The sequence below is a fragment of the Macaca nemestrina genome, chromosome 5, assembly GCF_043159975.1.
Source record: "Macaca nemestrina isolate mMacNem1 chromosome 5, mMacNem.hap1, whole genome shotgun sequence".
In the NCBI taxonomy this organism is placed as follows: domain Eukaryota; kingdom Metazoa; phylum Chordata; class Mammalia; order Primates; family Cercopithecidae; genus Macaca; species Macaca nemestrina.
This window is the reverse complement of record NC_092129.1, coordinates 109,533,245-109,605,333: the sequence shown is the minus strand read 5'-3', so window position 1 is coordinate 109,605,333 and position 72,089 is coordinate 109,533,245. Positions and strand designations below refer to the sequence as shown.

The following is a 72,089-nucleotide window of genomic DNA, read 5'->3' as shown; positions in this document are numbered from 1 at the left end:
GTGACATTGTTATGTCATTTTACTGGTGTTCTTATTTTTTGCAATCACATTGTTTTATTTCGTTTCCTTTCATTATGCTTTCTTCTGGTCTGAGTTTGTTGTTTAGAGCATGCACTTTTCTTTCTTTTCTATTATATTTTGCCTGTTGTTTTATTGGATGGTTGCTCTGCCACTTGTCTCTGTCATGTATTTAAATTAACAGGATCATCCCTATCCAAACACGATTTTTTTTCCTAGTAGTTTAGGTGTTAGTATGTTACAGTCTGTCTCATAAGGGAACCAAGAACTCAGGGGAAACTGTGCAGTCCGCTGAAAAACTGGCTCTCATTAGATGTTTGTTAAATTTTTTACAGTGAAGTTTATATCACATTATTGGAGCTGTTTGCCATGGAGAAATATCTGATGCTTTAATACTTAACTCCAGTTTTTAGTTTCTCCATTATACTTATCTTTCTTTAGTAACAATTGCTTTTTTCCTTCTGTCAGTTTCTCTTCTGATTTTAGGCTATTAGTGAGATTTGTTAGGAGTACTTGACTCATTGTTGGGGAGTGAAATAGAGTTAAAAATTGCATGACTTACTCAGTTTTTCTTTGAGTTTTGAGATATGAGTGAGGGAATATTAATAAAAATTCTTAGAATTAGTTGACTCACTTCTCAGTGCTTAATAATTGTTATGCTTAATAAGAGTTGCATAGCAACTTTTGTCTTTATCTTTTGGCTAGATACTTACCACATTATGTTGTAACCCTTTGCTTGCTTATTGATGGTGAATATTTTTCTTGCTTAAAAAATTAGTTTGCAGAAGATTCTGTGATATAGCTTTCTTCATTATAATCTAGAAAGTCCTTTTTTCACTGCCTCTATTTCTAATTAGACAAAATTCCTTCATACAGTATATCTTATATATCTCTAGCCTTTGCCTTGTGCTCTTTATAAAGTTTGCACTTTAGGCCAGGTGCAGTGGCTCACACCTGTAATCCCAGCACTTTGGGAGGCCGAGGCTTGTGGGATCACTTGAGGTCAGGGGTTCGAGACCAGCCTGGCCAATATGGTGAAACCCTGTCTCTACTAAAAATATAAAAATTAGCCAGGCGTGGTGGCACACACCTGTAATCCCAGCTACTTGGGAGGCTGAGACATGAGAATTGCTTGAACCCAAGAGGCAGAAGTTGCAGTGAGCTGGTACTGCGCCATTGCACTCCAGCCTGGGCGACAGAGCGAGACTCTGTCTCAAAACAACAACAACAATAATAATAAAGTTTGTATTCTACTATGAAATACTCTAAAATATATATTTTCAGCAAGTTACATAACTTTCAATAAATAAATATTAAGTGTTTGTTGTACGAATAGCACCGTATTTGGTAAAAATGATAGGGACAGGAGGCAGAGAAATTCTAGTCAGGAATGGTGAGGGCCCACCCTCAAGCCAAAAAGCCTGAGACTGAGGCTCAAAGTGGGAACCAGTTCTCCTGCTTGAATGTTACCTTTTCCAAAACCACCCATGGCCAGCCCCACCCCCATCCTGTGCCTATAAAAGACCCCAGACTCAGCGGGCAGAAAGAGGAGAAGTAGCTGGATGTCAGAGAGACTATGGTTGGACATCGGATTCCAAGAAGTGGCTTGACTTCTGAGGGACAGCTTGATGGCAGAACTTCAGAGAAGACTTCAAGGGAAGATTACCTTCCTTCCCTGTCTTCTTTTCAGCTTCTTTTCCCATAGAGAGCCACCTCCATTGACAATAAAATCCCCTAATTTACTATCCTTCAATTTGTTTGTGCAGCGTCATTTTTCCTGGTCACCATACAAGATCTTGGGTGCCATAAGTGTGGATGCAAAAGGCTGTCACACTAGTCCTCGCTGGTGGAAGGTAGCTGCCTCATGTGAAAAGGCAGAGGGCCCTCTGAGTTGTTAACACTTATACTGTCTGTAGATGGCAGAGCTAAAAGAACACCGTAAGACTCCCTCTGGGGCTTTGGGGGTCACGAGAATCCATCCCCCAGACTCTGCCATGGGGCTGGCATGGAGTTGGCTCCTGCTGGCACCCCAAAGCGCTTGCCCTGGCTCCTGCACCTGCTTACCTGTGTGCCACTTCTCACAAGGGGCGGAATGCAGTGGGACCGAGTGAGTGGACTTCACTCCTGCCAGTGCCAGAGCAGCAAGCTGACTCCAGCGCTTACGCCCTCCAGTTCCTGCCTCGTTCACTCATGAGCTCCCTTCCACGAGGAATTAAGAGCTGCCGGCCAAGTAAATAGGGCATCCCCTTTGCGAGTCCCATGAAGGCGTCAGAGAAATATCTTGCTATGATATTATAATATGCTGACAATAAAAATTAGGATATTTTGTTGGCATTATTGGTGAAGGACCTAGGATTTGACAAATCCTGCCACACACCACAGTTATTCATCCCAATGACATGTCTGAGGAAGCTAAATATACAGAGAATAATGACTTAGAAATGTATAATAATAACTTATTGTTAAATGTCTTGGGTCCTAAACTCCAGTAGCAATAACTCTGCTTAACTGACTGGGAGGCTATATACCAAACTAAAGATATGACTCTTCTCCCCTTTGCTATACCACCAGCAAGAACATAAAAGCATTGCCCTCCAAAAGAATACTCCATCCCACTGATCACCCCAAGTCACACCTGAGACTCAGATCTTACCACTTACAACCAGCTGTATGAGACGAGAGAAGAGACATTGTCTGTCAGACCAGCCACAACTTGTTTCCAGACAAAAACATGTGGGTAGTTTATGACATTTACCTCATAATGGGAAATGGAGGTGAGAGACCAACCTGGCTCTGCTTACTCCCACATGAGAACCAATGCCAACTCTGATTGCTCTGGCCAAATGGAAGTAGTAGTCAGACAGGAAGATGGCACTTTAAATTGTTTCTCTCTGTGTCTTGACTATTAGTTTAAGCAGCCTGAGCCATGTGTTGGAATCTAACCAACCAAGATGTTGCATAACACTAGCAACATTACGTGGGTTTAGAAAGTTATTTTAAATTTTTTAAATTTTAGGTCTTGGGGTATATGTGCACATCTGGTACATGGATATATTGCATAATGCTGAGGTTTGGGCTTCTAATGAACCTGTCACACAAGTAGTGAACATAGTCATTAGGTGGGTTTTTAGTCAGGGCTGAATAGCAGCTATATTTTCTAAACCACAAATCAGGATACGTGATCTGACAAAATATTTTTATGCCCCTTCTTGGTATAAGTGGCAGTTCAGGAGACAGTGAGGCTAAAAAGTTGGCATATTTTCATTATACTGATTGTTTATGGGCTAACGGGAGAAAATATGAAATGTATATTCATTTAGAATAACCTAAGAATTAGAATAATGTAAGGTGGCTGTAAAAGAATAGTAAATATATAACTGTTGACCTCAAGTAACTTAAAATCTAATTCTGAGTGTATGCCAAACATATGGAACATCCAGACAATTGAGAATTCTGAAGTTAAAAGAAGAAGAGGATAACATTATTTAGGCATAAGTTTATAAGGGAAAAGTGGTGTTTCACTTGAGTTAGGAGGGATGGGAAGATCCGGATTTGTGAGGTGGGAAATGAAGTCTGGGAAATGAAGTCTATTTTAGGTAGAATGAACACTTTATATGTGAGGATGAAAAGGGATGTAAAACAGGGCGTGGTGATGCCCACCCGTAGTCCCAGCTACTCAAAAGGCTGAGGTGGGAGGATCATTTTTAATCCCAGGAGTTGGAGACAAGCTTGAGAAACATAGCAAGACTCGATATCAAAAAAAAAAAAAAAAAGAAAAAAAAAAAAAGGAAAAGAGACAAGGTGAGAATGAAAATAAACTGGCCTGTAGCACTCTGAATGCAAGCCCTTGAGTGTTAAGGGGTAAAATGGCACAGGTAGGTAAGGTGACAGGATAGAACCTGAGAGAGGCCCATCCATCACTTCCAGCTCCATACAGGCCTATGTAGCTAGATATCTCGATTGCTAAAATATATCACAAGTTTAGCCATGCAAGATAAAGATTGAACTATCTGATTAATAGATCAAAGGAAATTACTTATTGTTCATCCAATTCTTAAATATAGTTGGCCCTCCGTATCTGTGAGTTCCACATGAAAATATTTGGAAAAGAACTGCATCCGTACTGAACATGTATAGGCTTATTTTCTTGTAATTATTCTCTAAGAAATACAGTATAACAACTCTTTAAATAGCATTTACATTGTATTGGGTATTGTAAGTAGAGATTAAAGTATAGGGAGTATTTGCGTAGGTCATATGCAAATACTACATTTTATATCAAGGACTTCAGCATCCGAGAATTTTGTATCCATGGGAGGTCCTGGAAGCAAATCCCTACAGTTAACAAGGGATGACTGTATACATTTTAATCTCAAATTACATCTTAATAGTTACCTCTCACTTTGAAGGAACAGAAAAAGATGATAGTTTGCCGCCTTCCTGGGTAGAAAATGAGAGAAATTAAATAAATTATAATGGAGCCGATTTAGAAACACAAAACATTCATTTTTTTTTTTTTTTTTTTTTTTTTTTTTTAACCATCTAGTAAACTGAGAGGGAGTATACAGGACATGAAAACCTGAAAGGTTCTAATGCCTGTTGAAGCACATTTATATTAATCACATAGAAATGTATCATGACTTTAAACTCCCTTTATTGGCTCACCCAAATCAGATTGAAAAATTATGTGGTTTCTATCTGAAATATCTATAAGCTGGGCAGATAAACTTATGTGTGAATCAGGTTGAGTGCAAAACGATAGTGTGGGGTGTGGGCTGAAAAGAGTATGTGTCTGTGCACTGCCTGAAAGGATTTCAATTTAATTTTTGTAAAACACTGTGTCTGCAGAAAATATGTGCAATGGCCATATGCAACCTGTGGGCAGCCAGTTTGCCACCTTCATCCTAATTTGAAACCTGACCTTTAAAGATAGAACAGATATACCGGCAGCCTAAGAAACTATCAGAAAAGCAGTATTAGCTAATTCAACTCCATGATACACCTGAAATCTTCTTTATAAGCAAGGTAAGATATTAGCGACACATAAAATAAATATAAACCCAGTGATCTCATCCTTCTAGGCTGTGTTCAGGTGATTAGAGCTGTACTCCTACCAGCAAGCAGCTTTATAAACAAAGGTGAAATTTTCAGCTCTTTTACTCTCTGCTGCACTGCTGCATCCATTTCCATTCCCCTATACTCACTCTCCCTCCTGGCTCCTGAAACCAGACAATAGAGGCTAACATATTGGGAGAACAATAGAGGTTAAGTAAGGACATTGAAATGATTAAATCCACAGGGAAAAGCTGGACCAAAGTATTGCATTTCCATACATCTCCTCACTGCTTTAAAATACCGTTTAGCTTTTTTTTTTCTTTTTTTCTTTTTTTAGACCTGATAGCTGCTTATCACTTGTTAATTGACTCTGAGTGCCTAGTGGGTTTAGTTTCCATTCAAATTGAGCCTGCAGAGAGAAAGCAATGAGAGAAAAATGACAGCACTAAAGCAAAGGATGGAGGCAGAGAGTGTCTCCTGCCCAGTAGCATTACAATGATCTGAGAGAATAGGAGAAGATGAACGCTCTGACATCTCATAACTGTGGAGTAAAAAATGGGGATCAGGCAAATAGTACTGTAGGGAAGAAATTTTCCTATTACCATTGTATTCCACTTCAACCAGGCATAATGACAAGAAAGCTTCAATTGGCATTTATAACCATGCACCAAATTATGATCTTGGTAGAATATTTTTTTCTTACTAGCTTCTTATTCTTTTTTTCAGTTATAATGCGAAAGCCCAAATGAGAAAATAAAAAAGTGTTTTTGCAAAGTATTTTGTTTTAAATTTCCATTTTAAAAGATCAGAAAGATTATCTAAAAGATGAGGTCTCTGAATTGGCCTAAATTTTATAGGCAGAAGAGGAAAGACAGAGAAATGTGTGTCTATAAATTTTAAATAAACAGTTTTATTTTTCAGCTATTAAAGGATAAGCTTTGAACTAGAAATAGAAAACAATTCATTAAGATTAATCAGCTTTTCAGTTAAGGAAAATAACGTAGTTTGACACTTACCTGAATCATTGTTTCTAAAATAATTTTTAATTTTTCTAGTTGTGCCTGTGTTTCTAGCATAGGTACTAGCAACTTTATTTCTCTATAGGTAAGTTTGCCTAGAAGGCTTTCAGTCATTGTAAGGACAATTATAAATAAAGTATAGGAGGCTTAATTTTCCCTGTTGAAAATAAGAGATTTCCTTCCCCTCTTTTTCTTAGTGCATTTACTTTAGAAATTATAAGTAGTTTCTCCTCTTATAAAAAACTGTATATGAATACTTTTGAAAACTACATAGGTTGTTAGTTTTATGACCCAGAGATGTCTTTTTCAAGGACTTGGGAATTATATCCTTTGAATATAAACACCTAAAAAGATAGCACCCCATATTCTATTTTCAGGAGGATACAAGCCTAACTTTAGCTGATGCCTGACTCCAAGTTATAAAACTACCTAATTTCATAAAGATATGAGAAAATTGTTTTTCTTTTGTATAAGCCAGTTAACACAGATGGTAACTTCAATTATCAGGTGAATTTAAGATAAATTATGCGAAATAAATGGTGCTGTCAGGGCCTCTTACTAGAGAATTAACATTGTTTCCCTTGAGGATATGTATATGATGGATTGTATTTGCTTGGCTACATGAAGGGTGAGATCTCTTTCTGTCTTTGCTGTCTCTTGGCAGATTACCTATGATGTGCATTACATTCAAATTTAATGCTTATTCGATCATCAAAGTATTTTATTCTCTACTACTGTGGAGAAGATTTCTAGGTTGAGAGAAGAGTTTGTTTATAATTCTATTTCCCCAACCTCATCAATAATACTAAACTTATTTTCAGGGTATGTTTTATTTCACCTGGGTATAATACACTTGTACACAAAGGTGGAAGCTGGCATCCTGATTATAATATGTCATTGTGTTTACTCACTATCAGGTGTTCATTGAGAGGAAACATGACTTTCAGCATCCTTGATTCTAAAAATGTGTTTTAGAATATTTCCACTTAGGTTTTTTACAAAAGAAATATGGAAAAGTCTTGCTTAGTTACAGAAGCTCTCTGTATTAAAAAAAAAACAAACAAACAAACAAAAAAAACTCTGGATGGAAGGGAAGAACATCATGGTCAAATAGAAGCCTCCATCAGTCATCTTCCCAACAGGAACACCAAATTAACAACTTTCTACATAAAAAACACATAAGAATGAAAAATCAGGTACCAGCTCAGACACCATGGGGTAGAGCACCAAGCAGGCTCTATGCTCTTGGACAGCATTTCTGGACATGCCCAGGGCCAGAGGGCATCCCACTGCTCTGAATGGTGAGTTCCAGGCCTCGCTGCTTTCACCACAAGCTGACTGAAGAGCCCTTGGGCCTTAAGTGAACCTCAGCAGTAGCCTGGTAGCACTTGTGGGTCTGTGGTGGTAGTAGCCATGAGGAAAGGCTACTCTGCCCGTGGAAAGGGGAGGGAAGAATGGGAAGGACTTTGTCTTTGGTTTGAGTGCCAGCTTAACTGCAGTAGAATAAAGCAACAGGTAGGTTTCTAAGGTTTTTAACTCCAGTCCCTGCCTCCTGAGTGATATCTTCCTGCGGCCGGAGTAAACTCACTGCCCTGAAGGAAAAGACCTGGCTGGCTTTCCTGCCTGCTGATTGTAGAGCTCTAGGGTCTTGAGTAAACATAGACGGTAGCCAGGTAATGATTGCATAGGCCTTGAGCAAGACCCAGTGCTGTCCTGGCTTCGGGTCTGACCCAGCACAGTACCAGTGGTGGTGGCCACAAGGGTGCTTGTGTCATACATCCCCCGGCTCCAGTGGCTCAGCACAGAGAGACAGAGACTTCATTAGTTTGGGAGAAAGTAAGGGAAGAGAGTAAAAGTCTCTGTTTGGTAATGCAGAGAATTTTTTCCAGATCTTATCTAAGACCACGAAAGCAGTACCTCTAAAAGTCTGCAAGAACCACAGCATTACTGGGCTTGGGGTGCCTCCTAATGCATATATCGCTTAAATTGAAACACCCACATCTCTTTGAATACCTGGAAACCCTTCCCAAGAAAGATGGCTATGAACAAGCCCAGAGTGCAAAGACTACAATAAATACCTAACTCTTCAATGCCCACTTGAAAGACAATGGTTTTACTCTTGCTCTCCCACTGTCTATTCTCAGGGCAGCAGCCACGGATAATTAAAAGAGAAGTCAGATCCTGCCTCTCCTCCACTCAGACTCTCCAGTGCTGTGTATCTCACTGGCATAAAAGCTGGTGTTCTTTTGGCAAGACTCCCTGTGATCTGCTCCCCACTGCTACCTTTCTGACCTTATTTCCTACCTTTTCCCCCATCATTCCTGTCCAGCCACACTAGCCTCCACCTTGTCCTCCAGCTCACAGGCCATGTGCTTGGCATTTGTTATCTCTGCCAGAGTTGCACTGGCCTGTGGATGATTCATTGCTTCACTTAATTTATATCTTCACAGAAATGCCACCTCCAATGGCCACCCTAGCTAAAATTATACCTCTCTTTCTCCACAAGTTGAGGATTCCTATACTCCTTTCCTGTTTTTGTTTTTATGTTTAACATCTACCATCATTTACACATGTATACATTGTTTGTTTTTCTTGATTATGGTCTATATCTTCCCAATACAATATAAATTCATGAAGGTAGAGATTTTTGTCTGTTGTTTACTGCTGTATCCTGAGTATCTAGGACAAGTATATAGTAGGTGTTCAAAAACTATTTATGTATTAAATAAACTAATGTGAGTCTATACAATTTTTATTTTAATTAAAAAAAATGCATTTAGAGACAGCAAGCATTTGCCCAAGGTCCCGGGTACAGCTAGTGGTAGTGATAAATGAAGACAAGACTGAAGCCAAAAAGGATAGATTAACAAAGCCAAAGGTCATTTCATATGCAGAAACAGCTTCTTGTGATGACCGTATCCTTCTTCAATTGACGCTTCTTTGTGGGTACTCCCAATATGATACCATGCGTATTATTCAATAGCATTTATTGAGCACGTTATGTTCCAAGCCCTGTTCCAGCTGCTGGCAATTGGCAGCGAGCTCAATGAGCAAGAATTATGCTTGTTTTAAACTTGTCTTCTGGTAGAGGAATACAAACAATAAAAAAAAGAAATTATCCATCAATGACAAATGTTGTAAAACATGTTGGTATCATATTAAGTGTTAGGTGTAGAGTGGGAGAGGGGGTTTATTTTAAACTTACTGTCCAAAGAAGAATTCTTCAAGGAAGGGAAATTTGAATCCACATGAGAAGAGTAAGATGTCTGCAAAATGTCTGCAAAGATCTTGTCAAAGATCTTTCCAGATACAGGAAATAACTATTAATAGTATAAGGGTTTATAGTTGGAAAGAGCCTTCCACACTGCAGTAAAAGAATGCCAGAGCAGTTGGAACATAGCAAAAAGGGACAGCATTATATGAGATGAGTTTTGAGAGCCAGGCAGATGCTAGTTTATATGTAGCCTCATAAGCCAAAGTAAAAAAGCAATGGATTGTTATTATTAAGCAAGAGAATAACACAATCTGATTTACTGAGCACAGATCACCCTACTTGTTACTTGACATGCTGTGTAGTATATAGAAGAAGGAGAATATTGCAGTGGTTCAAGATAAATATGATGATATGCTGAGGGAGGGTTGAAACCATGGATGTGTGGAGAAGTGGATGAATTTGTGAGATAATTTGGAGTTTGAATCAACAAAAATTGTTTGTGGATGAAGGGAGTAACAGACCAGAAAAAACTCAAGGTTAGATATTTGGATTTTGGCTTCAGGTACTCTTGAATGGGATGGCCAAGGAAGAATGGGATGCAGAAGATTTTAGGGGGAAAAAAACAAGAGTTCTGCTTTAACCATGTAAATATCGAGATGTCTATTCGAAGTCAGGTGGAGATGTCAGATTGGCAGGTGACTACGTGGCTTTGAGCTGATGATGCAAGTTGGGGAGTAAACATAATATTATGAATAAGATTTAAGCCCAAAGGAAGGGGGTCACTTATAGAAAAGGTACAGTTAATGGTTTGAGCCAATATTTGATGTTTTAATAGAAGAGAAGTCATCCAAGTCTTCTGGGAAGGAAAGGCCAGTAGGGAGGAGGGATACCTGTAGGGTGTGATGTTATAGAAGACAGAGAGGGAGTGGTTAACTCTGCTAGATATTGCCCCGTGGTTCACTGAGATGAAGACAGAGTAGTGACCACTGTGTTTGGCAACATGGAAGTCATTGGTGACCTTAACAAAAGCGGTGGCACTGAAGTGGTGGGGACCGTACTATGGATAGAGGCTCAGTGACTTGGTGACTTCCTTCACTGAAAGAAAGCAGCAATTGAAGTAGACATCAATTAATGAATTATCCATGACTTCAAATCTTGTTTATGGATACTAGTCCTAGTTTTTTCCATGACATTATTCAATATCTGTATTCATATTTAATTATGGATATTCCAGTCGTAAATGACACTTTTGTTAAAAAAAAGGAAAATCTCATGCATGAGTTTACCTATAAGATTGAACGTTTAACCAGTTAGTTGAAACAGTTATGAAGCCAATTACACTTGAAAACCAATTAAAGGGGAAGAGCTTCTTCTCCTTATGGTTTCATCAGTGTATATATTTATAGGTTTAAGGAAATGTTATACAGATATTTTCAAAGACACTTTGAATTTATAATACCTGGAGGGAATACTTATACTTTACTCTTTCAATACTTGCCAGATGGCAAACCCCAGAAAATAATTTTGCCTTTTATAAACATAATATATTTCATCAAGACAGTAGTTTAAATCTCCTACTTTCTATGGCTGGTTGGGTTCCTTTGCTCCCCACTGACAGAGAACATGGGCAAAGCATCAACAAAATGCACAGAAATGCTCTGAGAAGCTGGCATTCATTGTTTAAACTTATCATGTTCTAATATTGAAAGCTAGAAATAGTCAGACTTCAAACTCCTCACAGCAGGTGTTAAGTAAAAAGGAAGAAGAGAAAACCATCATTAATTCAGCCTATTGAACTGTCCTGACATGTACAATATGGCATGCTGTTTCAAATATATGTTATTTTCCTGCTTGTAGTAGTCCATCTGTTAAGGTTTCTTTGAGTACTTTAGTTAAAAACAAGAAAACTTCAACAATACGCTTTCTGAAACCTTTTGAGTTCTTGTGGATTTTATGACATTCAACATAATGTATCACAAATGAAGAATTTGCAAACAAAACTCATTTTCTCTCTGTCTTTTAGAGATCACAGCTTGAAGATGTTTGGAGCACAGCATAGCACAGTACAAAGTGTTTCAGGGGAAATAAGTTGTGTAGGTGGCAAAATACCCCTACATCAGGGGGTTGGTGACTGCTGTACATTAGCCAAATAAAGTTACCATTTATATTCTAATTGTAACTATGTTATTTTTTCTTAAAGTTGGCATGTTTTAAATATCTTAAGATGTATGTATCTTAAGATATATATAAAATGGGTGTGGTTTAAATATCTTAAGAACAAACATCTTTAATAGCAAAAAATGTTGCTTTATTTAAGTGTGAAATTGTCATTAAATGAGCAATATAAATTCAAGAGGAATGAATATGGTCTAATGGGTCTCCAAGTATAGATTATATAGGTAGAGATTTCTATACAATTTAAGAAGCAATTCCCTCTCTCTTAAAATAAAATATACTTTCAAATAAGAGAATGCTTGCATTAATTCTAAAAGCATCAGTATAAAATATACCCAGTAAAGATTAATATGGAAAAATTATTTGAATTCTGCAGTTCTTTTTCTTCTTCCATTTAGTTTCTATAAATACTTTTTAAGGTATTTACTTTTTAGAACCCTCCACTACACTGTCTCTATAGGTTTGGCTACTGTATATGAAATTCAATAGGCAATGCAGGGCAATCTTATCAGAAGAGTTGTCAATGTCTTACTGGGATCCATTATTCTTAACAAGTACTCCATATATCATGTAAAAGATTATTGAAAAAAAAAGAAATTCAAAATATTCCAAAGGCATTTCCAACAAAATGTGACTCTCAAGGCTTCTGCTTACTTTACATTCCTTTTCATGTTTTTTTTCTAAACCTCTTTGCTTGTCTGCATTTTCCTCCCCCTGATCATTTTCAGCAGATGTGTATAAGGCATTAAAATAAAAAATTCTGTTTCTGCCTGAAGCAGCTCATGCAGTGACACTGCACAGTCATTTTGAGGTATGCAAGACAAAAATTTGAAAACATCTATGATTAGTTGGTAAACAAATTGCAAGTCATTTGTGGATTTGGTTAAAGAGATTGTATTGAAAATAGTGATTTGTATCAGCAAAGATAAGGACATTTTGTGCTAAGCAGAATATATGTCTGATACTTTCTTAATAGAAAACCTAAAGCAATTTTCTGATAATTTGAGTACCTAAGTGTTGGATCATATTCCCGTAATCCTCACTTGATTTCTTTTAAACTCAGTAACACTTTTTTCCCTATCGAAGATAATTTATTAGTATATCTTCCATTTAAAGATTTAGTCTGTGATTTATGAGTGTTTGGCACCCAAGACAGAAGGTGTTTTTCAATAGGGCTCTGTCATATACAGTTTCTTAGCTTTTACTTTTTTTTAAATCTTCTAGATTAAATTAAGTCAACTTAGATTCTAATATTATCCAAAAGGCTTATTTTCCCATATTGAGATAATAAATAATAAATAAAGTGGTAGTTCAACCCTTCCATAAAAAGTGTGTGTTCAAAGTCATGCTTTTCGTTCTCTTTTAGGGTGGTTTAGATGTTAGGGATTTATTATGACATTTTTGTTATCTCTTGGTAACTTTCCAGGGAAAGAGTGACTTTCAGATACATGGATAGTTTCACCTGTTTAGTAAGACTACTTCATCTCGCTCCCTTAAAGAGCTATTTACTCACAAAGATGGCTCCTACTCTTACTCTAAGTATCTCATCTAAGGGAGACGTGCAGAAGAGCTGACCCCATGTACATGAGGAAATTAAATAATGTAACAAAGCAGAACACAGGTACTTCTCTATTTTATTTTTGTTTTGTTTTCAGTGTCCCAACAATTGACCATTTGGAGAAAACAATAACAACAATAATGACAAGGCCCATGTATACATGCTTTATAGTCATTGCATCATCAACATCTCTCTCTTATTTGACTCTGTAGTAGATTCTAAAGCAAGAAATAGTTAATCTAAGATGCAATCACCGTGGAAATTTAATTTTCTCTTTTCCTTTGTAAAAAAAAATGCATCAGTTTGCTTCACTCATGCTGTGTCAAAGTTCTTATTCAAACCAAATAACTCCATGGATTCAGCTACTGCTTGACTCGTTTTCCTTAACTTAATAATTACAAAAACTTATTGCATTCAGGTTGCAAAGTGCTTTTGAGCCTCACATCAGCTTGGTAAAAGCAGTGCAGGTGTGTGTTATCATTCTCAGTGGTGAAATTAAGACGAACCCAAGCCTTCATCAGTAGCTCCCTTTCTCACCTCCAAAAATTCAACACAGACTATCATATGTGTCCTGACACAATGCATGAAAGTACAAATAAATGTACCAGGCCTTTCTACCGCACAAATGTGTTTTAGCAAGCTCACCATTGTTCAAAGAGCCCCCAAGAGAGCAGAGCTGCCAGAATGAAGGTGCTAGTTAATTTCACCTTAATTTTAATCCTGTTTGCTGCCATGGTTCATGTCACGTTCTAAGATCACAGATTCACGGTGGTGCTGTGATCTATCCCAAATAGAATATAAGTCATTCTCGTCCATGCTTTTTCCATAATACAAGAACACCAGGGGGTAGATTTGGTAGCAATAGAAGTTTGGGAGAAAATACCTACCCAACATTCTAAGCATTTGTCATAATCAATTTGTTCAAGACTGCTTTTTACTTTTGATGTTTCTAAATATACTAAGATGATTTGTTTTTGCTCTCTCTGAAAAATAAATAATGCAGACAACAAACTGCTGTGGATTATGGGATTTTTTAGACAACCCAGATGAGATATGTAAAGCAGACATTACTCATTATTTTTACATATGATCTAAGGAGAAAATCTTATATGTCTATTGAAAATCTGGAAACATAAAAGTACTTCTTAGGTTTCATTTTTCTCTTTTAAAACTAATAAGAAAAATTAAAAATCACATTATCAAAGGAATCTGTTATATTCAGTTTGAAGAAGAACCTGCACCAGGCAGATATATAGCATCTAGTAATGTCCTGAGCACTAAAGGTCATTCCCTGTGGAAAAGGGGGGACCTAGTCCACCGTGTCAAGAAGTCATAATGCAGTACAGCTGACTTGATATAGGGAGAGAGTTTGATCCTAGATCAAGAGGCAGGATGACAATGTGGTTAAGACTGCAGGCTTCAAAGTTAGATCTATCAGGCTTTAATTCCCTACTCTGTGACTTACTACCTGGGTGATAGTATGTAGATCATTTAACTTATTGGGACACACACACACACACACACACACACACACACACACTTTGAAGTTTCGACTATGCCATACAGTCAAACAATTCAAGAATCAAAAGAATATGAAAATATGTACGGTGAAAAATCTTGCTTTTACCACTACCCCCAATTACTACTTCCCATTTCACTTAAAACACAAGCATCTATGTACTATTTTGCACTTTTTAATGCAAATGCTTCTTTTTTCTTTCTGTTTTATACTAAAGCTATCTAGCCAAACTTGCAGATCTCCTTTTTTTTTTTTTTTTTTTTTTTTTTTTTTTTTAAACTTACTATGTCTCAGAAAATGTGACAGATTTACAATCATGTGAGGATTTCTGACTAAGGTGGAATTATAGACTTTGGAGGTTAGTTCATATAGAGAGTTTTAGTTTCCTTCTGTTTTTTGCAAGATGATTGCTCTTGAACCCAGCTAAAACATTTTAAAGAAACCCAAGCACTCAAGGTGCAGAGGAACCGTGGTCCATGGCCCAGAACCTTAGCCTCAGCCTCTAGCTGCCAGGCAGCACCTACTTGCCACGTGTTTGAATGAGTCAAATTGAAAGCGCTACTCCAGGTCCTAGTTGAGTAACTTCAGATGGTGTTGCATCCAGCAACAATGACCTGTCCTTGCTAAGACTTACCCAAATGGTGGATTCATTAAAAAAAAAAAAAAAAAAGAGATTGTTATTGTTTCAAGTTACTATGCTTTCAGGTAGGTTGTTAAATAGCATTAGATATTTGCAATAAATTTGTAGTGTATTTTGCCATTTTTCTGTTGATGGGCACTTGGATTGTTTCTAATCATTTGCTATTATAAATGAAGCTGCAATGAGTAGCTCCCTACATACTTCATTTCATATATGGGTATGTGTATTTCTAAAATAAAATGCCAGAAGTAGAATTTATGGGCTAAAGGATAAATATTGCTTAAAACTTTCCATAGGTACTACCAAATTGCTTTCTATAACAGAGTTTTTTTAAATTTATAAAATAGAATTGATAAAGTAGAATTTATTTTACAATAATGCTATGAGATTAAATGATATAATCCACAGTAGAGCAGAAAACACAGTGCTCAAAATAGTAAACAGTAAATTTTACACGGCAAAATTATCCACAATGAACTGCTTTTCAAATTGTTTTCTCAAAAATGTAGCTGAATACTTTATATGAAGATGTTTTTACTTTGAATTTTATTTTGTTTAATAACTATATATATTGTTTAATGCTATAACTGAAAATGTTTTGAGGGACATTTAGTATGTGTACTTTCGATCTTTTACATGAGTCTTGTCACAAAAATAAAACATAATATTATTTTCCAGAAAGTAGCCTTTCCTTTAGAAAAATTAGTTTTCTCTCTAATAGAGTCATCTTATTTTCATGTTGTTGTTAGCTAACTACTGTATTAATCAATGTTCTCCAGAGACACATAATCAATAAGATATACACATATAGACAGATGAGAGAGATTTATTAGGGGAATTATCTCACACAGTAATGAAAGATGAGAAGTTCAATGACAGGCCATCTGAAAATGAGAGAACCAGGGAAGCTGGTAGCATGCTTCAGTCCAAGTCTGAAGGCCTCAAAACCAGGGAAGCTGGTGCTCTAACTCTGTTTGAGTCTGGAGGCCTGAGAAACTGGAGGCCTACTAGTGCAAGTCCCAGAGTCCAAAGACTGGAACACTGAGAGTTCTGATTTTCAAAAGCAAAAGAAGTAGGCTGTTTCACCTCCAGGAAAGAGAGAGAGAGAGAGACGGTGGGAGGGAGGAGGGGGTGCGGGGAGGGGGAGAGCCAGGGGGTGGGGGCAGGGAACGGGGAGAGAGAGAGAGAGAGAGAAATTCCCCTTTCCTCTGCCTTTTCATTCGAGAGAGAGAGAGAGAGAGAGAGAGAGAGAGAGAGAAATTCCCCTTTCCTCTGCCTTTTCATTCTATCTGGGCCCTCAAAGAGGGGCCCTCAAATATGGATGGTGCCCACCCACATTGGGTGAGAGCAGATCTTCATTATTCAGTCCACTGATTCAAAAACCTCTCTCTTTCAGAAACACCCTCACAGACATATCCAAATATAATGCTTTACCATCTATCCAAGCACCCCTTAATCCAGTCAAGTTGACACCTAAAATTAACTATCACAAGTACTATGATACTGAATGCCATAAAACTGCTAGTAAATTCTCGATAATCTAATGAGCATTAGAGTAAGGAAAATTAAGGTGGGCATCTGGTGTTACTATGCATATTACTATTTTCCAATTAAAAAGAGAAAATCTTCAGTAATAAAGAGTGGAGGGCTAATTTATATCCAATAAAATTATTCTCACAATGTTGTTCAACATTCTTTTTTGTTTGTTTTTATATTTCACACATTGTGAAAAAATTAATTTGCAAGCCTAAAGAAGTAAACAATATTTTATGTAGTGTTTCATGTTTCACTTAGACCCTATATTTTTCCGATTTTGACTGGATTTTATATTGACATCTAAAACACTTTATTTCTGTTCCTTTTAAGAATAGATAAACTCCGTAGGGCAATGTGTAATTTCCCAAACACTTTCATATACCTTATGTCTTTTGACACTCAGAACAATACTGTGATACTGTGAGGCAGGTCATGTTTTCTTACAGGGTCTCGCTCTGTTGTGCGGGATTGTTTTCTTCATTCTATAAATAGAAAGCTGGGGGCTCAGAGAGATTCCAGTAGTGCTGGGTAATCTGACACTAGGTCGGCAGTTTTCCCCAGTGCAACACATTATAACTTGCAATTTTTTGAATCAACAGTGACTAAAAGGATGCTGTGTGTAATAAAGCAAACATTCCACCAATCCTTCTCACCCTGCCTGTCCATCTGTATGTTTAGTCTGAAGGATGCAGCAACAGCAACATATGATTTGAACTAACTTCTTCATGGTAACTCCCCTGTCATTCGACCAGGAATAGTTTTCAGGCAGCAGTTCACCCAAGTTCTCTTGAGTTAACTCTGTATTTTCCTTTGTTTGCTTCCTTATTTTTGACACACTTCAAGGGTAACCTCATTCAAACTCTCCTCATAATTTTAGTTGTTCTCCTGATTTTTAAATATAAAAGTCAAGCTGTTTTTCAATCTTTCATATATTATATGCAAAAGCAGCTTCAGGCTTCCATTTCAATTAAGACTGCAGCTCCTAAGGTCTACCCATATAAAGTGCATTTCCCGACCTGCTACCTGGTCTCGATTTCAGTCTAGACTGCATTCTCTCTTTTTCCATTTCTAGTTGCAGTTGGTTATGCACGTTCCTTTTTTTCTTTACTTTTTAAATCATATAGGCAATAACTGTAAGGGGTTAAAACAATAAAATATATACATATATATAAAGAGAAATATGAAAGTACCTTGTCATCCTCATTCCATCCTCCTTATCTCACTCCTATCCTAATCAATCTATCATCTATTGCCTCACTCAGAGACAGGCATTATTAGCAGCTTGATGTGTATCCTTAGGGTCAATTTTTATTTTATTTTTATTATTATTTTTTTGAGATGGAGTTTCACTCTTGTTGCCCAGGATGGAGTGCAATGGCGTGCTCTCAGCTCACCACAACCTCTACCTCCTGGGTTCAAGCAATTCTCCTGCCTCAGCCTCCCAAGTAGCTGGGATTACAGGCATGCACCACCATGCCCCACTAATTTTGTATTTTTAGTAGAGATAGGGTTTCTCCATGTTGGTCAGGCTGGTCTCAAACTCCCAACCTCAGGTGATCCGCCCACCTCAGCCTCCCAAAGTGCTGGGATTACAGGCGTGAACCACTGTGCCTGGCCCTAGAGTCAATTTTTATGTATTTACATACACGCCCATATATGGTATGCATAGCTATCTTCTTGGATAAACTGTGTAATAATACATTTGTCATTCTGCAACTTTCTCTTTTCATTAAAATTTATTTCTTGGCACCCTTTTTATAGCATTACATATAGATTTTTCATATTTTGTAACTGATATAACACCTTATATCTTAGTATATGTGCTTATAAATTTGTTTATAGGTTTATAAGATAGGTTCTGAAAAAGTTTAAAAATCTATTTGTTGGCTGAGAGCAGTGACTCCCAACTGTAAGAGTTGGGATTAACTCCTGTAATCTCAACACTTTGGGAGGCCGAGGCAGGTGAATCACCTGAGGTCAAGAGTTCGAGACCAGCCTGTCCGACATGGTGAAATTTGATTTACAACAAATGTTCATTGGTATAAAGTTGGTTAAAAGTAGATGTCTTTTTTCCAAAGAAGACATACAAATGTCCACCACCTGTATGAAAAAATGCCCAACATCACTAATCAACAGGGGAATGCAGATCAAAACCACAATGAACTATCACCTCACACCTTTTAGGATGACTGTTAGCAAAGAGATAAGAGATAACAGGTGTTGGGAAGGGTGTGGAGAAAAGGAAACACTTGTTTACTGTTGGTGAGAATGTCAAATGTTGCAGCCACAACAGAAAATAATATAGATGTTCCTCAAAAAATACAACTCCCATATGATCCAGCAATCCCACTCCTTGGTATATATAAAATATAATTGAAATTATTATCTCAAAGAAATACTTGCATCCCCCATGTTCACTGTAGCATTGTTTGTAATAGCCAAGATGTGGACACAACAGATGAATGGGTAAACAGTGTGGTATACATATGCAATGAAATATTATTCAACCGTAAAGAAGAAAATCACTCTGCTTGCAACAATATGGGTGGACCTAGAGGACAACAAGCGAAATGAAATAAGTCAGTCACAAAAGGATAAATGTTGTATTGTAACGGGAGAGTTCCCTGATTACCATCACAGGACATGTGACAGGGGCATGACTGGCCTGCCTGGTCACCGCAGCTCAGACCCCTAGGGGGAGCATGCAGATGGGCAGGTGCAGAGGCCAAGGTGAGCACTTCTGGGCTTCACCCCAGCCCCAAGGTAACTTTTAGGGGTGGATATCTGAGACTGCAGAAGCCCAAGTGAGCGGATGTCACAAAGCTCTTTCAGATTTGCCATCCACAGATGGTTTGTGTGTTAATCAGCTTAATGGACCCTCTGCCTTATGGCAAGGGCAGAGGGCCAGTGTGACACCCTTCTGTATCTGGAGCTCTTGCCCAATGCCCAGAAACAATAGGATCATATCCAGGCTCAAAGGATGAGTGCAAGGTTTTACTGAGTAGTGGAGGTGGCTCTCAGTGAGATAGATGGGGAGCCGGAGAAGGGGATGGAGTGTGAAGGTGGTCTTCCCCTGGGGTCCAGCATCCCAACCACTAGACCATTCTCTGACTGCCCCTAGCTGCTCCCATTGGCCTCCAGATGTCCCTCCTCGTCTCTCTCTTTCTGCTTCGTCTTTCCTCCCTGGTTGGTTGGCTGGTCTGCTAGTCTCCACATTCAGCAGCTGTGTGTGTACCTGCTAAGCGTCCTGAGTTTATATGGGCACAGGATGGGGGCGGGGTGGGGGGGCATAGAAAGTCAGAGCAGTCTTGGAAAATGCAACATTGGGGCGTGAAAACAGGACTGCCTGTTCTCACTTAGGTCCATGGGCACAGGTCTGAGGGTGGAGCCCTTGCCAGGGACCCCACATGTCTCTACCCAGTACTTCCCTGCCCTCATCCTGTATCAGTATGATTCCACTTACATGATGTATCTAAAACAGTCAGAATGGTGGCTGCTAGGGGATGGGGGAAGGGGCAAATAAGGAATTGTTCAAAGGGTATAAAGTTACAGTTACATGAGATGAATAAGTTCTTAAAGACATGCTGCACAAGGTAGTACCTCTACTTAACAATGAAGTACTGTGCACTTCATAATGTTAAGAGGATAGATCTTATGTTAAGTGTTCTTAGCACAAGCAAACAGACAAAAACAAAGCCACAAAATAACCACAAGAAATTTTGGAAGTGTTTGGATATGTTCAGTGCCTTGTTAGTGATAAAAATAGGTATGTGTCCAAATCCATCAAAATGGATACATTATTTCAGTATTATTTTGTATATCTCAATTATACCTCAATAACATTTAAAGATGCAAATACAAAAAATACATATATACACATAGGCTTTGGGAAAAGAAGAAGTTCTGTATTTTAGTTTTTGGCTTCTATATTTTATAATATGGATAGGTTATAGTTTATCCCTTCACCTATTGATAGATATTTATGTTGTTTCAACTTTTTCATAATTAGCAATGCTACAATGAGTATCTAAAATTAATTTTTCTGCTAATATGCCAGTATTTCTGAAACTCAGTTTCTAAAGTTGATGGTCAGTGTTTGAAGGATGCATTTCTTCTTAATTTTATACTTAATGTATGGTAGAATTAAATAATTATCCATCTGGTTTTACTATCTTTATAGAAAATGATAAAGATGCAACTCAGGTTTCAACCCAATTAATATATTTAGCAACAACATCTGAATATCATTTTATAAAAATAGAAGATTGCCTTGTTTTTTTTTTTAATTTTATTTATATTTATTTATTTTTTTTTCTTTTATTTATTTATTTATTTATTTATTTATTATTGTTATACTTTAAGTTGTAGGGTACATGTGCATAACGTGCAGGTTTGTTACATATGTATACTTGTGCCATGTTGCTGTGCTGCACCCATCAACTCATCATTTACATCAGCCATAACTCCCAATGCAATCCCTCCCCCCATCCCCCTCCCCATGATAGGCCCTGGTGTGTGATGTTCCCCTTCCTGAGTCCGAGTGATCTCATTGTTCAGTTCCCACCTATGAGTGAGAACATGCGGTGTTTGGTTTTCTGTTCTTGTGATAGTTTGCTAAGAATGATGGATTCCAGCTGCATCCAAGTCCCTACAAAGGACTCAAACTCATCCTTTTTTATGGCTGCATAGTATTCCATGGTGTATATGTGCCACATTTTCTTAATCCAGTCTGTCACTGATGGACATTTGGGTTGATTCCAAGTCTTTGCTATTGTGAATAGTGCCCCAGTGAACATACATGGGCATGTGTCTTTATAGCAGCATGATTTATAATCCTTCTGGTATATCCCCAGTAATGGGATGGCTGGGTCATATGGTACTTCTAGTTCTAGATCCTTGAGGAATCGCCATACTGTTTTCCATAATGGTCGAACTAGTTTACAATCCCACCAACAGTGTAAAAGTGTTCCTATTTCTCCACATCCTCTCCAGCACCTGTTGTTTCCTGACTTTTTAATGATCGCCATTCTAACTGGTGTGAGATGGTATCTCATTGTGGTTTTGATTTGCATTTCTCTGATGGCCAGTGATGATGAGCATTTTTTCATGTGTCTGTTGGCTGTATGAATGTCTTCTTTTGAGAAATGTCTGTTCATATCCTTTGCCCACTTTTTGATGGGGTTGTTTGTTTTTTTCTTGTAAATTTGTTTGAGTTCTTTGTAGGTTCTGGATATTAGCCCTTTGTCAGATGAGTAGATTGCAAAAATTTTCTCCCATTCTGTAGGTTGCCTGTTCACTCTGATGGTAGTTTCTTTTGCAGTGCAGAAGCTCTTTAGTTTAATGAGATCCCATTTGTCAATTTTGGCTTTTGCTGCCGTTGCTTTTGGTGTTTTAGACATGAAGTCTTTGCCCATGCCTATGTCCTGAATGGTACTACCTAGGTTTTCCTCTAGGATTTTTATGGTATTAGGTCTAACATTGAAGTCTCTAATCCATCTTGAATTAATTTTCGTATAAGGAGTAAGGAAAGGATCCAGTTTCAGCTTTCTACTTATGGCTAGCCAATTTTCCCAGCACCATTTATTAAATAGGGAATCCTTTCCCCATTTCTTGTTTCTCTCAGGTTTGTCAAAGATCAGATGGCTGTAGATGTGTGGTATTATTTCTGAGGACTCTGTTCTGTTCCATTGGTCTATATCTCTGTTTTGGTACCAGTACCATGCTGTTTTGGTTACTGTAGCCTTGTAGTAGAGTTTGAAGTCAGGTAGCGTGATGCCTCCAGCTTTGTTCTTTTGACTTAGGATTGTCTTGGAGATGCGGGCTCTTTTTTGGTTCCATATGAACTTTAAAGCAGTTTTTTCCAATTCTGTGAAGAAACTCATTGGTAGCTTGATGGGGATGGCATTGAATCTATAAATAACCTTGGGCAGTATGGCCATTTTCATGATATTGATTCTTCCTATCCATGAGCTTGGTATGTTCTTCCATTTGTTTATGTCCTCTTTTATTTCACTGAGCAGTGGTTTGTAGTTCTCCTTGAAGAGGTCCTTGACATCCCTTGTAAGTTGGATTCCTAGGTATTTGATTCTCTTTGAAGCAATTGTGAATGGAAGTTCATTCCTGATTTGGCTCTCTGTTTGTCTGTTACTGGTGTATAAGAATGCTTGTGATTTTTGCACATTAATTTTGTATCCTGAGACTTTGCTGAAGTTGCTTATCAGCTTAAGGAGATTTTGGGCTGAGACAATGGGGTTTTCTAAATATACAATCATGTCATCTGCAAACAGGGACAATTTGACTTCTTCTTTTCCTAACTGAATACCCTTGATTTCTTTCTCTTGCCTGATTGCCCTAGCCAGAACTTCCAACACTATGTTGAATAGGAGTGGTGAGAGAGGGCATCCCTGTCTTGTGCCAGTTTTCAAAGGGAATTTTTCCAGTTTTTGCCCATTCAGTATGATATTGGCTGTGGGTTTGTCATAAATAGCTCTTATTATTTTGAGGTACGTTCCATCAGTACCGAATTTATTGAGCGTTTTTAGCATGAAGGGCTGTTGAATTTTCTCAAAAGCCTTTTCTGCATCTATTGAGATAATCATGTGGTTCTTGTCTTTGGTTCTGTTTATATGCTGGATTATGTTTATTGATTTGCGAATGTTGAACCAGCCTTGTATCCCAGGGATGAAGCCCACTTGATCATGGTGGATAAGCTTTTTGATGTGTTGCTGAATCCGGTTTGCCAGTATTTTATTGAGGATTTTTGCATCGATGTTCATCAGGGATATTGGTCTAAAATTCTCTTTTTTTGTTGTGTCTCTGCCAGGCTTTGGTATCAGGATGATGTTGGCCTCATAAAATGAGTTAGGGAGGATTCCCTCTTTTTCTATTGATTGGAATAGTTTCAGAAGGAATGGTACCAACTCCTCCTTGTACCTCTGGTAGAATTCAGCTGTGAATCCATCTGGTCCTGGACTTTTTTTGGTTGGTAGGCTATTAATTGTTGCCTCAATTTCAGAGCCTGCTATTGGTCTATTCAGGGATTCAACTTCTTCCTGGTTTAGTCTTGGAAGAGTGTAAGTGTCCAGGAAATTATCCATTTCTTCTAGATTTTCCAGTTTATTTGCGTAGAGGTGTTTATAGTATTCTCTGATGGTAGTTTGTATTTCTGTGGGGTCGGTGGTGATATCCCCTTTATCATTTTTAATTGCATCGATTTGATTCTTCTCTCTTTTCTTCTTTATTAGTCTGGCTAGTGGTCTGTCAATTTTGTTGATCTTTTCAAAAAACCAACTCCTGGATTCATTGATTTTTTGGAGGGTTTTTTGTGTCTCTATCTCCTTCAGTTCTGCTCTGATCTTAGTTATTTCTTGCCTTCTGCTAGCTTTCGAATGTGTTTGCTCTTGCTTCTCTAGTTCTTTTAATTGCGATGTTAGAGTGTCAATTTTAGATCTTTCCTGCTTTCTCTTGTGGGCATTTAGTGCTATAAATTTCCCTCTACACACTGCTTTAAATGTGTCCCAGAGATTCTGGTATGTTGTATCTTTGTTCTCATTGGTTTCAAAGAACATCTTTATTTCTGCCTTCATTTCGTTATGTACCCAGTAGTCATTCAGGAGCAGGTTGTTCAGTTTCCATGTAGTTGAGCGGTTTTGATTGAGTTTCTTAGTCCTGAGTTCTAGTTTGATTGCACTGTGGTCTGAGAGACAGTTTGTTATAATTTCTGTTCTTGTACATTTGCTGAGGAGTGCTTTACTTCCAATTACGTGGTCAATTTTGGAGTAAGTATGATGTGGTGCTGAGAAGAATGTATATTCTGTTGATTTGGGGTGTAGAGTTCTATAGATGTCTATTAGGTCTGCTTGCTGCAGAGATGAGTTCAATTCCTGGATATCCTTGTTAACTTTCTGTCTCGTTGATCTGTCTAATGTTGACAGTGGAGTGTTGAAGTCTCCCATTATTATTGTATGGGAGTCTAAGTCTCTTTGTAAGTCTCTAAGGACTTGCTTTATGAATCTGGGTGCTCCTGTATTGGGTGCATATATATTTAGGATAGTTAGCTCTTCCTGTTGAATTGATCCCTTTACCATTATGTAATGGCCTTCTTTGTCTCTTTTGATCTTTGATGGTTTAAAGTCTGTTTTATCAGAGACTAGTATTGCAACCCCCGCTTTTTTTTGTTCTCCATTTGCTTGGTAAATCTTCCTCCATCCCTTTATTTTGAGCCTATGTATGTCTCTGCGTGTGAGATGGGTCTCCTGAATACAGCAGACTGATGGGTCTTGACTCTTTATCCAGTTTGCCAGTCTGTGTCTTTTAATTGGAGCATTTAGTCCATTTACATTTAAGGTTAAGATTGTTATGTGTGAACTTGATCCTGCCATTATGATATTAACTGGTTATTTTGCTCGTTAGTTGATGCAGTTTCTTCCTAGCCTCGATGGTCTTTACATTTTGGCATGTTTTTGCAATGGCTGGTACTGGTTGTTCCTTTCCATGTTTAGTGCTTCCTTCAGGGTCTCTTGTAAGGCAGGCCTAGTGGTGACAAAATCTCTAAGCATTTGCTTATCTGTAAAGGATTTTATTTCTCCTTCAGTTATGAAACTTAGTTTGGCTGGATATGAAATTCTGGGTTTAAAATTCTTTTCTTTAAGAATGTTGAATATTGGCCCCCACTCTTTTCTGGCTTGGAGAGTTTCTGCCGAGAGATCTGCTGTTAGTCTGATGGGCTTCCCTTTGTGGGTAACCCGACCTTTCTCTCTGGCTGCCCTTAAGATTTTTTCCTTCATTTCAACTTTGGTGAATCTGGCAATTATGTGTCTTGGAGTTGCTCTTCTCGAGGAGTATCTTTGTGGCGTTCTCTGTATTTCCTGGATTTGAATGTTGGCCTGCCCTACTAGGTTGGGGAAGTTCTCCTGGATGATATCCTGAAGAGTGTTTTCCAACTTGGTTCCATTTTCCCCCTCACTTTCAGGCACCCCAATCAGACGTAGATTTGGTCTTTTTACATAATCCCATACTTCTTGCAGGCTTTGTTCATTTCTTTTTCTTCTGTTTTCTTTTGGTTTCTCTTCTCACTTCATTTCATTCATTTGATCCTCAATCACTGATACTCTTTCTTCCAGTTGATCGAGTCGGTTACTGAAGCTTGTGCATTTGTCATGTATTTCTCGTGTCATGGTTTTCATCTCTTTCATTTCGTTTAGGACCTTCTCTGCATTAATTACTCTAGCCATCAATTCTTCCACTTTTTTTTCAAGATTTTTAGTTTCTTTGCGCTGGGTACGTAATTCCTCCTTTAGCTCTGAGAAATTTGATGGACTGAAGCCTTCTTCTCTCATCTCGTCAAAGTCATTCTCCGTCCAGCTTTGATCCGTTGCTGGCGATGAGCTGCGCTCCTTTGCCGGGGGAGATGCGCTCTTATTTTTTGAATTTCCAGCTTTTCTGCCCTGCTTTTTCCCCATCTTTGTGGTTTTATCTGCCTCTGGTCTTTGATGATGGTGATGTACTGATGGGGTTTTGGTGTAGGTGTCCTTCCTGTTTGATAGTTTTCCTTCTAACAGTCAGGACCCTCAGCTGTAGGTCTGTTGGAGATTGCTTGAGGTCCACTCCAGACCCTGTTTGCCTGGGTATCAGCAGCAGAGGCTGCAGAAGATAGAATATTTCTGAACAGCGAGTGTACCTGTCTGATTCTTGCTTTGGAAGCTTCCTCTCAGGGGTGTACTCCTCTCTGTGAGGTGTGGGGTGTCAGACTGCCCCTAGTGGGGGATGTCTCCCAGTTAGGCTACTCAGGGGTCAGGGACCCACTTGAGCAGGGAGTCTGTCCCTTCTGAGATCTCAACCTCCGTGTTGGGAGATCCACTGCTCTCTTCAAAGCTGTCAGACAGAGTCGTTTGCGTCTGCAGACGTTTCGGCTGTGTTTGTTATTGCCCTGTCCCCAGAGGTGGAGTCTACAGAGACAGGCAGGTTTCCTTGAGCTGCTGTGAGCTCCACCCAGTTCGAGCTTCCCAGCAGCTTTGTTTACCTACTTAAGCCTCAGCAATGGCGGGCGCCCCTCCCCCAGCCTCGCTGCTGCCTTGCCGGTAGATCACAGACTGCTGTGCTAGCAATGAGGGAGGCTCCCTGGGTGTGGGACCCTCCCGGCCAGGTGTGGGATATGATCTCCTGGTGTGCCTGTTTGCTTAAAGCGCAGTATTGGGGTGGGAGTTACCCGATTTTCCAGGTATTGTGTGTCTCAGTTCCCCTGGCTAGGAAAAGGGACTCCCTTCCCCCTTGCGCTTCCTAGGTGAGGCAATGCCTCGCCCTGCTTCAGCTCTCGCTGGTCGGGCTGCAGCAGCTGACCAGCACGGATCCCCCAGTGAGATGAACCCAGTACCTCAGTTGAAAATGCAGAAATCACCGGTCTTCTGTGTCGCTCGCGCTGGGAATTGGAGACTGGATCTGTTCCTATTTGGCCATCTTGCTCCGCCCCTAGATTGCCTTGTTTTTGAAACGGGAAATATTCCCTTGTTCCCCTCACAGGGCATGCGATGGGGGTGTGGCTCGCTTCTTTGGTGCCTGGCTGCTCAAAACCCCTAGGGGGAGCAGGCAGATGGGCAGGCTGTGGGGCTCCTGTAAACACAGCTGAAGCCCCAGTGGGCATGTGTTACAGGGTGCTCTTTTAGTTTGGCTGTCTGTAGGTGGCTTGTATTAATCAGCTCAATTAGACCCCTGCCTTATCTCAAGGACAGAGTGCTTTCTGTATCCTAGGGTTTTGCCTTGGTGCACTGGAAAAATTGGATCCCATGTGAGCTTAGAGAATGAATGCAAGTTTTATTGAGTGGAAGGAGCTCTCAGCAGATGGGGGAGTCAGAAGGGAGATGGTTTTTCCCTGGAGTTGGGCTGCTGAGCAGCCTGAGCTCTCCTCTGACCTACTTGGCCAAACTCGATGTTCTTCCTCCAGTGGATGGCTTGCTGGCCTGCTAGCTTCTGTTGGTGTGCTCTTCTGCAGGCATGCACCCCTCAGTGTCCTCTTGACGTGCAGCCACTTGTGTCTTCTTCCAGCTACTTGTGTCTTCTTCCGCCCATGTGTTCCTCTTAACCTCCAGCTGCTTGTGTCTGGGCCCACTAGGGTCTCGGGGGTTTTTATAGGCACGGGGTGGGGGTGTGGTAGGCCAAGGTGGTCTTGGGAAATGCAACATTTGGGCACGGAAACTGAAATGCTTGTCCTCACCTAGGTCCCTGGGCACAGGCCCGGGGGTGGAGCCCTTGCCAGGGACCCACACTTCTCCACCCAGCACTTCCTGCCTCCCTCCTGTGTCAGTTTGACAAGCAAAATATAATACCATTATTTTGGTGGCAATCTAGGAAAATCTTAGAGCTACTTAAAATTAAGATTTAATTGAAATGAATTAAATGAAACTAGGTCTAAAAACCTTAATGAGTCATTTGGATATATCCAACTATTCATATGTTTGACAATATTTGAAGAAATCTTTGGTTAATTATTATTGTACTGTTCGTTCCTATTTTGGGCACTGTTTATGTGAAACATTTATGTGAAATGGTGATTTTGAAACTGCCACCAGAAACTAGTGGTTGAAGAAAGGCAATTATGGATATCCAAATACCAAGTAAATTCCTTAACAATTTCAAACAAATGAAAACAAAGCATTCATATACTTTTTCAGTAGAAAACTTTCCCCTGAGGATACACCATAAGTAGCCTAGATAACATGGTAATTGAGTGAAAACTTACCTGTCACTATAACTAAACAATGTCACAAAAGATTTTACTAATTACTCGCACAGAAACAAGACATAAATGGCTGAGCATGGGGATAAATTTTAATTTTCTGATGTTTACTATGCCTGCACTTAAATTTTTAATTAAAACAATTAAGAAATAGCAACTACTTATTGACTTTATGCAAAGTCTCATAAACTTGGGCAGTGTCTAAAAAAACATATCTTTTCAACTTGCTGAACCAGAAATTTCATTTTGTCAATTCAGCAAGAAGTAGTAAGATTACAAATGCTTCTTTATGCTAACAAAACTCGTAAAAGAATTAACTGTAAATTACAAAGTGAAAATAGTTTTGGTGTGTTCCAGGCTCTATGTTATGTACTTCCTACTATAACATATTTAATTTCCACCATTCTATAAGGTAACCAGGATTAACCTCATTTTTTAAATAAGAAACCGAGTCCCAATGAAATTAAACTATTTCCCCTAAGTTACAGAATTTTTTAGCAGCAAAATACAAGAAGCAAATCATTGGAATGTTAATATTTTAAGGTCATGTACTTAGTCTTGTTCATAGCCATCTCTTCAGTGGGTTCCAAATGAAATCATAATAATTATCTGTTGGCCATTCTAGTCTTTCTTATTCCAAGGTCTGGGCTGTTTTGACTATGATACAATATCAATACATTTATTTAAAAAAATCTTTCCAGTCACCAGAATAGCTACTCATTAACAATATCAATATGCCAAATTAATAATTATAAAATCAACTTATAGAGTATATTGATGTATATTTTATTTAGGTCAATAAAAGACAAAGCGATTATATGCACCTTGTAGTATATGTTTCATACAGTTGTGAAATAACCCTGGCAAATCTTATTTTAGTACAATTTTTATTCATCATTATAAGTATTAGTTCATACTAATTGCAACTTTTTATATCAATTATATTTCAGTCATGTCTTTTTGAGGATTCATCTCCAATTTTGTTTTATAAAAATGTTCAAATATATTTAAAAGTAAAAGGAATAGCCATCACCTGGATTTAGCAATTATGAAGATTTTGGCACATTTATTTCATCTGTTTCAACTTATTTCCTGATATATGTTAAAGCAAATCTCTGACTTTGTGTCATTTTCTTGAATGCTTTATTAGATTTAATAGACACTTGGAAAATCATTTGCTTGGAAGAATTGATCAGAACTGATATTAGAACAGATCAGAAGATAATTTCCTTAGAATAATTCTAAGTCATTTTCCCCCACTCATTTATAATTATCTTCTTCTCTAGGTAAGTGCTATACTGGTCCAAATTGGATAGCCTCATGTTGTAGTAACAAACAACTGCCAAATCTCAGCAGATCATAAATTTCTTCTCTGTTAGCAGTCAGTAGATTTCTGGCATTAGATGGATTATGCTATTACAAAGAAAAAGTGTAAAAGACACAAAGATATACAGATGTGAGAGGTGAGAACAACAAAAGTTTTCAATAGTTAAGTATAAAACATCCTTATACAGTATTTCCACATTGGGATGATATTTGAATGTGGAAAGTACAACAGCAATTGCACCAATTAAAGAACAAAAGATGTTACAAGAGGAGGAGAATGCTGTTGTGAGAGGTGTACCAGAAGCAACACTACAGCTTTAAAAGGCCCTGTGATGAGAAAAAAGAGGCTGATTCTCTTGTGTATGGAACTAAGCATGTAAATGGTTTTCATACTTCTATAGATTATTTGGACTCTTTCAAGAAACTAGTTTGTTTCTAAAATCTCATTTAAATACATTTCTGAACTCTGAAAAAAATCTGAAAACCAATCTATTTACTATGCCCCCTTAGTAAAATTGATGTCCTGTGAACACATCTTAAATAAATGGTTCCTGATGAAAGGATGTCTACTTTAGGACTGTAGCACTGCTAGTACCTCTAGTGACAGAGTAGAGAGAAATTGAGTAATAGAACTGGTATCATAGGAAAAATGCTAACTCCATAGTGCATGTTTTTCTTCAAGGATATTTATTGTTATGGACTAAACGTTTGTGTCCCCTCAAAATTTATATGTTGAGATCCTAACCCCCAATGGGACATCATTAGGAGGTGGAGCCTTTGTGGGGAGTAATTAGGTCATGGAGGTAGAGCACTCATGAAAGGCACTAGTTCGCCTATAAAAGAGACTCCCCAGAGAACTTTTTTTTTCTTTCTGTCATGAGAAGACACAACAAGAAGATGGCCATCTGTGAACTAGGAAATACACGCTTGTCAGATATCAAATCTGCCAGTACCTTAATCTTGGACTTCCAGCCTCCAGAACAGTGAGAAAAAAATATTGTTTAAGCCACCTGGTCTATGGTATTTTGTTATAGCAGCTCGAACATACCAAAGGAAAGAAAAAATAATAATTGCAAACCCTTTTTGCTCTATCTATGAAAAAGTAAAATTAAATGGCCACTTGTTTAAACATTTGCTGACACCTTTTATTTGAAAAGAAGAGATAATAGTATTAGTCCCATAGTGAAAGTTGTAAGTAGTTAATGAGTTAATGTTATGTCAAATATTCAGAAGAGTATCTAGTTCATAATCAGTACTTAATATTCATATCGAACAACAATTATTATCAAAGATGGAAATTGCTTTATGTATGTAAAGCAGACTCCATAATTCATTCTTTCTCTTTTTTGAGGGACAGTGTGTTAATCTGTTGTTCAACCTAGAGTGCAGTGGTACGATCATAGCTCACTGCAGCCTTGAACTCTGGGGTGAAGCTACTCTTCTGCCTCAGCCTCCTGTATGGCTGGTACTACAGGCATATACCACCACACCCAGCTTATAACTCATTATTTTATGAATATTCATTGTTATTTGCTACACATTGTGTTATGTGGTCAAATTGAAGTTATGAATGAAAAATTTCTATCCTTAAGTCAAATATAAGAGAGACAGAATAGCAAATAATTTAAATGATATAAATATAAAAATACAAGTATTCATGAGGATCTGTGAAAGCAACAGTGATGACTGGGACTGATAATATATGCAGAAAAAAATGAGGTCAGCTGGGTAGAATGATTCTATTTTTATTTCTCACAGTGAAAAGGCATGGCTTAACACTAACTTGTCCTGGAGGGTTGAAAGATTTTTCTTTAAAACTGATCTTATCAATTGTAGTCAGGACTGCCTGTACAGAATGAGGGAAATTACATCAGTTTTAGTTACAGTTTATTTTTAATTACATAAATCTTAGTGATTCTTCTGGGCATTTTGAAATGATCTGATAGCGATCCATTAACTTTACACAATCTTAAATGCACTTTGTGTTCTGGCTTTTCAGCAGATTTCTGCTGAGAAAATAGGGAGGCTTGTCACCTTTTGTTATGTTTTAATTAGTTCCTAACACAGACATGACATTACAACTACTCCCCAAATGGTTAAAATGTCCAAGTAACTTGTGCACAACTGTTTTTAATTCCATTTTCTAGTTCTGAGTTCTCAATCCTTTTATTGTCTCTTTTCTAGCTTGCTGTAGTTATTTTCAGCAAGATATGTACAATAATTAAAACTACCATTTTTTCAGCATGCATTAGCAGAGATTGTGCTAAATGCTTTATGTAAATTTGTTAATTTAATTCTAAAGGTAATCCTACGATGTGTATGTATGGGTATATATTTGTGTCTATGTCTGTGCAAATATATATATATATATGTATATATATATATATATATATTTTTTTTTTTTTTTCTTTTGAGACGGAGTCTCGCTCTGTCACTCAGGCTGGAGTGCAATAGTGCAATCTTGGCTCACTGCAACCTCTACCTCCTGGGTTCGAGCGATTCTCCTCCTGCCTCAGCCTCCCAAATAGCTGAGACTACAGGTGTGCACCACCACACCCAGGGTTTTTTTTTTTTTAATTTTTTATTTTTAGTACAGACAGGGTTTCACCATGTTGGCCAGGCTGGTCTTGAACTCCTGACCTCAGGTGATCCACCCGCCTCGGCCTCCCAAAGTGCTGGGATTACAGGCATGAGCCACTACGCCTGGCTCCAGTATTTTTTAAATTGAATTGCCTTTGTCAAAAATCAAATGACCACCACAATGAGATAACACTGTACCACACTAAGATAGCTGTAATAAAAAGACAGATAACAAGTATTAGCAAGGATGTGGATAAATGCTTTTGTTTGGAAATGTTTAGCTTCTTTGGAAAACAGTTTGACAGTTTCTCAAATATTAAATACAGAATAACCATATGACACAGTAATTCTACAATTAGGTCTATACCCAAGAGAAATGAAAATCTATAGCAACACCAGTCACTTGTACATGAATATTCATAGCAGCATTATTCATAATAGCCAAAAAGTGGAAACACCACAAATGGCTATCAGCTGTTGAATGGATATATAAAATGTGGTATATCTACACAATGGAATATTAGTTTGGTACCAAAAAATGAAGCACTGATATATGGTACCACATGGATGAACCTTGAAAACATTATGCTGAGTGAAAGTCAGTTACTCAAGACAACACATTGGACCTTTCAATTTATGCGAAATGTCTGGAACAGGCAAATCTATAGTGACAGAGTTAGTAGTTGCATAATGCTGAGGGGATTGGGAGAAATGAAGAGTGACTATTAAAGGGTACTTACCTTCTTTTTTAGATAATGAAAATACTCTAAAATTGATGTAGTTATGGTTATTTTACAAATAACTTTTCTGCACATGTTTTCTTCTCTTTTTAGAATTTTGATTATACAATATAAAGCATCATTCATTATTGTCCCACAAATTCCTGAGTTTCTCTTTCCATTAATTTTTTCTATTTATTCAGACCGGATAATTTCTATTGATCTATCTTCAGGTCCACTAACTTTTTCTCTGCCACGTCTATTCTGTTACTTAGTAGAGACAGCAAATTTTAATTGTACTTTTCTGTTATTTTTTAGATAACTTATTTTTAGTTCTAATCTCTCCATTTTGCTTTTTAAAACATAGTGTTTACTATTTCTCTGCTGAGGACTTCTATCTTTCCATCCATTTAAAGTATTTACCTTTTTCTTACAGAACATGAATATTATAGCTGATCTAAAGATCTTGTCTGATCTCCTTGAGGTTGACATCTGTTGACTATTCTTTCCCTTTAGAGTTAATCACATATTATGTTTTATTTAATGCTGAATACCTTTGAATTACTCCCTAGACATTTTGAGTATTATGTTTTAAGACTCTAGGTGTTCTTAAAATTCTTCAGAGAATGTTGCATTATGTCACAGATGATCCATCATGTTTTATTTAGATTACAAGTTTGATCTTTTGAGGATAGTTTCAATGTCAGTTCAGTTATTAAAGCTCTAGCTATGCTTCTTTTTGTAGTGTGTTATACCTCCATAGCTTGGAGATGAACCTTGGACTTAATGTTATTTCAAAGCATAGTAAGAAATACCTTTCGTTGACTATTCCTCTTTGGAATGTCCCACACAATCTCTGGATCCCAGGATGTATTTTCCCAGTCCTCTGTTTGGAAAGATGGGATTTCTCTCAGAGGCTCAGCCACCTATGCTGCCCCCACCATTCTGTTGGAATCACATCTCTTTGGGACAAAGTGAGAGAAAAGAGAAGAGAGAGAAAAAAAAAATTACAGAAATCCTTTCTGCATTCTTCAGACCAAGGAAGTCTCTTTTTCTGGTTTCTCTGGTCAGAAAGATGGATTTTCTCTCAGGATTTTAGGTGCCTGTGTAGCTATCACCACCACTGGGCAGTCGCCTTTGGGATAGTGCAAAAATAAAGTAAAATGGCACTTCACCCTGCGCACTCTAGTTTACAAGGACCTCCGTCCCTAATCTTCTGGACAGAAAGACAGGGTTTCTCTCTGGGTTTTTGCTGCCCCTGCTTCACTGCATATGAGGCTGCATTGGAACTCTTGTTGGGTTAAAGCTGAAATGAAAGAGGAAGAAAAGCCCAGAAAGTTTGCCCTAGTATAAATCAGTCTTCAGGCATTGACTTCCCTCCTCGATATGCCTGTTGTTATTAACTTTTCAGAGTCCTCAGCTAGTTAGTTTCTTTTTGTATTTTGTCCAGAGGTTTCAGTTGTAATCAATGGGAGATGTAGGCTGTAGTAGATTTATTCCTTCTTGACCAGCACTAGAGTTCCAGAAACCTTGCTTGATTATAGTGAAATGAGGAAAATGAAGATTCAGACAGTAATGTAAATAATTCCAACCCTTGCCTTAATCACTGCATTCTGCATTTTATATATGAAGAAGAATCCTTTACTTTTCTTTTATATTTGTATTTTGCAAAGTAAAAGAATAAAAAGTGGCCTGTGATTTCTGTTGTGTTATGCGAAGATAGCTGAAGGAGAACAGCAGCAGGAACAGGGGCTGGAACAGAAGAAAGGTCACTAATAAGGAAAAGAATGAGAGAGACATAAAATAGATCAAAAGATAAGTCTATGTGGGTTGGCTTACATTATTAAAATAGGCATTTGTCATATGTCTCACTCAGGGTTCAGGCAGGAAACAGAGGGTATAGTAAAAGAGTAGCCGGAAAGAGTTAAATGAGGATACTATCTCATTACAGGCGTAGGTAGGATTAGGAAAATCATAAGGGATGCCAAAACGCAAAGGGACTAGCAACAACTGAAAGCTGTTCCAATCCTTGAACCTGAATGAGCAAGGGGAGGAAACAGTTATTAAAACCTATAATAAAAGGTGCTGTGGTAGAGAGTTTATGCAGTTTTATTGAAATCTGTGGTGATAGACAGAGAAATGTAGCCATGGTCACAAACTTGCTGGTGACGAATTAGGGAGTAAATATTTTGTCCTGTATTTCCTCCTGTCCTCTTATCTCCTGCTGGTGCCTCTCATTGTCTGAACTCAAACATCAAGGGAGCCCAGATGAGGCAGTTCATAGATGTCACCTCTCAGAGCACAGAGTAGGTTGGAGAAAGGTGGGAAGTGGCTGTCGAGGACAAATGGAAAATATCTACTCCTCTTGTCCGTAAGCCACCATTCCTATCTAACTAGAAGAAAACACAATTATGTAATCACAGAATGATATCACAAGTTTTAACCTCACATTTTACTTAATATATTAGGGCTACCTGTGCCCTTCAGATATACTAGAAGAAAAAAGGGGGAGGGGAATAAATGATCAATTTACATAAAACATAGCTGCTATTGTCCACTCTTAATGTAGTTTGTCTCAAGGATTAAGTCAATAAATAGCTCTTTGCTTCCACGACCCCTTCTGTCTTTCTTGTACTCTCTACTAGCATGTTAACTGGTTGGATCTTCAATCTGGTGGGATGATTAAAACTTTTATTCACAGAAGATCTAAGTCCTTAGTGGTCTTGTATTTATTAGTTCCTGTAGCTCTCCATTATCTATTGAGCATGGAAGTACCACAGGCTAACCTAGTGAATCCTCTGGATTTCAGAAATAGTAATCCTTGAGTCTATTGTGCAATTTCTCCTTGACAAAAAGGATTAATCATCACTTCTAACTAAGTGACCTTGGTTTCTGCCAATTAGTTTAGCAGCAGGAGGAACCTCAAATAGCCAAGGTACACTGTGGTTGGCAGAATAATGTCTCCCCCAAAGATGCCCATATCCTAATCTCCAGAATCGTTAAATATGTTAGGTTACACAGGAGAGGTTGTAAATGGAATTAAAGTAGATAATAATCTGACTTTATGATAGTGAGATTATCCTGGATAATCTGAGTTCAGTGTTATCACAATGGCCCTTGAAAGTAGAAGAGGGAGGAGAGACAGAAGGAAATGTGACTATGAAAGTGTGACTAGAGAGATGCAGCATTGCTGACCTTGAAAATGGACAAAAGGGGCCAGTCATAGGACTCATGCCTGTAATCCTGTCGCTTTGGGAGGCTGAGGCAGGCAGATAGCCTGAGGTTAGGAATTCAAGAACAGCCTGACCAACATGGTGAAACCCCGTCCCTACTAAAAGTACAAAAATTAGCTGGGCATGGTAGCAGACACCTGTAATCCCAGCTACTTGGGAGTCTGAGGCAGGAGAATCGCTTGAACCTGGAAGGCGGAGGTTGCAGTGAGCTGAGATCATGCCACTGCACTCCAGCCTGGGTGACAAAGTGAGACTCTGTCTCAAAACAAAACAAAACAAAACAAAAACAAAAGAAACAAACAAAAAAAAGATGGACAAAAGGAACCATGAGTGAAGGAATGCATGTAGCCTCTGGAAATTATAAAAGTTAAGAAAAAATTATTCTTCCTTAGAGCATTTGTAAAGAATGCATCCCTAATGGTATGTTAATTTTAGCCGCATGAGATCTATGTTGAACATGAAACCTACAGAACTATAAAATAATAAATTTGTGTTGTTTTAAGACACTACATTTGTGATAATTTGTTACAAGAGCAAGGGATAATAGATATATTCTTACTTCCTATTTAATGGATCTTTGATTGTGTCTCCTAGTACAAGTATTTCTCTCTTGAGGAATAAGTACTCTAAATCCACTGAGCTCAAGGTTGGTTGCAAAGCAAGGAATAAAAAACTTTTTCAGTGGAATGAGCCATTCTGGCCTTTGGTTTTCAGATCCATGAATTCTGGATTTGGGGGAATAATGACATATATTGGTTCCTGGCTGAAGACATTTTTCATATTCTATTGGAAAATGCCCTTTTTTTTTCAGTTTTATTTCTTAGCTGACAAATAACAAAGGCTTCAACAGGCCATTCCATTGTTCTATCAATTCAACTGCTCCTGGAGTTGATACATATTTAAGACTAGCTAATACTCTCGCTGTAAGCACATTTCCATGCTTTCTTCACTGTATAATACATTCCTTTGTTAGAGGTAACATTGCTGCAGTTTTTTAAGGAATCATGTAAATCTAGAAACGGCAGTGCTGTCATAAATTTTGTGGGCAGAGAAGGAGGTATAAATATTTAATATGTATCTCCTCCCAGGAAGACAAACACAAGACCATTTTCATTGTGGAAGGAGTTCAATGTAATTAACATGCCTCAAAGTGTCTGGCTGATTTTGACCTGGAATGCTGCCATAACCAAAGCTTAGCAGTGTCCTTTGCATTTGGCAGTGTGGATACTTATGATATTTAGACCAGCTCTGTTGAACTCATAAAGAGCTTTTATCTCTGCCTTTGCCTAGTGATTATCCTCTGAAATGTGTGTAAATGTTGGTACTGAGTAATAAATATAAGTGTGAATCTGATTTTACAATCCACTCCTTGTGCTATCACGCTCATCTTCAAATATTCTTTTATGTGTTCCTGACCAACAAGTTAGACACTGCATCTGAGTAAGTGTAGATTTGTATCTCAGAGTATTTCTTCCTATAAATACTAAAATAAATATAAATATAAAATATCCAGTTTTTATATTCCTATAAATATAAAAACTGGAAGCCTACTGTTTTATTTCTGTATTTTAGGGTTACCCTAACTAGAAAGATAATGCAGCAACTATTCATTTCTAGCTGGCTCCACATTTCCCATGCAGACCCATCTGTATTGCTGGCCTTCACTTTTCTTCCTCTCTCCATGAGGCCATAAGTACTTATGAAGCTTATTTTTGCCTTTTGGAATAGCTGGGGCCAGTTGCCATACAGTGGGATGCTGCTCTGCACATTAAATGTTATGATTTGATGGATCAATAACACCCAGTCCAGATAGAGAATTTAGGTGATACAGTTATTTGATGTGCCATGATCCAACACTGAGTTTCTACCATTATCCACTTTTCAAATAGAGAATAGGTATGAGCAGAATATGGCATGGCCTCACTCTAAAACTCTAGGGATTTGTACCATGATTCAACTATCAGGGCCTGGAAGAAATTCCACAGAACCTCTCTGTCTAGACTAGACACTGCTCATACCACCAAGTCTGTTGGATCATAAGGTCCAGGCGTTAGGGCAGCTTGCCAGGTAGTCTAGACCTGCTATACAGCCCTCTTTCTCTTCTTTTTTCTTTTTTTCTGTGTGTGTGTATGTGTGTGTTTCTTTTTTCAAAACTAGAAGCCTCACTGGCTGTCCAGTTAAGGGATCAGAAAGTCTCTGACCATTGCACTTTTAAAATTTTTTTACAGTTTGGCATACTCCTGTGGTGGCCTTCTACTTCAGAGAAGGCTCTTGAGAATTGTGGGATTTTCTAACTTCTATCTGATAATGAACCAGTGTAAGTTCTTTGAGATGAGAAGAGTGTATTTTTAATAGACTCTATAATGACAGGGGGTAAGGGTTGTTATTGACTTGAAGTATGATATTGAGGGTGTATTGCTATCATGGACATAAGAAGGCAAGGTGCTTCTGATTACCCTTACCAAGCAGTATAGAAAATAAACATTTCATAGGTTAATAGCTGCCACTAGCTGCCAGGAACTGAGTTGATTTGCAATTTGGTTTTTGCTCAGCGAAAACTGTAGTTTGAATTGGCTTTATCCACCTGATTAAGATTACCAAAATCTATAGTTGTTGTTTAGGAAATGAACACATCTCAGTTTTCCAGTGGTTAAAGCATGTATTGAATAGGAAAATGACATCTATCACCACCTCTGCACCCTTTGAATCTTTGAAAATGGCAATAATCTCTGCAATACCCCCAGGAACATAGTGCTGATTTTTGGTTTACTTTGTTAGTGATGTGGGTGAAGGTTAGTTCTTGGGACATCCTTCTCTTCCTTCCCACAAAATTACTTATGACTCTGTTGGTGCAGGAATGAATGCAGGATTCTGCCAGTTGCTAAATGTATCTGTTCTCAGTATGAATTCCGGGGGTAGTAACTACAGGAAAGTTCTGTAGTCCCACTAATATGATTGTGAGATGAACTAAGGCCAAAACTCCATCTGTCATCTAACTTCCATAAGCCCTAACTCTGACCCTGTGGTCCGTGATGGCTTTTTGTTTTCTCTGGAGACTGGAAGAAGTTTGGAGCCAATATCTAATGTCTCTTAAAATGTTTGGGTTTTGACCTTCCCCTAATGCATAGTCACCTTGGCATATAGCTGCAGGTCTCTCTGGGGAAAGAGTATAAAAAGATTTAAAAATATATACATTTTAGCATCCTTCATCAAATAGACATGGTCTGTTTTTAACTGGAGGAGCTTTAAGTTGTGAACTGGGAAAATCTTGAGTCCTTACTACTGTACTTGAACTTAGATTTGTCTACTAAATCTATAATTTTTCCACTAATTTTTGTCAAGAAACACCTTCATAGGCTTGGTAGTCTTGACATTTATTTTATTCAATGATCACGTAGCCATTGCCACAGAAGCCCACTATTCAAACCACTCTGATTACCATTTTCCCCATGGCCTTGGTCAACCCTTCTGGCTGTGATTGCAATTACTGCTGTCTGGCATCTAGTACTCTAAGATCCTCTTATTTTTACTGAAATTGAAGACATAATTTTCACTGCACTATACACCATCATCACTATCATCTCAAACCTGCAGAACTCTTCAAGGATGCTTGTGGCCTCTCTGCAATACATTTCTTAATATCTTAGTAAGGTTAGTATCCTATGGGCTCTCCCATGAGAAGAGATTAGGAGGTGATTGATTGGATTGCATACAATGGATACATTTTATCTCTCTGAGCTATAAGACTTTTCTCTGAGATGCCAGGGGAGTTCTGTCATCTCAAATAACTGTAGGCACTGTTGGGTCCAAGTTTCACTTACCAGTTCAGCGGATTGTTGACACTACTACCAGGTCCTTTTTTTTTTGAGACAGCTTCTCACTCTGTGGCCCAGGCTCTAGTACAGTGGCATGATCATGGCTCAGTGCAGCCTCGACCTCCTGGGCTCAAACGATTTTCCCATCTCATTCTACCAAGTAGCTGGGACTACAGACATATGCCACCACACCTGACTAACTTATAAATTTTTTGTAAACACAGGGTCTCGTTATGTTGCCCAGGCTGTTCTTGAACTCCTGGGCTGAAGTGATTCTCCCACCTGGGCCTTCCAAAATGCTGAGATTACAGGCGTGAGACACCCACAGCTCCTGCTTGAACCAAGACATTAAGTCATAAATCCGTAGTAAGTGTACTCGTTTACATAAATTTGACCTAGTATTTTGTTTTCCTTATATTAATAGTGTAGGAAGACATTGTGGTACATGTCCTACAGATACAAATTGACAAGATCTTGCCAATTTAGTCTATAAGATGTGTCCATAAAGAATATGTCTTATGTATTTTCTGAGTAATTTTGGGTTCTAATTCTGTTTATGAGCCTGGAGGCAAGGAGTGATAATGAAGGCCCCCAAGGAGAACCTGTATGACTTTTAGAGACAAATTTCCCAGGTGAAATCCGTGTATCTTTTTTTTTTTTTTTTTTTTTTTTTTTTTTTTTTAGATTTTTAAGGGCAGGAGGTATTGCTTTCATTAGCAAGGATGTTTCTTTCTTTAGCATAAGAGTCATTGAAAATTAAATTGATGCCAAAACTCTGTAACTCTTTTAATTAATTAATATGTGAACTTGATTGTCATTCACAAGTAATTTGCTGTTACAGACAATAATATGTTCCTTTAAAGCTGGCATAGTTTTCCTGATTTTCCATTTGTGCCTTTAATTTTGAATTCATGACTTTCAATAGAAACTTTTCTTTGTGTGCTTTCTCAAGTGCAATCAGAGCAACCAACTCCCTACAATCATAATCACCATTGTCACCACAGTGACCATATGCTGCAGCCCATAAACTGAACAACCATGATACGAGTCTGTGCCACAGACTACCAGTATAACCTCAATGTGATCATTGAAGACATGTGCAACCAAACCCCAGAATTCCATTTTGATGGCTGTTTCCTCCCTCAGGCTACTTCTGGTAAAAATTACTTTATTGATTAGGAAGCCCATCAGGAGAGAAATGGCACAATTATAAAGGCAGAGAGAATTAAATACAGCAACAATTTGATCAAATAGTACAAAACTGCAAGACGAACAAGTTCTGGGAATCTAATGTACAGATGGTGATGATGGATGTTTTAGCTAATTTGGCTGTGGCAATAATTACACTGTGTACATATATCAAATATGTTGAACACCTTGAATATAAACAATCTTTATTTGTCTATTAAGTATTCTAAAATAAAAAAATTACAGAGACAATTTGCAAAGGTGTGGGAAGGTTAAGGAAACAAATAAGTGCTTGCAACGAAACTAGAATCTTGCAACAGCTGGAAGCTATGAACACCCCTTAGTTTGAAGACCTGGAGGCAATACGCAGTTGTCAGAGTCTAATGCCTTAAGAGAATAGCATCCAGAAAATAGCTGTGTTTTTGGGTAGAAGAATACTGTTATTGTCATGCCTATTAATGAGGACTGAAGGGAATGCATTCTCTGATTTCTTTTCTCTGATCTACTGCTAGAGTATCCCATTCAAGGATCCTACCAGAAGCCAGAGGACAAGAAGGTCCAGATGATACAGTGCATTCTTCCCACACCTCAGGCCAGAGAAAAGGTTCATTAGGTGGAAAGTGAATGTTGAGGGAACCAGCAGAGAATATGGAGAATGCCCTATTTCAGTGAATCCAAGTTGTCATTGAGTGTAAGACTCATTTGAGTTTTAGAGATGTTAAAATGGGAAAGATTAGCTTTAAATGTGTGTTTAAACTTAATAAAATACCATAATACAGAAATAGGCAAGGATACAAACTTTAAAATTATTTACATGGTTTAAAAAAACAGCAGGCCCTTGAGGTAGTTATTTATTTTAATGGTACATTAAATGTACCATGTTTTCTGACCGTAGCAGAAAATTGAGTACTACACTTTCAAGACAGTAGCAGGGGGAAAAAACCCTTGAGCAATAAAAATTTTATTATTTGATGAAATGAAGCAAACAAATTAATCTGGAATTTTTTTCTTTAGGTTAATCTATTGAAGAATTAACCATATCAGATCTTTGTTTTAAGGTATAATGATTCTAGTCCTAATGTGAAGTAGATCCTTCAGACAGGAATTTGGATATGGGAGCATTTTCAGTAGAAAAAGAATGGCTTTAAGCAAGGCTAATGAGACAACTCTTGTCTGTGACTTTTTGTATTTTTATACATTAAAGAAGACTGTTATTTGATTTTATTTCTATGTCCAGCTCAAGGTAAATTTGGGAGTCACCTTCATGTGACCACTTTCACCTCAGCTTTCTTAATTTTACCATTATAAGATAATAACTATAAAAATTTATCTTGATGAAAATCAAATAGTGGGAAAAGGGAGATCTAAATAGGAAGTTTGAGAAACTGCAAAATCTATGCCAGCTGAGAGACTAGTCAAGATGTTGGCTTATAAAATTAATAAATTGTTAGAAGTTAGCAGAAATATAATTTAGAGAGATTTGGCGCTCATCGTATACCACCAAGTACTGAACAGGAAAGATACTTTCCTACTGGGAACAAGTTGCAGTTTCTTTAGAGGAAAACATAAAAGCACCCTCAGGAGAAGGAGTGTTGAAATCAAATAATAATTTTAATTTATGTTGCTTTTCATTTGAAGAACTCAGTCACATTTGCTTATCAGCTTTCAGAATGCAGTTGTAAATCATGTTTGAATTATTGTAATCCTTTTTTTGTTACAAATAAATTGAGGCATAGATAAATTGATATGTAGTAACTGCTATTGAGGTTATTTAAAGAGGGTGATTTCTAGGAATCATGCTAGTTTTCGTGTCTGATAGAATAAGGGACCCTTCAGACAGAACCTGTCCTTTCTAGAATCCCTATTCATAATGGAAGCTTTAGAAAGTCATATTTTTACTATGTACTCTCCTTCCTTCTCCTCATACTCAGCCATGTCTGATTATATCACCAGTGGGTACATGATCCAGGGATAGGTAGATTTTGACTGGTAGCCTGGTCAAGCAGGGATGATCTCTTTCCAAGCAACACTTCTGGTAGAAATTGCTAGAATCAAGATATTAGAAGTAAAAGTAGAACTGATGAAACACATGTAGAGTAATTGTGGTACTCATTCATAGTATTTGCAGAAACAGCAGTAAAATAGACTTTCCAAAGAATTAAAGATGAGATCCATTCTTTAATTATTTTCATATTTTTAAAATTAAACCTCACTTAGTACATTAAAATACACATATCAGAATGTCAAGGGTCAGAGAGTTTATTCAATTCCAAGGCAACATGTTAGCCTGCCAAAGTTCATGGATGCTAGTCAAATACATGAAACTCCTGGAATAGAGAACAAGGTTTATTTATTACTTACAGCAATAGCAGTAGGTAGAGTATCAGTATTTTTGTGCTAGCTTGACAAGTTGCAGTTCCTACAAGGTGACATTAAGGAAGCAAGATGATATCCGTGTGTGCAATGGATAGCATGACAGAACTCTGAGCTGAGGAAACTTGAATCTTTTATAGCGGGCAATGCACATACCTGTCCTTTTTTAGGAGGCAGACCCTGCAAGCTGTAAGCAAACCTGTCCTTGCTCCAAGGGCGATACTATCTCTGTCTTCCATGGCTGTTTTAAATGCAAACATACTTAGAAAAATAGTCTAGAAAAAAGACAGATAGTGCCTTTGCTCACAAGTTGTACAGAAACATGAGATACCACAGAGAATTGTCTCTCAATATAGTTTAGCAGATATATAAAATTATTTATTAATATATGAGATATAAAAATCAATGGAAAATATTAAGAATCTTAATCTTTGTAATACATGTAAACATTTCATATACAGAGAAATGGTAATTAAGTTAGGTTTTTTAGTATTACCAGACTATGTACTTCAATTTATTTCTAGATGCATGAACTTATTAATGCAACTAATGTAATATGTAAGATCTTTAGTCCTAAATGATTAAACTTTGCTTTAATTTTTTTCTGTGCTTATTCCACTAAGTTTAATACCTAAGTTTTCATGTTTCTAAATTGTACATAATACATTTTAATATGTAAAATGCTTTGATTCTGAAACATACTTCTTCATGTAATGATCAAGTAAATAGATTACAAAAACATAATCTGCATAGACATTGATCCACTCAAGGATTCTATTAAAAGTTATATTGCTTGAATGTATAGTTGATATTTTCATTATTACTCTCTTTGAGTAATCCTGAGTTTAGGGTCTAATATCCAGAAATGTAGCCCTCCAATGTATTAAACATCATAAAAAATTTATTTTACTATGATGAGTAGATGTTATATAGTTTAGGGTATTATAATCTGTATTTCTATGTATGTCTATTCAGGATGCTGTAGTGGTTTCCAAAAGAGATACAAATAGTTATTTCAAGGGTATTGAGATACTCCTTGCTGCTCAGTTTATATGACTGTATCTTCTGTTTTCAGCAACATGTACAAAAACCCATGAACTTGATTTTTTATTTTGATAACAGTAGTCAACATTTTAGCATTTTTAACTAAATCTAATCCTAAGAATATGAATTTCTTTTGGGGGAAAAATGATTTAATGGATGCAAGATTTGTCCATATCACATTTCCATAAAGTTTCTTTCCAAAATTTGTCTCCTGAACATCTTCAAAAAATTATCATCAGTCCTAACAATTCCAAATGATCTTGGCTAAAGCCTCACCTCTCAGGTGTGCATATTGTTTGTATTTATCTTAGTCATCAATCTGTTGATTTATATTGGAATCTAAGCATGTCCTGCCATATAAACATTACTGTCAGGAAAACTTAATGTATAATAGAATATTATAGAACTTCGCTCAATTCATTAAGCTCTTACACTTTATTTTCCTAGTGAGCTTGGAAGGTATCTCCACAGTTATTCTCCACAAACACCATGAGTGTCCAAAACATTCATATCTCTGTACTCTTTCTTGGCACTCTTCTGAAGCTAGAGCCACCCCTATTATCTCATAGCTTGTTTTATTTGTTCTTATTGCACTGTCTTCTGTCTTACTAAGCAGACAAATTATTTTTACTGTCATATAACACTTATGTTTAGTACCACTATTTTAAATTGGAAATTGTTATCCTGACATCTGCCCCTTTATATAAATGAGAAATATTTCTCAGATCTCCAGGGCCCTCTGTGTTTAAAGGTAATTAATCCCTACAAATGAGTCTAAGATCATTTTATCTATCTATACTTTTCAAATAAATATTAATTGTGGATTTTTTTAACAGAACTTGTCTCCATTGATTACTCAAAATCACAGAATAGTTAGGATTAAGGTGAGCCTAAACTTGTTCCCTCAACAATTCAATAAATTAGGTATCTTGATCTTCTGTAAATTGATATTTTCTAAATTATAATTTGATTCTCATTACTGTTGGAATTTTCATTTTTTTCCTAGACCTTTCCAATGGACAGAGTTAAATAAATATAAACTCTATTTGAATCATTCAGATTATAATTTAGATATTCTGTTTAGTATTTGCTGCTCTTATATAAAGTATTGGGAAAATGTGTGGTTGGATAGCTAGCATTCTTTTTACACTGTTGTAATGCTATGATTAAAAACATTTTAATTATGTGAAATTTTAAATATGCACAGACATATACAAGAGTAGTATAAGTCCTCTGTGTACCCATCACCTACCATCAATTCAGTGACATACTTGGTTTAATTATATCCCTACACTCAGCCCATCTGTATTGTTTAGAAACAAATTCCAGACATAGCATTTTTCATCTTTAAATACTGAATGTTTTAAAAAGATAAATACCCTTCAAAAAGTATAATACCATTCACCACCTAGCAGTAAATAATAATTCCTTAGAATAAGTTTGTGTTCAAATCATCCCAATTGCTTACTTTTTTTTTTTTTTTGCCAATTTACTTTTCATTACTGTGACTTTGTGTGGCATGTTCCTGGGTTCCTTGCCTTTTCTGTAGATAGATAGATAGATAGATAGATAGATAGATAGATAGATAGATAGATAGATAAGTTTTATTAGATTCAGGTTTGATTTTTGAAAATATCATGTGGCCAGAATTACTTTATGAGTGGAATTTTGTACTTCCTCCCGGAAGGTACCTAATATCTCACTATCCTTCATTTTACGATATTAAGAAATATTGATAATAACTCTTTAGATTAATTGTAGAATTGCAAAATGGTAATGTTCTAATTTTATTTTTTTACTTCCTTTCATTAAAAAGCTGGAATACTATTATAAAGAGAAGCTTCTTGCTTATCAATTATTTGATTTAGTTACTCCAAAGTTTTGTTGATACAGAGAAGGATAAATGCTTAATTATTTCCCTCAGTGTGCCAACTTTCATCACACTTAGTTGCTTTCCTAGAATCCTTCTAAGGAGCTGACCAAATGTACTTTTAAAATATACTTGTAAACTCATATTTAGTTTGTTTCAGTCCACTGTAGTTATTATACTTATCGAGGCTCAAATAACCCCACCTCTATCTAGGGGAAAACTCTTCAAGTTGAATCTCTGATCTTTTTGATGTTTTAATATTTTTATTACTTTCTGCTGTGTTCAGATGTCCCCAGACTCATCTTGTATATTTTCTTTTCTAGCCTTATAAGTACCTATTTCTTTTTGAGATTTTGGTATAATCTAGGCAGTAGGGATGCTCTTTACTGTTGGAATTTTCATTGTTTTCTAGACCTTTTCAAAGGACAGAGTTAATAAATTGAACCTTTTTAAAACATAAAAAAGTTAAGTTTATACTAATATTTCGGACTCAAAATTTTATTACTTGTTTTTACTTGAATTTGCTGATTTTATATTTATTTCTCTTAAACCATAAACTTTGATTTTTTTCTAATGATGCATACATAATTGTTTGTCTCACCATTTTATATATAAAACAATTTCAAAGATGTTATTTTGAGTGATAGTCTTCCAGCTCTGCAGAAATTATTAAATAATGCTTATTATTTTGAACATCCCCACCTGACACAAACAAAAACTAATCACTAAGTAGGGACTTGGAAATCAAGGACATGGTCTATGATGCCTTCCTGGCAGAGCATTAAACTTTAATTGCCATTCTTGGTTATATTCTAGAAGCCACTATGACTTTGGACCATTGGGATAAAAAAGGCATTATTAGGTCAGTTTTTAATACCTATGTTGCTCATGACTACAATGCTATCTTTGCTTACTGTGTATAAAATTTATATTTTACCAAATATTTGTTTTGTTAAAATTGCTCTATATCCTTTTGTGTGTCAGCTAGTTAACTCTTTTTTCACTATAAAACCTATGAAGACAATAAACCAACCTACATATAGTAAAATACAAATTGTAGGATCTAATCCCTTTGTGTATAGCAAATAGCTAGGAGAGGTTGGACTTGATATTCATTAGAGAACTTTCAAGGAACCATGTAATTTTGAAGAGAATGCTTCTTGATCGGAAGGTAAAACAACTAGAATATTTTTTAAAATTTGATATTAAAATTGTGATGAAACAACTAGAATATTTCTTCAAACATAAGTTTTCTTCCTGTGTTAATCTTCAAGCCATAACTTTATTTCTTAATGTGGTGTACAATGGAATTCTGAAATCTAGGCAAGATGTTCCATTCAGCCATCCCAGGTCCATTATGTTGATGTTAAGAGGTTTTTCTTTTTTGGATAGTTTTGAATTAGCAATTAAACAACCAAAGAGAATGATTACTGCTTAATCTTGGGACTGTCATTATAAACTTAACAATCTATCTCACTTCTTCACTAGGGAATATTCTTTTTTTGCTGCCTGCGGGTAAAAATAAAATCACAAATGTGTTTAGTGCTTTCTTGTCCTTCACATTTCGTTCTCTTTACGTGAGAGAGAACAATTGATTTGGTATAATTTAATTGAATTTTAACTTTCTAATAATTAAACATTTAGTTTTGAGCTAAGAGTTTTTATTACTATGGTTTTATTATGCCTGACGCTCTTCATAGGCTGCAGATAAGTCTTTAGAGGGACTATAGAACTGTTACAGGAAAGCAAAAATATGAACAGCAAATGAATGATTCTGTTGGTCTTATGACTTTTCTTTCAACATTACTTTCTCAAATAAACTGAAGAAATAGGACTATAAAATTTTCTTTGTAGGATAATAGCTGTAACAGCTTGACTAGTTGAATAGGTAAATTACATTTTAAAAATTAATTTTTGTAGTCCAAGCAGGAGCTTTTGATCACTATAGTAAAACAGAAATATCAGTGTTTTCAAAATTAATAAATCACTCATATCACAGGTCCAATCCTCAGCAACACTATGATATCCTCCTTAAAATATTAATCTGCTATCTCAGATGTCATATTTTAAAATTAAATTTTAAGCTAATTATCCAGAAAGTATTACTAGAGCAAATGATGATAATACCCATGGGATGAAGATGGAAATGGGACAGATTTTATTTTAATAGGGGATCAAATATCTGTAAGTTGTCTGAAAATGGAACTCCAATTTTGAAATTTAGGTCAATAACCTCTAAATGAAGGTTTTTCCACCTGGCATACTTCAGATCAAGTACTCTTAGCACTAATATGAACTTTTTTTTTTTTTTCTGAGATTGAACAACTGTGGAAAAACTAAACTCATCTATATAAACTTCTAGTACCAGGACTTTTAACTGCTTCATTTTGTTTCATCCATTTTGAAATCATATGTGTATTCACTTGATTTAATAATTTTACAATGTATACATATATCAAAATATCACATTGGACCCAGAATTATACACAATTATGTTTTGTCAATTAGAATTTAAAATAAATAAATAAAGAAGAAGACGAAGAAGAAGAAGAATTTTTTTTTAAATGTATTGTTCCTGCTTTGGCTTATGTCATACTAACTCTCAGGACTTTTTTTTTTTTTTTTTAAGGCATTCTATACATGAGTATGACTAATCCATTTGCTAGAATTGTGCAACAATTAAATATTTAATTTAAGAAATAGCTGATCTTTTTTTCTCACTAATAACTTGGAGGACTTGAAAAAAGAGAATTTTCTCATAATTCTCTAAACACATCGTAGACACAGCTCAACAGCATAATGGAAAACCACCATGATTCAGCCTTACGGTTGGAGGTAGAGATACGGCTAGTGTACCATGTGAATGGATCAGTTTAGGGGCCTTTTAAATCCAAGGAATGGGTGAGATTTAAGATAAATTATTTTAATTGAATAAATTTAGTTGAGTAGGGGCAATGGAAAAAATTAAGATCTACAAAACCAGAAACATCCTATTAACCAATAAAACAGAAAATAGTGAGTGATGGAAAGAAAAGCTGATATATTATCTAGAACTAGAAATTAGAAAAAAATCACATTTACAATAGTTTTTTTTTTTTTTGTTTGTTTGTTTTTTTTTTTTTTTTTTTTTTTTTCCCCCCGATTTGGAGTCTCACACTGTTGCCAGGGTTGAGTGCAGTGGCACTATCTCAGCTCCCTGCAACCCCCACCTTCCAGGTTCATGGGATTCTCCTGCCGTAGCCTCCCAAGTAGCTGGGATTCTAGGCACTCGCCACCATGCCTGGCTACTTTTTTGTATTTTTAGTAGAGATGGAGTTTCACTATGTTGGCCAGGTTGGTCTCGAACACCTGACCTCGTGATCCACCCACCTCAACCTCCCAAAGTGCTGGGATTACAGACGTGAGCCACCACTCCCAGCCTACAATGGCATATAAAAAATACTTAGGAATAAACTTAAACAAAGAGATAAAAGATGTGTATGTACACTGAAAACTAGAAAACATATATGAAAGAAATTGAAGGCACAAATAAATGAAAAGATATCCCATGTTCAGAGATTGAAAGAATTAATGTTGCTAAACTGTCCATACTACCCAAAGTGATCTACAGATTCAACTCAATTTCTATCAAAATCCCAAGGACTTTTTTTTATAGAAATAGAAAAAAATAATTTTAAAATTCATATGAAACCACTAAAGACCGCAAATTGCCCATGCAATCTTGAGCAAAGAGAATAAAGCTATAGTAATCAAAACAGCATGGTACTATACAAAACAGGCATGCAGTCCAATAGAACAGAATAGAAAGCCTATAAACAAATCTTTGCATTTATGGTCAACTGATCTACAACAAAGTTGCCAAGAACACACACTGGGGAAAGGAGAGTTGCTTCAGCAAATGGTGTTGAAACAACTGGATATTTATATGCAAAATAAACTAGACCCTTATCTCTCACTAGATATAAAAATCAGCTAAAAATAAAGACTTAAATGTAAGACCTCAAACTGTAATACTTCTAGAAGAAAATGGGATAAATGCTTCTTGACATTGACCTAGGCAAAGATTCTTTTTTTTTTTTTTTTGTATGTGACCTCAAAAGCACAAGCAACAAAAGCAAAAATAGACAAATGGAATTACAGCAAAGTAAAAGCTTTTGCACGAGAAAATAATCAACAGAGTGAAGAGACAACCTATTGAATGTGAGAAAATATTTGCAATCCATACCTCTGATAAGGGGTTAAATATTCAAAATACTTAAGAAACTCAATTCAATAGCAAGAATGCAAATAACCCAATTACAAATTACAATTAATAATTGAGTTATTTGATTTCCTTGAGGATTTGGCAAAATACCTAAAATAATTTCTCAAATAAAGATATACAAATGGCCAACAAGTACATGAAAAAAATTGTTAATATCAGTAGTCATCAGGGAAATGCAAATCAAAACTATAATGAGATATTACCTTATACTGTTAGGATGGCTATTATCAAAAGGACAAGAGATAAGTGTTAAGGAGGATATAGAGAAAAGCACCCTTGTACATCATTGGTGGGGGTGTGAATTAGTATAGCTGTATTGGAAAATAGTGTGGAGGTTCTTCAAAAAATTAAAAATAGAGCTATCATATGACTCAGCAATTCCACTTTTGGATGTATCTAGAAAGGAAATGAAATCATTGTGCTGAAGAGGTATCTGCACTCCCACTTGCATGGCAGCATTGTTCATAGTAGCTGAGGCATGGGAAAGACCTAAATGTCATGGATGAATGGATGGATTAGGAAAATGTGGGAAATATACAAAATTTTTAAGATTGAATAATATGCAGTCTTAAAAATGAATGAAATTCTATCATTTGAAATAACATGGATAAAACTAGAGGAAATTGTGCTAAGTGAAATAATCCAGGCACAGAAAGACAAGTACTGCATAATCTCATTTATATGTGGAATTTTTAAAAGTCAAATTTATAGAAGTAGAATGTATGATGGTAGTTACTAGAGGCTGCAGTGTAGGATAGAGAAGATGTTCAAAGGATACAAATTTTCAGTTAGACAAAATAAAAAGTTCAGTAGAGCTATTGTAAAACATGGTGACTATGGTTAAAAACAATGTATTGCATACTTAAAAATTGCTAAGATAGTAGATTTAAATGGTCTCACCACAAAAAAATGGTAAATATGTAAAGTAATGGATAGATATGCTCATTAGTTTGATTTAACCATTTTACTATATATATATCTCTCAAAACATCACATTGTACACCATACATACAATCTTTGTCAATTAAAAATTAATTAAAAGTCAAAAAATGAAAACCAAAATGACCCCCTAAACAAACATACAAACAACAAAGAAATAGCTGACTTTCATATATAACCAGACCACAAACAAATTTTAAGTTTAAAACACCATAGCTAGGGTTTTGTTGGGTTTCGTTTACTATCTAAGAGTCTAGGTCCCAAACTTACATTCCTGCTATTTAGTACATTTGAAATTCCACTATTAGAGATTCATTTGGAATGACAGCCAGGACAGGTTTCGAAGAAGTAAAAAACAAATTTGTAAAATTATTATTGATCTATATGGGATTTTTTTATCTCTTATTTTTGGACTGGTAAGGTGGTTAAGGGGGAAAACATGTTTGTGAAATATAGCCTTTCTCATTTAGCAGTTTAAGTGAACTGGAGGCCAAGGATTACTATTCTCCAAGGAAGCAAATGCCAGTATTTGGAGAGGGAAGTGGGAAGAGGAAAAATCAAACTATTATCCTTCCTAGAAGGTTGCTCAGGCATCCTGCAACAATTGCTGCTTGGCAGGCTGAAGCCAGATATCCTTAAACAGAAGACAACTTTGCATTTCACAATTAGCGATGAAAGCTTACAATACAAACAAATAGAACAAGCAGAGTTAACACAGAGGAAATTTGGGTTTTTTCAAAGTATAAATGTATTTGAATCTTTCTCAGTTTAACCAGGAGATTTAGAAATTTGCTTGCATTTGGAATGGAGAGTTACAGATGGGGACAGAGGAGAAGAAAGAGGTTGTAGAGAATTTGCTTCACAAATTTATCTGTGCAGCTCCACTCATTTTTCTTGGTCAGTGATATATCCAAACTATGGCTAGAATGCACGCAAGCAGGACTGAAGCTGTTAAAGTACCTGCCGAAGAAACTAGTGGATATTCTTAACCATATTTAATCAATACAGAAAAGATACTTGATAAGGTGATATGAGAAAAAATATCATAGACTTTTCAAGAAGATGAATGAGGAATGGCTCTTGGAAATTACATTTCACCTATATGATGCTTTTCTCTTCTTGCCTATAGTTAGGGAAATGTAATGTCTTTTCTTTTGTTACCTAGTTCTCTGTCTTCCATTGATCTTCTTTATATCCATAAAGTCTATACTCTTTACCTAATCTATGCCATACATATCACTTTCTTATACTAGGTCTTATTTAATACAAGTAACCTTTGTTCTTTGAATTTACTCAGCTCCTGGATTTATATAACTTGTTTGGATAGTTGTGTTCACATGGTAAAGGATGTTGTGATATCTGAATATCTGAATCTATTTGGTTCCCTTTAGATATGGGATAGTGAGAGGTTTGGATAATGATGAATTTTTCTGAAAACTTATTTGAATCTATGTGAAAATAGAAAATAGAGTTCAACTAGTAATCATTAATTGTAGTTCTGAAGAATTCTTAGTCCTCTTGTCAGCAATTTGTCAGTGCTCATAGTGTGTTTGCCGTGTTATTGGTGGTACTGATGATTTCAAAACAGTGAGCTCAGAGAGAAAACATATCCTACCTGAATAAAGACTGGAATTTAAAAGCAGAAAAGCATGTGTAGCCTGCCCCTCCCTTTGTCACCAGCCAGGCTTCTCTCTCCAGCCAGACAGGCCTGTAGGATACTCTGAGGATGTGGGATGAGGGTCTGGGTCAGCAGGCAGGCAGTGACAAGGTTGAACTTCAGCACTGTCCCCAACTGCAAGGGGAAGAGCAAGGAGTCTTACCTGGCCTTCTTCAGGTTCTTGGGGGTCGGCCAGATGCCAGGAGTGGGTGGAGAATTGTAGCAGAGAAGAGACTTAGAAGATAGAACACTTGATCAACTAAATAAACATTATCAATTATGTGCCAAACAATTTGAGAACTCTGTGATCTGTAGACCTTGTATTTACAGGGTAGTTCTTTGAGATAACGCAATATCCACACAATGTGCTCTTACTAATCATTTAGACAATCCACATAGTAGACACAGAAAATGAATAAAAGAATTGAGTGAAGATGAAATCAGGACATGGAAGGGGCCGGGCGCGGTGGCTCAAGCCTGTAATCCCAGCACTTTGGGAGGCTGAGACGGGCGGATCACGAGGTCAGGAAATCGAGACCATCCTGGCTAACACGGTGAAACCCCGTCTCTACTAAAAAATACAAAAAACTAGCCGGGTGAGGTGGCGGGCGCCTGTAGTCCCAGCTACTTGGGAGGCTGAGGCAGGAGAATGGCGTAAACCCGGGAGGCGGAGCTTGCAGTGAGCTGAGATCTGGCCACTGCACTCCAGCCTGGGTGACAGAGCGAGACTCCATCTCAAAAAAAAAAAAAAAAAAAAAAAAAAAAAAAAGAAGAAAAAAAAAAGAAATCAGGACATGGAAACAGGAAAAAAAAAATGACCAAACTTCTCAACAGGAAAAGGAAATAACATAAAGAAACTAGTAACAGCAATGCTCAGAATCCCAAGTGCGGAAGGAGTTGAGGACATTTTATCTCTAACCCTTGAAGAGAAGCAAAACAAAGAATACCTAAAATTTCGATTCGAAATTTGTATTCTTACAGGAAAGCAAAACATACCTCTGTATAAATATAAAGCTGATGAAATCCCAGGTCTCTTTGCTCCTGATAACTTCTAAGAACTGCTGGAGTGGCTGATAAATTCTGGCGAAGAGGTCCCGAGAAAGCACTTTGAGACAACTGCAGTTAATGTACTGTTCTGCTAAGAAACCCATCAGAAACAGATGCTAGAGATCTGCGAGAGCTGTATTCAGGTAGAAATGTTCAGGGAAGTGAGAATCTCACTCTTCTTTCCCTTATCACTGTCAATATAGAGGACATAGTGGGGGAAGAGCATCACCTGTGTTGGCGAGGTTTGTCCATGAATCTCATAACCTGAAAGAGGATTTTGTAGGCTTCCCAACTTAGGAAGTTATGCACAAATTTTGGCTGTAAAATTCCACACTGTGGCAACTGAGAAATGGGGGCTACAAATAGAGTATTGTTACAGGCAGGCTTCCATTCTGTCCACTGAATTTTCTTCTAAAATGAAAGTAGTTGCTTCTAGACTTTTACAAAAATATCCCCAAGATATCTACAGAGGAGATATCTCTCTTCTCCTTATGCCTTAAATATGTGGTTGGTGGAATCACTGACTGTTATGGGGAGTTTCTGTTGCATTGGGAACAATTGAAGTTTGTTCATTTTTTTCTATCAATCAATTACCACAACTGCTTTTAGAACTTGAAATGTAATTTTTTTCTTTTTCTGAAGAGTGAAGAAAGGGGTAAAGAACTGAAGGAAATTTGACATTCACCATGGACAGGAAGGCAGGATGCTTTTGAAATTTTAGTGGGCCTCATGAAAGCACTTGTTTTATGTTTGCATGGTACAAATAGTGACAAATATTAGATGCAATAATAATGCATTTGTACCGTGAAGTACAGTAACAGGTTTTGATTTCATTGTTACCATTGTTGTTCTTTAAAATGTCCTTTTGTTTGTTTGTTTTTGTTTTTTACAAGAGACTTTTGGAAAAATCTCTAGGGGCAAACCTCTGAGGTCTTGTCTGCAACCAGTAGCTTGACTGCAATACTGGAGTCACTCAGTAAAGTGATGGAAAAAAAAATTGAAGTTTATAATGAGTTTTGGTTTGAGGAAGTCATAATATGACTATCCAATTTGATATTCAAATGAAATTCCCTGAGAAATTCCACAGAATTCAGCAAGGTAACCTGAAATTCCAACTACCCTATGAGAGTTTGTATAAAGAAAAGCCATGTTCGGCCAGGCGCAGTGACTCACGCCTGTAATCCCAGCACTTTGGAAGGCTGAGGCGGGCGGATCACAAGGTCAGGAGACCGAGACCATCCTGTGAATGGTGAAACTCCATCTCTACTAAAAATACAAAAAATTAGCCGGGCATGGTGGCGGGAGCCTATAGTCCCAGCTACTCGGGAGGCTGAGGCAGGAGAATGGCGTAAACCCGGGAGGCGGAGCTTGCGGTGAGCCGAGATCGCACCACTGCACTCCAGCCTGGGCGACAGAGCGAGACTCCACCTCAAAAAAAAAAAAAAAAAAAAAAAAAAAAAAAAAAAAAAAAAGAAAAAGAAAAAGAAAACGCATGTTCAACAGTGGAGTACATTATTCAGGAACTTAAAGGTGGGTTTTCAGAACAGCACCTCAAAGCTCGTAAATGCTTATCTCTGTTACCCTCAGTCACAGGTCAGCTCAAATTTTATACATTAGAGGAACACTATACTGGCGTGTGTAGAAGTGACTTACCCCATCCCAATATGCTCTCAGCCAAACTGCATTGTTGAAGAATCAAATGGAAAGACAGAGGGAAAAATATAGAGCTTCCATCCACCATTTATGAAACTCTCCACTTGACTAAATCAAGATTTTACTAATGTGTATGCGTTGCTGAAGGTCCTGTGTATTCTTCCTGTGATAAAAGTTGAGAATTAGTGGTATGAAAATGGACAAAGCATCTCAAAACATACTTGAGGAAACCTTCGACAGACCAAAGGTCGAGTAACTTGGCTTTGCTTAACATACATTTTGATCTAAAGCATGTTCTGGATTTAATGGTGGACACATATATCAAACATTATCCCACTAAGTCAGAATTCCCCACAGATAATTCAAAAATCATTACAGATACTTAAAAGCTTCTTTAAATGGACTTTATCTTACATTTGATATTTGGAAGGAAAGCTGTAAGGTGTATGCAGGTCACTCAGTCACTGAATATCTTTGCCTATAGGCCTCCCATTGAATACATTAATTACTGATAATCTTACTATTTAAATGGCTCCTGTTTGAAATCTGATGCTTTGAGGACCTATTTTTTCTTCCAGAAGCTAGCACTGAAAACACCCTGTTTTATTTCTGCATGATCTCTGCTACTGGCACTCTGGAATTGTTTTAGTTAAGGCATTTTAGGTATAACATTTATTATCACTTTGGATTTGATTGTTGGATATTGAGTTATCAATTATTTGAAGAAATATATTTTGAGGAGGTGTAGGAGTAAGGAGTACATCTTATAATATGTTAAAATAAACCTTATAATTGACCTTGGACTAAGAAGAGTTTCAGGTATGTTGTTAAAACTCTGTAATTGACAGTTAAAGAATGACCAGAGTGAGAAGCTTGTGAGATCAAGAAACAAGGACTTTAGAGCAGGTTTTGTCTTAGTAAATGAACTTAAAGGAACAAGTTACAGTTGAAGTTTGAATGGAAAAGCCTGCTGTTGTTGTTCCACATTTGGCTGTTACTGTTTATATTTCTTTGTTGAAAGTACATCATCATATGCTTTTTAACAGGAGTATGTAGAACACTTTATGGTCAAGGCAGAATCAGAGGCCGTGAATACTGACAACTGACTTGTATGTTTTCTTCTGTCTTTTTCCATGACTGTATCTTCTGCCTCATCTTGATTTGTAAACAAAAGCTGGCAAACTACAAAAATAAGTGTTTTGTATTTTATCTAGAAATATTACAGAAAATATTGCTATTTTTGGTGAGGAAAATCAATTTTGTATAATTTATTTTAGTCTAAATAAAATGTAAATTTTGTTTTAAAAAGAAAAATATTCTGTATATTGTTTTTTATTATATATATGTGTGTAGAAAGTGACATTTCTTTTATTTCACCAAATAGATTCAATTAAATTAAACTGTTTTCTTCCTATTTGAAAAATGGCAAGTGGGAATGTCAAAAAGAGAGAGAGCGCGCCAAGCCTTCTTTATGTGCTTGTGAAATTTTTATTGAACAAGCCCATCAGGAATTTCCTTGGCAGTGTTTTGGCACATTATCTTCCCTACCCACTTCTCCTGAAAATCATCTGCAAATACATCTATAACTGCATTGCTGATTCAGAAAGAAGTCAAATAAATCCTCAAAAGGGAAATATATAGTGAGGATCATGAATCTAGAGTTGGGCGAGCAAGATTCAACTCCCTGACTGTTCTAAGGAACTCCATTTATCCATGTTTTGTTCCATGAACTTCATTTATATGGCTGTCTAGGACTATAGAGTCAAAAGACAAAGCCTAGGTCCTGCTGTGTCAGAAGTTTAACAAGAGAACCTCTGCATAAAGTCAGACCAGCGATAGTTACACTGTCTGTAAAATAATCAACAAGGAATAATTACTCTTTGCAGAGGTTCTGGGTTCAAGGGTAAAATATAATATCTCTTGAGACAATCTAACTATAACTCTTGTGAGATTTGCGGTCAAACCAAAGATCCATCCTACTGAAACTGAAGATGATCAAAGATAAAAAAGAAAATCTTAGAAGCACCCAGAGGGAAAAGACAGATTAAATACTGAAAACAACATTTAGATCAGCCAAATATTTCTCATCCTCAATAATGGAGCCAAAAAATAGCAAAATAACATTTTCAAAATGTGATACAAAAATAAATCTTAACCTAGAACAGTATAACCAAGGAAGAGGGAGATAAAAAGGCATTTTCAGTGAGAGCTAAAAAGAGAGTTTATTACTAATAGTTTCTTACTGAAAGATTTTCTAAAGGATACACTCTGAAAGACTAGAAAATAATTCCACAATGAATATCTGTAATTAAAAAAGGAAAGAGTTACCAGAATATGTGATAAAAATGGATAAATTACCATAAATGTTGTTTGAAAAACCAAAAGCAATAAAATATGATTTGTGAAATAATAAAAATAACTAAAATAGTGGAGAATAATAGCATGTAAGTCAATGCTTAGATGTTAAAATTAAATTATTTTGTTTGAGAGGATAAAAATAATAGTCTTTGAAGAGTTAAATATGCTTCTAACATTTTAGGGTAAACACTAAGAGTAACTTTCAAATTCACAGAGAGAAAAAAATGGGATAGGAAGAAAGTTCTCAATCAATTCAAATAAATGGAAGAAAGCAGGAGGACATGTACACGTATTACAATTTGCCAAGCATTATGGCTCCTCTTGTTGTTGACAATTATACTTCTCCACCACCTTGATGTCAGATTTATTCCTGTAATTTGCTCTGACCAATGGAATGTTACTGAGGAAGCTTTCTGGGCCAGGTAATGATTTGGCATCTTCCTTCTACCTCTGCTGTGAGACTGGTAGAGGCTGCTTCTGAGTCCTGGAGGTAAGGTTAAGTGGAGAGACTGTGCATGGACTTACAAAGTGAGTGTGAAACACATCTTTGTAGTGGCAGGCACCTGCAATTTTAAAGATTAATTGTTGCCAGAAGTACAATCTATCCTATCCTGACTGATAAGGGAGGAAAATCTTTCATAATGATCTTTGGAGCTAATAGCTGTGTGACTTTGGGCAAGTCACTTCACCTTTCTGGGTCTTTATTTCCTCTTCAGTGAAATGATGTATTGTATAGACAGAAAAATCTCTTGAAGATATAAGGGAAAAAGAAAAAGCAGAAAATATGTTCCAATTTATGTAAATAAAACCTTCAAAACCATAACCATTTCAAATCATACGTGTGCATATCTGCATCTATACCTACCTGTTTGTAAATGTAGAATAATAAATCCAGATGGATACAAACTGAATTGTTGACAGAGATTATTACTAGAAGGGGTGGGAGGCTTGAAGGAAGATAAAGAAGGATGTAATTTTTAATTCTATTAATTTATTATTTGAACAGTTCATACTTGATTTTTACATATTCAGTATAATTTCTTTCACAAAGTGCAGTAAAATGAATGTTGGTTAAAAAACAGCAATCCATAGTGATGAATGCATGAGAGAGAGAAATATATCTTTCAGGTAATATCAATGGTTGGATGTTAAAGTTATATTATTTCATTTGAGAGGATAAAAACAGTTAATCTTTGAAGAGTTAAATATGTCCCTAAAATATTAGGGACATAATTAGGGCGAACACTAAGAGTAACTTTCAAATTCATAGAAAGAAAAAATAAATGAAATAGGAAAAAAATTCTCAATCAATTCAAACAAATGGAAGAAAGAAGGAGGATGTGCACAACATGTATCACAATTTGCCGAGCATTATGGCTCCTCCAATTAAATGTTTCCCTAAGTATTTTGTACCTTCAGGGTTATACTGATATAAATGAAGAATTGAATGGCTATTTTGAGACACTTTGTTTTATTGCTTTTTTCAATCATATTTTTCTGAAAAATAGTTTCAGAAAAAATAGTATTACGCTGAACTTCTTACATTTTTTTTCCTTTGCCCACCTTTTTAAAAAATATTTTTTTCCAGTACAATGTTTTAATTAATTAATTAATTTTTTATACTTTTAGTTCTAGGGTACATGTGCGCAACATGCAGGTTTGTTACGTATGTATACATGTGCCATGCTGGTGTGCTGCACCCATTAACTCATCATTTACATTAGGTATATCTCCTAATGCTATCCCTCCCCCCTCCCCCGTCCCTGCAATAGGACCCAGTGTGTGATGCTCCCCTTCCTGTGTCCTTAAGAAGTCATTCCTTCCCAAAGCTCAAGTTGATTGAACTTGAGACTCAACCAACAATTGAGCAATTTGAAATTAAGATTCTGGTGTCCAGAGTTGACAATATCTACTTTTTAAAAAGTTCAAGTAAAGTCTTATTTCTGTCTTATGTGCTGTCGGTTATACATGTACAAAAGTGTTTCATGTCCAGAGTGCTTGTGAAGACACATGCTCATATAGAAACTGTAGCTAGCAGTTGCACTGTTACTGTAAATTTTGGGAAAGGAAGGCTGAGAATCTTGTAGATAGAAGTGTGAATGTTCTAGGGTGGTTGACTGACATACTGTCTTTGAGGAATATTGGAAGAAAATATATAACCCTATTTCACACAAGCAGCATTATGGTCAGTAGGAAACATTTTGAATTTAGTACAAACATGGCAAAGGATTATCAGGGTATATTTGTGCTAAAAATATCACAATTAATTCAGTATACATTTGGCTAGTGCCCACTATATTTCAGAGTAGTTCTGAAATTGTAGAAATTATTATGATGTGGTACCTGCTTTTAAGGAACCTATAGTTTAGGAGAAAAAGCACTCCTAGTGAAATAGTTGTAATTATAATAATCTGGTTCATACTCAATTTAAAAAATTTAACTTGTCGGCCGGGCGCGGTGGCTCAAGCCTGTAATCCCAGCACTTTGGGAGGCCGAGGCGGGCGGATCACGAGGTCAGGAGATGGAGACCATCCTGGCTAACACGGTGAAACCCCGTCTCTACTAAAAATACAAAAAAAAAACTAGCCGGGCGCGGTGGCGGGCGCCTGTAGTCCCAGCTACTCGGGAGGCTGAGGCAGGAGAATGGCGTGAACCCGGGAGGCGGAGCTTGCAGTGAGCTGAGATCCGGCCACTGCACTCCAGCCTGGGTGACAGAGCAAGACTCCGTCTCAAAAAAAAAAAAAAAAAAAAAAAAAAAATTTTACTTGTCTTTTGAAATAAAAATGTAAAGTTCACCTAGGAGGAAGTCATCATATAATTAAAAGACAAGATCTAATTTTTACTTTTATAGCATTGTAATTTTATATATATATATATATATATTTTTTTTTTTTTTTTTTTTTGAGACAGAGTCTCGCTTTGTCACCCAGGCAATCTCAGCTCATTGCAACCTCTGCTTCCTAAGTTCAAGCGATTCTCCTGCCTTAGCCTCCAGAATAGCTGTGACTACAGGAGTGTGCTACCATGCCTGGCCAATTTTTGTATTTTTAGTAGAGACAAGGTTTCGCCATGATGGCCAGACTGGTCTCGACCTCCTGGTCCCAGGTAATCCACATGGCCAGACTGGTCTCGACCTCCTGGTCCCAGGTAATCCAACCACCTCCTCCTCCCAAAGGGCTGGGATTGCAGGAGTGAGCCACCATGCCCAGCCTACAATTTTAATAGTATAATTCTACATATATCCAAAGTCATCATGATTTCAGAAAGAGCAAAATAGAACTGAAAGACTGTCATAATTTTTTTTAGTTATCTCTATAAATGAGTTTATGCATTCTAAACCAATCACAGAAAAAAGGAAAAAAATGGAACAGAGAATGTATCTCTGCCTCTTGATATGACTTCCCTATAGCTATTTTCATGGCCTAAGTCAATTAAGTGCTGGCCTAAGGATTGTGTGCCTTCAGGGCTATACTGATATGAATGAAGAAGTGAATGGCTATTTTGAGACACTTTGTTTTTTACTTTCTTTGATCATATTTTTCTGAAAAAAATAATTTCAGAAAAAATAGTCTCATTCTGCTGAACTGCTTACTTCTTAAGTAATTCCTTCCAAAAACTTTTCAACATTGTGAGGATCATATATTTACTTAGAAGAATAATTTTTATGAAAGTGATGGAAAAATGCTTCAATGAGTTTACATTTCAGATACTTTTCTGAAATGAACACTGATCAAAGCCTTTTTGAAATTATGACAACTTGAGAAGTCTTCTAGGTCTTGACTATTGATAATTGAGTTTCTCTGGTGATACACAGAAGTGGAAAGAGGAAAGCAGGTATTTAAAATGCATGTACATATAAAGATAATACAGTATAAGGGAATGACCTGTGAACTGAGAACAGAAGATAGGTAAGTTACTCTCACTTACTAGCTGTATGCTTGGAAAAGTCAGTTAACAATGCTAAACCTCATAATTGAAATGGGGAAAGTGTCGATTTGGGGTCTCAACGAAAGAGAAGTCACACTCTGATGAATTATTGATAGAAGTATGGTCAGGGTTAAGAGAATTAATAACAGATATCAACACATCTAAGACCTAAATATCATGGAAGCTGTTACCACACTAGGCTTGAAAATTCAAAGGGAAAAAAGTGTCACTAGAGCCTGGTGAGAATAGGAGCCACTGAGGAGGGGGACTCCCATCAGATGCTGAGGCCATAGATGGATACAGCACTGCAAGAACTGTGGTACCGACATAGTGAGGGAGCTGGGGAAGAATTATTCCTCCTCCTGCCTTCTGATTTCCCAGTCATTCCTCCCATTGGCTGAATCCAAGTAGGAGCTAGCTCAGATGGTATAATCAGTAGAGTTCATTCTTTTGGGTCACAGGAAACTGAGAAGGGTAGACATTGAATGTTGTGGGAGAGGTTAATACGGAACATCAGGAGAAGGATATTAACGTCTGTTACTCATAATTGGTTCAAATTTAAGTGAGATTTTGTACATTAAAGTTCTTTGTGAACCATGATAGTGCTGGCAAAGTCAGATGAGATGCTAATACATTTAATCAGTTTATAAATCCCTCCACTACCATTAATGAATAGCTGGAGGGACTATACTGTCCCTTCTCCAGAGACAAAAGTGTTATACTCTTTTCCTACTTCTTTTCTTCTTCAAGGCTGCCCTTGAGATTTTTTTTGAGCACATTATTTTATTGGATAAAAATATTGAGTGTGGGAAGAAGGTTACAGCTTACACTGTGATTTGTCCTAGCAATCACACACCATAGTCCAGAAATGACCCTAATTGTAAATGGATTTTTTCACAAAGTATCTATCAGTTATATTGCATTTTCTTCCTCTAATGCTTCTGAAAAGTACATTTTACAATGAAATAACTTCATGATATGTTATTTATCATCAATTTTGTTCTGCTGTAAATTTTGTTCAGCTTAATAAAGGTTTATATTTCATAAAAGCCAGTAGAATCATAGCATGAGAAAAATGTTAATCTGACAGAAATACTTTATTGTCAGAGTTTCCTCATGTGAATCACAGACAGTCTCCGTTATTTTTCTGCCAGATGTGCCATGGCAAACCTGCTGGATCCTTGCAAAAACCCTAATTAGTGTCTTACTCCCATCAAAGCCATTTTCTGGGATGTTGCATATGCTACTTTGAGACCCAGTGCATAATAGCACAGTGACTTTTGTACTGATAATAAGTGAGTCAATAAACTGTCACATTCTGTGTTGGCCAAAGAATGAGAGCTAATCTTCTATTTAGTTTCCAAGATTCCATTTTGTGTGAACAAAATGTACTTAAATCATAAAGTTACTTTATTGTGAACACTTCCTCTTTTTATTTACTTCTGTTCTCCCCTGCATCTGTTTTCATGGGCCTAAGTCCTAGACCATGATCTGTGATCGAAATTAGCCCCTTAATTTCTTCTTTGGATTCCTAAAATCTTAATTTGAATGTTGCACTGTTAATGTGAATGTTACATTTTAACTGATATAATGTCAGTTAAAATGCTCTAGGCTGCAAGTACAAACTCCCCAATTAATGGTGACTTAAACAACTATTATCTCAAATAATAAGAAATCCAGGGGAGGGTGATTTGAGGGCTGCTTCAATAACTAAGTTAAATAATCAGATACCCACATGCATTTTACGTTTTCCCTTTTTGCTATTTGTATAGGTTATAGCTCTTTTCATTCTCACAGATGGCAATAGCAGCTCTGAGGCACACACACAAATATATATATACATATATATACACATATATATGTGTGTGTGTGTATATATATATTATCCAGAAGAAAACCTTATTTGATACACTCCCAGTATATTTTTTTCCCTATGTCTCATTGGCTAAAACTGGGGGTCATATAATCACTGTTAATCTAATCACTTGCAAAGGAGTTTTGGATTTTTGTGACTGGCTAAGATGAATTATAATCTACCGAGGGATACCTACCTTCCATAAGAACAAGGCTACAGATTACTGGACAAAATCACTGCAGGAAGATGGGGACGATCATTGTTGAGTAGTCAGAGTGGTGTTAGACGTAAGTGATATTTGTCGCCCTGTGGCTTTCCATTGCTATAATCCCTTTTTCATGAATTTTGTCTCATTCAATTATCTGTCCACATGGAACTAGTTTCACTCTTCCTGTCAAAGTAGTCTTTAATCTGATGGGAGCCATCCACTTCTACCTGTGATTCTGAATATAAATTCTTAGACCAGCATTAGGAAAGAATAGTCAAGAATTGAAGTACATTAAGAGTTAGAAGTATCTTCTTCTCCCCCAGAAAATACCACTAAATCCACTGCTTTGGCAGCTATTGAAGGCTTCTTTTCTGTTTCCCTCTCATTTATATATATATAAATGCATATATAAAAATGTATACATTTATATATAATATATAAATATATAATATATAAATATATGTGTGTGTGTATATATATACGTTTTGTATACACACACACACACACACACACAATTTTTTTTTTTTTTTTGAGATGAAGTCTTGCTCTGTCACCCAGGCTGGAATGCAGTGCAGTGGCGCAATCTCGGCTCACTGCAAGCTCTGCCTCCCGGGTTCATGCCATTCTCCGGCCTCAGCTTCCCGAGTAGCTGGGACTACAGGCATCTGCCACCACGCCCGGCTAATTTTTTTTTATTTTTACTAGAGACAGGGTTTCACTGTGTTAACCAGGATGGTCTCGATCTCCTGACCTCGTGATCCTCCCGCCTGGGTCTCCTAAAGTGCTGGGATTATAGGCGTGAGCCACCGCGCCTGGCCTGATATTTCTTTTTTGATTTACTATATCATAGAGACTGGAAAGTAAACTTCATTTCCTTATGACAGTGGATGATCATGGAACACATTTCTGGCAGGTAGTTGTGAGTCCAAGTATTTGAGGAAGTCTTGCTATCCTTAATGAGAAGGCAAAACTTTGCTAGTACAGTTGGCTTTACTTATCTGCAGGTTCTGTATATGCACATTCAACCAACTACCAATCAATGATATTCAGAGGCCAGGCACCGTGGCTCATGCCTGTAATCCTAGTACTTTGGAAAGCCAAGGTGGGTGGATCACTTGAGCCCAGAAATTCAAGACAAGCCTGGGCAACATGTTGAAACCCCATCTCTACAAAAAATACACAAAGTAGCCAGGCATGGTGACTGGCATGCCCCTGTAGTCCCTGCTACTCTGGAGGTTAAGGTGGGAGGATCATCTGATCCTGAGGATGTTAAGGCTGCAGTGAGCCAAGATTGAGCTGCTGGTCTCCAGGTGTCAACAGAGAGAAGCCCTGTCTCAAAGACAATTAAAAACAAACAAACAAAAATGTTTGAAAAAAACCAATAAGACACACCAATACAATAATAAAAAATATCACAAGTAAAAAGAACAATACAGTATAAGAACTAGTTACTTAAAGTATACTGGAGGATGTATGTAGGTTACATGCAAATACAATATCATGTTATATAAGGGACTTGAGCATTCGTGGATTTGGTATCTGTGGGGGATACTGGAGCCAATCCCGCTGCAGATACTGAGGGATGGCTGTATATAGTGACTGTATGAGTCTTTTGTCCTTGCTCCTTTATTCTGCTCAGATGCCAATGCATGACTGGAAATGCAGCAGCCAGCTTGCAATTTAAGGTCAAAAGGCCCTGCTAAGGTTGGCAAAACTGGAAAAAGAGTTGAATGAGTCCCTGGAGATGTCATTGAGCCTCCTTCCTAGCCTTGGATTGCTGAAAAGTGATTAAAAATCAGATAAGCAAACAGTAAAAAATTGTGTCATTATTTAAGTTATTTTTTAAGTCTTTTAGGCAGTAGAACAAAGTTCCCAATGGATATATTAGTGGTTGAGTCTGTCTGTTTACTTATTTAGTTTTGTTGAGCTAGTTGTGTTTTCCTGAAATCCTAGGAAACATGCTCCTATTTTCAAAGCTTGGTCCATTATTTCATCACACTGGAACCAAATTTAATGGTTTTTAAAATGCAATTTTTGGAGAGCTGATTGGTCATTTCTCTTTTCAAAATACTTCTAAGATAAATGGCATCCAAGGTCTCCACCTTGTCACCCCTGCTTTAGTGTCCAGATTTATATCCTACCTTCTTGCTATTTACACTGCAGTCATGCACAGTTAGCTTCCAGTAACCATAAGCACTATTTTCCTACCTGCTGCTTTTCTTATTCATGGTCTTTTCTTTGCTTAAAACATATTTCAGTGTTTTCTCTAACTGTTGAAATTTTTTCCATCTTTATTACTTTATTCAGATGAAGAAGGCTTTTAGTGCCTAGGAGAATATCCTGCTCATAGTAAGTACCAAGTAAGTGTTAGCTATAATTAGCTCTCCTTCCCTTGCATTATGTAAAACATACATTAATTAAATATAAGTTGTGCTGTTTAAAATAGTTACTTTCATATATAATTACTTTCCCCAGATGATTTTAAACTAAGGGTAGACTTGACCTGCATTGTAAGTGTTCAGTTGATAAACTATACTCTACTTAGGTCATTTGAATTGGGTGACATAAATACTCTGAATTCTTCCCTTAAGAGAATAATTAAAATTAAAATTAATCCATGATATAGGAATCATAAGCACATTGGAAATGCAATGATGATTCTTATACCACTTTTCACACAAATACATGTAAATATCCATAATTTAGTTTCATGCAGGACATCTTTATGATTATATTTTCTTGGACTCTTTCTAATTCTATTTATTTTTCTTTCAAAACTTAATGCATTACATACTATTTTTTGGTTCTTCACTATAAAATATATCTATTCTAAGGTCCCTGAAATAATAGATAGCAAATTGTCAATATAATAAAAGTGATAATAACCAGCTCCTGGCACTGGCAGACCACTTGTGGGAAAAATACATTGATACATTAATTGAAGGTAATGTGTAGATTAATAACAATGCTATTTTTTGTATTAATAAGATAGTACTAAATGACCATCAGTAACATGAAAGAGAGACTTTCAGGAGAAATAATGCCTTTGCTTTTAATTCCATTTCTATATCTGTGCCTGTATCTGGTACCCAATATGCACAATTAGCTAAAGCTATTTGGGTAAGATATTTCTTCATTAGAGAGAGAATTTTTTTTTTCTTATATGGTGATGAAGGTCATCATCTTGATCTACTGATGCATTTCTTTTATAGATCAATAGTGAGGATTAAAGAAGAGCAAATACTTTTTTTAACTTGTTAATATGAGCATAATACATATATGTGCTTTTTCATGCATACTGTTTCATAAGTGGCAAGACACCAGCTTTGCACTGTTTATGTCTGGAAGTGGTGATGTAAAAGTTTAGACTGAGCTATAAATGTATTTTGCTCTAGTTTTCCTGGGATTGAACAGCATATATATGTAAAACGTGGTTCAGGTAGATCATGACAGTGGAATATTTTGCTTATCTGTGTGAAACTCATGATCTATGGTGAGGATAGATCATGGACTTAACATAATTCTAGATCTTCCAAGATAGCACCGGAATGCTGTTCTCCAGAAGATGGTTCTGTTCCATTCCTAATAGTTTTTTATTCATACTGCCCACTGCCCATCCTTTTCAGCATTGTGTAAATCTCTGCTGTTAACCTTTCTTGGGAGCTATGTAGCAAGTGAAAACCCAGATGCTGATGTGACACTGAAATAAGAGAATTCCTAATTCACCCTTCCAACATCCTGGTTCTCTAATGAGCAGTATTCACTTCTTCAAGGCTCCTTGCTTGGTTTTCATTTGTTGTTTTGTGAAGCACTTAAATTATTTGTTGTACTGCCTCCCATGCCACCCCTTCACCCACGAATAAAATCTTGCCCTTACCCCAAACCATTTGATGTAGGCCTCAGAATCCTAATAGTCCCTTTCTGAGACTGGATGGCTGGTACTGTTGCACATTATCCACTCTCCCAATAGTTAGACTATGGGTCTGGGTGAAACTATGTCATCAAACTTTTTATATTTTATGCCAAACGATTTCAAGTAGGTCTTCTGATTCATTACAAAGTGACCAATACTCACTCTCAGTAAAAACAGTCAGAGTCACCATCTGCTTGACACTAACTAACTTTCCAGGATCTGGCTGGCTGGCAGGTGGTCCACAGGGTGCCAGTGTTGTTATTCTTAGCTTTGGACTTCCCATTAGCTCTTTTCATGACTATTTGTGTGACAGCCAATGTCTCCCGGTAAGATCTGGTCACAGTTGGGCATATGTTGTCCAATTGCTGAGCAGAAAGACAGAGTTTAGAGAGCTGTAGAAGTTACCAAAGTGAGTCCTGGTATCCTGATCTTTTTTTGTTAGCATCACTGTAGACATGATCTAGGCCTAATAGTCTTGATTATCTGGAGAAAAGTATCTGAGCTCTCTCCAATTTTGTTGAGATCCTAGAAAATTTTCTCACCTTTGTGGACACAAATTAGAAATCGAGGGAAGGGGACACATTGATTTTGTTGCCCTGGAAACTTTAATACTACGTTCAATTAAATCCAGAGTGTTAGCCAAACCCATACATTATATGGGTTCGTGATTTTTTTTCCTCTGGGAATTACTTACAGTGGCTTTTTGCTCATGTTATTTTCCTTTTTTTTTTTTCTTCCAATTTTAAAACTTTTATGTAGGTTTAGGGACACATGTGCAGGTTTGTTATATAAGTCAATTACATGTCATGGGAGTTTGGCATATGGATTATTTCGCCACCCAGGTGATAACCATAGTAATGGATAGGTAGTTTTTCCATCCTCACTCTCCTCCCTTCCTCTACCCTCAAATAGGCCCTAGTATCTGTTGTTTCTTCTATTGTGTCCATGTGTAGTCAATGTTTTGCTCCCACTTCTAAGTGAGAGCATCCAGTATTTTCTGTTCCTGTGTTGGTTTGCTTAGGATAATAGCCTTCAGCTCCATCCATGTTGCTGCAAAGGACTTATCTCATTGTTTGTTATAACAAGGCTGCATAGTATTCCATGGTGTATATGTACCACATTTTCTTTCCTTTCTTTTTCCTTCCTGCCTGCCTGTCTGCCTCCCTCCCTTCCTCCTTCCTCTCCTCCCCTCCCCTCTCGTCCCCTCCCCTCTCCTCTCCTCCCCTCCCCTCCCCTCTCCTCTCCTCTCCTCCCTCCCTCCCTCCCTCCCTCCCTCCCTCCCTCCCTCCCTCCCTGCCTGCCTGCCTGCCTTCCTGCCTGCCTTCCTTCCTTCCTTCCTTCCTTCCTTCCTTCCTTCCTTCCTTCCTTCCTTCCTTCCTTCCTTCCTACCTTCTGAGTTTTAAAATGAACTCTAACACGCAGGCATTACTAAAAATATATCACATTAAAGATGCTATGGCAACACTTTTAACAATGCCAGTTTCTCTATTCCAACTGTCATAGTCATAACAAGGCCTTCCTAAAAGTTTAGGCTATGCATTTGGGGTAGCTCTGATAAGAATAATTATTTTAATGAAAATTAACAGCATGTTTTTTTTGTCTAACTTCTAGTTTGTACAAATGATTTTAGCACTTAGAAATAGAACTATTCAATACCTTCAGGTGCTCAAGCAGAGGAATGAGTCACATTATTAATATTTATGGTTATGTTAGTGATGTATGGTCATTGTAGAAAACACAGAAGTGGCCGGGAGCAGTGGCTCACGCCTGCAATCCCAGCACTTTGGGAGATTGAGGCAGGCAGATTGCCTGAGCTCAGGAGTTCGAGACCAGCCTGGGCAACACAATGAAACCCTGTCTCTACATAAATACAAACAATTAGTTGGGTGTGGTGGTGTGCACCTATAGTCCCAGCTACTCAGGAGTCTGAGGCAGGAGAATTATTTGAACCTGGGAGGCAGAGGTTGCAGTGAGCCGAGATTGCACCACTGCATTCTAGCCTAGGTGACAGGGCGAGACTCTATCTCCAAAAAACAAACAAACAAACAAAAAACACAGAAGTAAAAATTCCCACAATTCTAACAGATTTCTACTATAAATCTGCCTCATTGTATTTCTCTATAGTTCTATCTCTAGTTATGTTTGAAATTATGATGAATTAATGATATCCCATCTTTTAAATTCATATTATAATGTAAGCACTTTGTTTTTAAACATTTTTATAGACATGATGGTTAGAAATTTTTTTAATACTTTTAAACTTTAAAAAGAGGTACACCTGTTAACCCTCAAAGTTAATTCCACTAATTCAATATTTCTAATAATGCTATGATAGTCATAATTTTACATTAACCTTCATTACATTTCCATTTTTTTCTCTTAGGATATATTCTTAGAAGGAAAATTGTTCTTGAAAGATATAAACAATGTAATATCTTACCATATATTTGTTGGATTGTTCCAGAAATGTTTTATAACAATTTATAATCCTTGTATTAGCATATAAGAGTATGTTTCAGCAAATCCTTCAGCAGTATTAGAAATTCCTTGTTTATGATTAGGATTATTATTCTTTCTCAAGATATAGTAACAAATAATCATGAGCCTGAATTATCAGAGGTTACCCTGTCTATCCACCATATTCTGATTCTTAAAGATACTTTATTCTGATACATAAAGATACTTCATTTTTGCTATAACCTAACCAAATTGTAAAACTGTGCCTATGAAACTAACAGCTGTCATAGTGATGAAGTGACAGTAAACAGAAACTGAAGTTATTCTGCTTGGCAAGTTATTCAAATTTTATTGAAGAAAGGGTTACTAATTTATTTTCACCTTTAAACCATATCACAAACTTAGACTGCTAAGGAGATAGCCTAACTAACCTCTGCCCTTCTTTATGAAAGATAGAACGTTGATTGATTTCTAATTATCCATATTACGGCTTAATATATAACAATTAAGCACTATAATACTGGTTTTGTCAGGCTTCTTCAATAAACTCCAGAATCAAATAGAAGCAATGGTCCAAAGGTTAATTAGAAATACATTGTTATTCTGGGGTCATTTCTTGCAAGTTCTGGGACTGTCATTTCAGTAGAATGGTACAAATAATGAACCTTTACGTGCCACGGGCCCTGAGCTGCCCTGTGAGGTCCCCAGGGGCCTGCCTCTCTGCCCTCTTCACTTCTCAATAAGCAAGCAGATTTGAAGTTGTCTGTTGACCAAGATGGAAAGCTCCACAACAGTTCAAAAGTTTTAGTTGCATCCTACCTGAGGGCACGATTTGTCTTAAGGAAATTTTCTGCCACAGCATTTGAAAAACCAAAAGAAACAAAACCTTTGTCTTGTCAATGAAAACAAAACTGAAAGTAAATGCTTTTAACGTCTAAAGAATTTTTCAGTTGCAATGTTCGAGTCCTTTAGCACATCTCATTGAATACTATTCATTCAGATGACAGAATTTGGCAAAGTTATCATCAATTTCAGATTACTTTGACTCTTAATCTCATTTGTCCCTGACAGAGTTGCCATCTATCCCTTCTTTCCCCCAAGATCTTTCTTTTCTCTTCAGATCTGTATGTAATGATTACCGTCTTGTAGTTTTCTGACCTTCAATCCAATTTGTTTGACCAAAACCTCACATATGAAC

The 72,089-nt window shown here is 36.9% G+C and overlaps 1 long non-coding RNA gene and 1 pseudogene across 2 annotated transcripts; one reads left to right on the top strand and one right to left on the bottom strand.

Annotated features, from left to right (window-relative positions):
• Positions 1-29,625: 29,625 nt before the first annotated feature.
• Positions 29,626-53,703, bottom strand: LOC105496818 (uncharacterized). 2 transcript variants are annotated; one of them, XR_011623608.1, is made up of 4 exons: positions 53,637-53,703; positions 43,856-43,974; positions 33,906-34,052; positions 29,626-29,878 (listed from the first exon to the last, which is right to left on the bottom strand). It is a non-coding gene; the product is annotated as an uncharacterized lncRNA (long non-coding RNA). The 2 variants fall into 2 exon arrangements; XR_011623609.1 differs by lacking the exons at positions 29,626-29,878; positions 33,906-34,052 and adding an exon at positions 43,522-43,653.
• On the top strand, positions 53,246-57,389 carry LOC105496816 (52 kDa repressor of the inhibitor of the protein kinase-like; annotated as a pseudogene).
• The last annotated feature ends 14,700 nt before the right edge of the window (positions 57,390-72,089 follow it).